At 46.6% G+C, this 69,839-nt stretch overlaps 4 protein-coding genes across 5 annotated transcripts in view; 1 reads left to right on the top strand and 3 right to left on the bottom strand.

The window, feature by feature from the left end:
- Window positions 1–13,030: 13,030 nt before the first annotated feature.
- On the top strand, window positions 13,031–18,800 carry Il17b (interleukin 17B). The gene is made up of 3 exons (XM_008837902.2): window positions 13,031–13,354; window positions 15,962–16,251; window positions 18,477–18,800. The coding sequence occupies exons 1-3, from the start codon at window positions 13,334–13,336 to the stop codon at window positions 18,706–18,708; spliced, it is 543 nt and encodes a 180-aa protein (XP_008836124.1). The 5' UTR covers window positions 13,031–13,333; the 3' UTR covers window positions 18,709–18,800.
- A 6,218-nt stretch (window positions 18,801–25,018) lies between these two features.
- On the bottom strand, window positions 25,019–36,697 carry Pcyox1l (prenylcysteine oxidase 1 like). The gene is made up of 6 exons (XM_008837901.3): window positions 36,551–36,697; window positions 32,508–32,714; window positions 31,220–31,394; window positions 27,835–28,046; window positions 26,330–26,470; window positions 25,019–25,922 (listed from the first exon to the last, which is right to left on the bottom strand). The coding sequence occupies exons 1-6, from the start codon at window positions 36,636–36,638 to the stop codon at window positions 25,261–25,263; spliced, it is 1,485 nt and encodes a 494-aa protein (XP_008836123.1). The 5' UTR covers window positions 36,639–36,697; the 3' UTR covers window positions 25,019–25,260.
- Window positions 36,698–42,734: 6,037 nt separating this feature from the next.
- Window positions 42,735–54,930, bottom strand: Grpel2 (GrpE like 2, mitochondrial). Of its 2 annotated transcripts, XM_017799323.2 has the most exons (5): window positions 53,284–54,930; window positions 49,663–49,816; window positions 48,164–48,245; window positions 44,484–44,789; window positions 42,735–42,875 (listed from the first exon to the last, which is right to left on the bottom strand). In XM_017799323.2, exons 1-5 carry the CDS (start codon window positions 53,355–53,357, stop codon window positions 42,817–42,819), a joined length of 675 nt encoding a protein of 224 aa, XP_017654812.1. In that variant the 5' UTR covers window positions 53,358–54,930; the 3' UTR covers window positions 42,735–42,816. The 2 variants fall into 2 exon arrangements, with proteins under 2 accessions (XP_017654812.1, XP_008836122.1); XM_008837900.3 differs by lacking the exon at window positions 42,735–42,875 and having other exon boundaries at window positions 44,343–44,789; window positions 53,284–54,926.
- Window positions 54,931–57,438: 2,508 nt separating this feature from the next.
- Afap1l1 (actin filament associated protein 1 like 1) overlaps window positions 57,439–69,839 on the bottom strand; it is a 45,921-nt gene continuing 33,520 nt past the window's right edge. Inside the window, exons 16-19 of the mRNA XM_029565829.1 lie at window positions 68,343–68,507; window positions 62,311–62,489; window positions 60,896–61,024; window positions 57,439–58,532 (exon numbers count right to left, since the gene is read on the bottom strand). Of these exons, the coding sequence (XP_029421689.1) occupies window positions 58,509–58,532; window positions 60,896–61,024; window positions 62,311–62,489; window positions 68,343–68,507 (497 nt within the window). The 3' untranslated portion in view covers window positions 57,439–58,508. The remainder of the gene's footprint in view (window positions 58,533–60,895; window positions 61,025–62,310; window positions 62,490–68,342; window positions 68,508–69,839) is intronic.

The raw sequence follows: 69,839 nt of genomic DNA, 5'->3' as shown, positions 1-69,839 counted from the left end.
ATGGAAAGAAGACAAGGTGAGTCTCCCTCTCTTCTTCAGCTGGTACATCCGTCTCCTTCCCTCAGGTCTCAGAGCTCCCAGGTCCTGTGACCGCCAAGAATGATCTCAGCAGCTCTGAGTTCTCCAGCCTTTGAATGTTGGTTCTTTTACCTTTTCAGGTGGGCTTTGGGGATTGAACTCAGGTCACCAGGATTGGCCAGCAAATGCCTTTACCCACTGAACCATCTTGCCAGTTAAGGGAAAGGCTTTTGAAACAAAGGAAACAACTTGAGCAAAAAGTTCAGAGATGGTTCTAATTCACTGGGTGTTGGATTTTCCTGAGCTGGAAAATCCAGTTTTTCCTCAGTTTTTCCATTTGCATAATAAAAGGGTTGGCGGGTCTCTCTTACATGTACACCACACACACACACACACACACACACACACACACACACACACATGCTCAGTTTCAGGCTCCAGCCACCTCAGCCTTGTAGGGATGAGATGTCATCTTCTGAGTGGCCCATTGACTCTGAAGGTGAGGGCTTCTGGGGGGGGGGAGAGAGGGAGAGAGAGAGAGAAGCTGTCCTGCTTCCTAATAGGTATTATGCTGTCATTTTAAGACAACATTTAAGAGGTTGGAGAGATGGCTCAGCAGTTAAGATCACTGGCTACTCTTACAGAGGACCTGAGTTCAACTCCCAGAATCCACATAACAGCTTACAACCATCCATAACTCCAATTCCAGGGGATCCGACACCTTCTTCTGACCTTCAGGGGCATTGCACGACATGGGTGCAATACATGCAGGAAGTAAACTCATACACTTAAAATAAAAATAATAAAATATTAAAATTAAAACAGCATTTAATTCAGGTGTGATGGTGCATGCCTGCAATCCCTGTATTAGAGAGGCCAAGGTGGAAGGATCATGAGTGCTTGGTCAGTCAGGAGACATTGTAAATACATACATACATAAATAAGTAAATAAAATAGGGACTCGGGGTGTAGTTCAGTGGCAGAGTGCTTGCCTCGTGTGTTCAAAGTCCTGGGTTTGATCCCTAGCACCCTCCAAAATGAAAATAGTACTTACTGTTTCAATAGATAATATCTGTTCATCGTCACCATAAAAAGGTACAAACGTTCTGTGACTAGCTCCCTCCCACACTGACCCCCTTCCGCACCTGAGGGTTTGCATTTAAAACCCAGAGCCCAAAACTTTCTTATCACCAACCACTATCTGAATTATTATTTGAATAAACTTTTATCTTATTTAGTTAAAAATATACCAGTAAAAATGAAAAATTGGGCTGGTGAGATGGCTTTTAGAGGGTAAAGGTGTTTGCCACTCAAGCTGGAAATAAGTTCAATCTCTGGAACCCACAAAAGATAGAAAGAAAGAACTGACTCCACAAAGTTGTCCTCAGACCTCCACATGCACGATCTGGCACACAGGGCCCCCTTCATCATGTACACATGCAATAATAATAAAATTAAAAAATAAGGGGCTGGAAAGATGATTCAGTGGTTAAGAGGACTGGCTGCTCCTGTAGAGGACCCAGGTTCAATTCCCAGCACCCACATGACGGCTAACAACCATCCATAACTTCAATTCCTGGGGATTTGGAACCCTCTTCTGACCTCCGCAGGCATTGCACAACATGAATGCACTTACATACATGCAAGCAATATACTCATACACACAAAATAAAAATAAATAAAATTTTTAAAAAATAAAAATATTTTTCCACCAACCAAAAGACAAGTATCATCAGATAGCATCTGAGGCCTGTAGCTGAGCCTTCCCCACTTTGCTGAAACCTACTTAGTGTTTCCACCAACGCATTTTGAAAAGTGCCTTGAGTTTCAACTTTCTTTGTTCTGTTACTATAAAAACTTCATCAAACCATCATCACAGTGGAGCGTGGAATTTTGAATAACTTAAATGTATGTTTCCAAGTCATGGTCACTCATATTTGGCTTTAGAATAATCTATCTCTTATCCTCTCAAAATATTTATACATCTTATTTTTAATTTATTTATTTGTGTGCGTGCATGTGTGTATTTGTGTGTGAGTTAACATGTGCCACAATGCTCATGCAGAGGTCATAGAAGAACTTGCAGGTGAGATTTGGGGGGATTTGTGGGTTCTCTGAGTGGTGAGGCCGAGACAAAAAAATGGGTGAATGAGAGGGGCCATGATAATAAGGCAGGTGAGCTGGGCCTTCAGCATCTTGGCATGGGGGAGATCTAGCAAGTTCTCTGTACCTAAACTTGTCTGCAGGGGAGCAGAGTTATTACTTTATAACAACCCCACTGTCTCCGCTCCCTGCCTCCATGGGTACTGATGGATAGAGATGTAGCCTAGCTTGCTTGCTGTAGAACAGAGCCACATTTCCTCCCCATGTACCAGAGGTTATGCTAACAGAGGGGAGTTGGTAGAAAGAATTTCACACTGAGAGCTGCCTGCTAGTGAGATTAAAGAAAGTTGATGTCCCCTCCAGCCTGGCTGGCATGTAGGCTCCCCCTTCCCCTCCTCCTGTGGAGGCTCACCCAGTCTCTGTCAGACACTCCTCAGCCTGCCTTCAGGACTGCAGCTGACTCCAACCACCCAGGACTGTTAAACAAATCCTATAATTAGAAGCCAGGTTTTCTAAACGAAGTGAAAAATGTAACATTACCCTCTGTTTGTTCACCAGATGCTCAGCTCATGTCCCATGACCCAGAGGAGCTGTGACTTTGGATTTCTATGAAGCCTTAATAAGGTAATGTTTATAAGGCTCTTAACTTTATAACTCTGCTGAAGTACAACTCTCTGAACAGAGGGTACCCATAATTCCAATGCAGTCCCCTCCTCCTCCATCCTGATGGTAAAAAATGTCCCCTTAGGTGGTACATGGAAAACCCCAAGCTTTGCACTGAATTCTCTGTAACATTGTATCTATCTCCTTCCCTGTCTGGTCTTTTTCTTGTCCATCCATTAAAAAAAGAGGGAGATGGGCTGGAATAGTGGCTCAGGGTTTAAGGACACTGACTGCTCTTGCAGAGGACCCAGGTTCGATTCCCAGCACCCACATGGCGGCTAACAACCATTTGTAACTCCAATTCCGGGGGTGCCTTCTTCTGACCTCCAAGGGCATTGCATGACATGGGTACACTTACATGCATACAGGCAATACACTCTTGCACATAAAATAAAATAATTATTATTTTTTTTTAAAAGGAGATGATGGATATTGCTCTAAAAGCATCTTCCAGGGCTGGAGAGATGGCTCAGTGGTTAAGAGCACTGACTGCTCTTGCAGAGGACCCAGATTTGGTTCCCAGTACCCACGTGGTGGCTCACAACCACCTATAACTCCAGTTCCAGGGGATCTGATGCCCTCTTCTGATCTCCATGAGCTCTTGCATGCATGTGGTGCATATATATATATATACACTCAGGTACACATACACATTAAATTAATATATATATTTTTTAAAAAAAAGATATGACCTGGGTGTGGTGGTGTGTGCCTTTAATCCCAGCACTAGGGAGACAGAGGCAAGTGGATCTTTGTGAGTTCAAGGCCAGCCCAGTCTACATAGTGAATTCCAGGTCAGCTGGAGCTACAGGGAGACGCTGTCTCAAAAATACCAAAAAAAAAAAAAGAATTTGTGTCAAAGAAGCATGTATTTGAAACAGGGATTCTGAGACCCACCCTTTGCCTCTGTAGATCAGCTGTTCACATACCTCTGGCCCTCTGTGGTGTTTGTAGATGTAGATGTGACTCTGATGGGGAAGTTCTCATCTCCACATCTCTGTTTCTGATTAACAGGGCTCTCAGGCTTGCAGAGCACATATGGCACAGGTGACGAGGGCACCTTGGCTGGGCTAACCCTCCTTGATTTGGGGCTGCTTGTTGCTGCAGCACAACTTGGCTTATCCTGACTGACATTGCTTGACGTGGACAGAAGCAGTAGCTTTCCTCTGCATGTTTTCAGATGGACAGTCAGTGTGCAGGTAGCAGAAAGAAGGGGCAGACATGAAAGACTAAAGGGTGTTGATAGGAGTGTCAGAAAACCACCCTGATGGTCCTGTAGAACTTGAATGCTGAGGAGCTGCTCTGCAAGGTAAGAAGACTGTGATTCTAGAATGCTAGAGTCAGAGATTACTTGGGAGCTGAGATAATGGGGTGAAATCAAGGGAATCCCAGTATGGAAGAGAAGGGATTTTGAACATAGCTATGTGCTACAGACAGACTGAGCAGTCTCCAGGAGCGCAGGCTGTGGAGCGAGTGCTCGGTCAGCCTGACCCTAGCATGTCTGCAGAGCTGACTCAGCAGTGTGTCCTGGCCCTCTGGCACAATGCCCTCTTACAGACATATTCTCTCCTGTGTAGATGTGTGCAGAGAGCACAGGCGGTGGGAACATAGTTTGAAACCATTTGGTTGGCTTTTGGCCTTCAGTGGAAACTATCTGATGATGGGTTATCCACCTCTAACCTCTGCCAGCTCTGATGTTCTTTAACTTTCCCTAAACTGGGGTAAAGGTTAGGGGTGTTCTGGGCCCAGCCTTGCATCCCAAGCTCTGTCCCTCTTTCACTGTGTGTTCACAGGCAGGTTATTTTCCTTCCCTGGAACTCCTCTGTGAAATGTTTATAGTCACATTACCTCCATGAGGAGGAAATAAAGTCATGGATATAACAACACTTTTTATTTTTATTTTTAAATATATTTTATTTATTATTTTTATTTTATATGTATGTGTGTATTGCCTGCATGTAAGTGAGTGCACTGTGTCATGCAATGCCTGTGGAAGATGGAAGAGGCTCTTGGATCCCCTGGAACTGGAGTTACAGACAGTTGTTAGCTGCCGTGTAGGTGCTGGGATTCGAACCTAGGTCTTCTGCAAGAACAGTGAGTGGTTTTTTTTTTTTTTGTTTTTTTTTTTTGTCTTTTTGAGACAGGGTCTCCCTGCAGCCCCAGCTGGCCTGGAACTCACTATGGAGACCAGGCTGGCCTCAAACTCACAGAGATCAGCCTGCCTCTGTCTCCCGAGTGCTGGGACTAAAGGCGGGTGCCACCATGCCCGGCCAATAGTCAGTGTTCTTTACCGCTGCGCTATCTCTCCAGCCCCCATAACAGCACTTTTTAAAATACTGAGTGCTGTGAAGAGCACCACTCTTATCCCTTAACAGTGGTCACCAACCCTGGGTGGGATATCTGGTGTCTCCCAGAGCCAGGAACCTTGAAGCTCTTTCTAAATGTCAGAGCCTAACTACAGAGCCACGGCAGGGCTTCTTTTCTGGGGGTGAGACTCTGGAAATGGTTGGATTCCATACAGGCTAGCTCTTCTTTTCTCCTGATATCTCTGAGAACTGGGAATTTGGCAAGGTCTCACATTCTGGGGACAGTACCTTCCTCATATGCTCCAAGGCCAGCCAGGGTCACAGGCTTCCTAGAAGACGCAGCATTTCCCATGGATGCAGGAGGTGCAGAAGGCCTAGGAGAGGGGTCTAGCAAGACCCCACCCAGCTGTATGCTGCTGCTGAAGCGCCATTGTCAGGTCCGCCACCTTCCCTTGGAGCACAAGTTCAGTAACTGGTATAGGTGTCCCCTACAGTCTCCTCAGTGCCTAGAACAGTGTCAGGCACACAGTAGTTGCTTACTATGTATTTAAGTGCAGTGAGTAGACACCCCCTCCCAAGAACTCTCCAAAGCTCATCGTTGGCCCCAAGCTGAGACATTGAATGACTTTGTTCATTGACTAGGAATAATACTTAAGCCGTAACTGTTTCCTCGGGCTATACAAGCTCCACAAAGGTTTTGAGTCACTGTGGCCCTAAGTACCTATAAATTTTTTAGGGGTCAGCAGGGTAAGGACAGAGTCCTTGGTATAACCATCAAAGCCCCTTGCACAAGGGTAAGTTACCATGCTTCAGACTGTCTGTGTCTCGAGTGGTAGACTGTGAGTGGCCCTTGGGATGATGTCAGGAAGTCCTTCCATGGTTGTGCTGGCCCTGGTTGTGTTCCCCAGGGAAGGTGCCAAGAGGCACATCTGTGAATAAGATACACTCACTGCTTGTAAGCCATGCTCACCAGTGGTGTTCCAGAGCCACGACAAGGCAGACACCACAAGTCCACACTACCCAGCTCCATAGCAGAGAGCCCCAAGAAAATAGCTCGTCCGTGCCAATAATGGGCAGACGCACAAAGCAGTCTTTGGCTAGTCCCCTCCAGCCGACGCCTAGTGTTTAGGGAGCAGCAGGCTTTGAACTTGAGTTGTCTAAAATGCTAGTCTCTGCCCTAATCCACTTTGTTTCTAGGCTCCCTCCCTGTAAGCCAGCAGGATACACTGGCCCTCCTCCTCCTGCCCACACACAGTTCCTTCACAGGGCCTGGGTTCTGGGACTGAAGTCCTCTTGCTGTCTGTTCCCTTTTCCTTCTTCTGCTGGGTGGTGGGACCTTCTACCCGGAATAGACACAGACCTACACAGCAAGAGGAGAGGCTGGCTGACAGCTTTGGAGATGGGTGTCAGAATTCTGGATCTTGTAAATGTAGACTTTGCGCAGATTATAAACATCCCCTGGGTCTGATGGGAGGATGTGCTGGTGGGCAGGGGGCCTAGCGCCTGAGCTGTACTGGGGACAGGCTGTTTATTCTACATCCTGTACTAGGGCTCCTTCCTGCTCCAGGCTTGAGTAGTGCAGGCAAGAGACCGTGCACATGGGGTCCTGAGTCCTAGAGAAAGACCAGTCCCTCTCAATGCTGGGAGCTTTTAAAGTTGGGAAGCCTGACCCCTTGCCCATCTTGCAGACCCCTTTACAATGTCCCTAGCCAAGCTTCTGCCTCTGCTGAAACATGTGGGTTGATAGGGTACTCACTCTCTCCTTAGGGCTGTTCATTCTATTCCTGGGTCTGACAATTAGAAGGTTTTCAAACTGAACTGATTAGAATTATATCATGCTAACTGACTGGACAGAGCTAAGGACAATGTGTGTTATAAGTACTAGCAAGGCCATTCGTGGCTCTCCTCCAGGCACTCCGTTTGCAGAACCAAACTCCCATTACCCCTCCCCTTGATGCCAGCCATAGGGAGATCTGGCTGCTGTGTGCCCTGACTGGGGTTCAAGTCACCTTGGTTCAAAGCCTGTGCTTTAAACACTAGGTTTTACAAATATCAATATCCACAAAAACAGCACACAGCAAACCAGTTTACAACAAAGCAGCCCAAATGGGCCAAATATGAAGTGCTACTATGTCAACGGTAGAATGTGTATCTTGAGAGAATGTCCCTGGGGGCTGAAGAGATGGCTCAGTGGTTAAGACTAGTGACTGCTCTTGCAGAGGACCTGGGTTCGATTCAAAGTACCCACAGGGTGGCTAACTCCATAACTCCGAAACTCCAGTTCCAGGGGATCCAACGGCCTCTTCTGACTGCCTTGGGCATTGAACAACATGGGTGCACTTACAAAACATACACAAGCAATACACTCACACACATAAAGAAATAAATAGTTTTTTAAATATTTTATTTTTATTGTATGTGTATGAGTGTATTGCCTGCGTGTAGGTAAGTGCACCCGTGTCGTGCAATGCCCATGGAGGACAGAAGAGGCTGTCGGATCCCCTGGAACTGGAGTTATGGACAGTTGTTAGCTGCCATGTGGGTGCTGGGATTTGAACCTGGGTCTTCTGCAAGAATAGCCAGGATTCTTAACTGCTGAGCCATCTCTCCATCCCATAAATAAATAATTAAAAAAAAATAAGTTGAGAGAATGTCCCTGGACTGCGGCAAGGTCACTAGCAAAGACCCTTCTTTAGCCACAGTGTCCCCTGCCTATGAGAATCTTTGAGTGGTGAGTGCCAATAAGACAAAGTAGAGCACATAGTCTGTCTACAACCTCAGTATCTTCAGGGCTGGACACTGGCTGAAGGGCATCTCAAAGCTGGTCACTAGAGACCGCCCCAGGTCACAGCTGCTTGACATCCACCCTTTGGGGCTAATGTCTGGCTTGGGTCCAGGGTCCTGCTGACGTGGCAGCCCCTCTGCATGTCTCAGGGGTCACTCATTCACCCAGTCTTTCCCTTTTTTGAGAACTGGGAGCTTGCTGGCTGGGTCTATTCCCACCAACAATGTTCCCGTCTTGGGAGCTTAAAATAGCCCCTCTTGGCTGGGGCTCTGGAGTGAGCAGCGAGGCAGGCATTTGTGCAAATATGGGCCTGGGAGAAGGACTCTTACCCGGGAAGGAGGGGAAGGAGGCATGCAGAGGAGACAGGACCTCCTGGAGGGATGTTACCTTGGGGGATCTCTTTAGCCCCCTAGCCCCTTCCTGCCTCTCTGACCTAACTGGGTCCATTGATCACAGTTTAAAACCATATCCCTTAAGGCCTCCTGGCTTGGCTGAGGTTCCAGGGTAGGCCCATTGAATAGAGGCTTCTGCATTCCTGCAGCAATTCTAGTCACCCACACCTGATAATGCCCAATTCCTACCTAAGAATACTCCAGAAGCATCCCTGAAGGCCCAATCAAGACCCAGTCTAATAATAGCAGTTCCAATTTCAGCTCTCATTAACTGGGCACTCACCTTGCCAGGCACTGATGAGGCACTTTAACAGGCATTCTCTCTCTTTTTAAAAAAATTTATTTATTATTTTTATTTTATGTGTATTCGTGTATTGCCTGCATGTAGGTAAGTGCACCAGTATTGTGCAATACCTGTGGAGGACAGAAGAGGCTGCCAGATCCCCTGAGACTGGAGTTACGGACAGTTGTTAGCTGCCATGTGGGTGCTGGGATTCGAACCTGGGTCTTCTGCAAGAACAACCAGTGTTCTTAACTGCTGAGCCATCTCTCCAGCCCCCAGGCATTCTCTTTTGATCCTCATAGCAATCCACCGAAAACCAAGTTGTTATTTTTCAACAGGGTCTCCTGTGGCTGACATCAAACTTATCATGACCTTAAATTGCTGATTCTTCAGCCTCCACCTCCTGAGTGCTGTGTGGGAGCCACCACACCCAATTTTATACCAGGGATCAAACCTAGGACTTTGTGCATGCTAAGCAAGCACTCTACCAACTGAGCTACATGCCCAGTCTCAAGTTGTTATATCCATTGTGCAGAAGAAACAACAGCTCAGAGAAATCACATTACTTTCCCAAGGACACATGTCTGTGGAAGGGAAGGTTGGACTGCAATCTGCCAACCTGTGGAGTCTTAACTCATCCTGGGTCCTCTGGGTTCACATTGTTCTGATTTCCCTCCCTCCACTCCAGCACTGCCATCCTTTTTAACAGCTGGTTTGATGAACTGTATCACAGTTTTAGTGAGTGCTTTCCATGTGCTAGAAATGCTGTAGTTACATTGTCCACAGCCTTGGAGCTCTCAGATCTCCCAAAGCCTGGAGGAGTTGAACCCTGGATGCCATGAGATCCTAACCTTGCAGCATCTAGGTTGTTGGAGAAAGCTGAGTGAGGCTAAGTCCTCTTCGATGAGCAGCAGGAGACAGCATGCATAGGGAGTCAAACAAAATTGTTTTGAATCCTCTGCATTTCGGAGGAAATAGTCAAACAAATGCTTTGAGCCTCAGTTTCCCTAGTCATTAATAGAAGGTAAAATAGGACGAAGGTGTGCTGGGAGTGTTTCATGAAACAATAAACATGTCAGTCAGAAGGTGGGTGTCAAGCAGTAGTTCTTATTTCTAGATGCATTTTCCTTTATATTTCTCCTCCTCCTATCCCTTCTTATCTTCATGTGTGCACGTGTTGGTGCATGTGTGTGCAGGTGCGTGCGTGTGTGTGTGTGAAGGCATGTGTGGAGGAGGCCCAAGGACAACCTCAGTTATCATCCCTCAGGAGCCTTCCACCTTGTGTCTTTGAGACAGGGTCTCTCATTCATGAAGGTTGCCAGGTAGACTAGGTGGGCTGGCCAGCAGACTCTAGGGAGGGATCTGCTAGTCTCTGTCTCCCTAAAACTGGGATTACAGCGTATACCACCACGCCTGACTTTTTACCTGGGTTCTGGGAATTGAACTCAAGCCTTCATGTTTGCACAGCAAGCACTTTATCAATAATGTTAGTGCCTATTTTCTGCACATTATGGGACCAGCTTCCACACACTGAAGGCTTAGTACATAGAAAGTGTTCACAGCGAAGGGGATCCTCAGGCTCAGCAGGCAGAAACTCTCAGTCCTGCTCTCCCCAGGCTGGTTGGGCCATCCCTACCCTGGTGTGGAAGGTGTCCTCAGTGCTGGTCCTCAACAGCAGAGCCACTGAGAATCAGCCAGGGCCAGACACAGGCCCTGCCCACTCACCCTAGTTGCTTAGCCCCAGGCCTACTCCAGAAGAGGCGGCAGAGGCGCTCTTCTGGGCTGTCTGCTTTCTCGTGGCGCCACCTGGTGGTGATGTGGGGCTGCTTTAAGCGGTCTGCCGTGGAGGCTCCAGGGACTCCCACACCACTGCCCCTGCTCCCTGTCCATCCATCTGCTGTGCCTTTTCGAACGTACAACCACTCGTTAAGGGTAAAGAATGGAAGGACCCCAGGCTCATTCATGGGCCAAAGGGAGCCTCCGAAACCTTGGTTTCTTCACCTCTTGTTCAGGCCTGGCACCGACCTCTGGGTTCTCTAGGCTCACACGTTCTGACACAGCCCAGGAATAGGAAATCTATGATAGGCACTGTACTGTCCCTGGGAACCATGGTGAGGGGTTTGAGGTCCCCAGAAAGACTGGATTAGCTCTTTGGCTCCCTCCAGATCAGTAAGGAGGCTCAGCCTGGCCCAGGCCTGTTGGTGAAAGCTTTGAGAGAGGATTGGTGAGTAGAACCAGAGGCTGGCTCTGCTTCCAGCTCCTGCACAGGTGCCATGTAAGCCTGGGAAGGCCCTCCCTTCCTGGGCTCTAGCACTGGACAGGGAGTGGGCTAGATTAGAGGTCAGGACCCCTGTTGCTTCCAGAATGGGGTCATGCTAAAACAAAGATTCTTGAATCTCTAATGTCAAGATCTCTGGGCTGGAATACTGGAAATCTCTAATTTTTTTTCTGTTGTGTTTTGTTTTGAGACAGGTGCTCATGTCTTCCAGGCTGGCCTTAAATTTATTTTAAAACTTATTTTTATTTTATGTGTGTGAATGTTTTACCTGCATGTATGTAGTGTGCCACATGGGTGCAATGCTTGTGGAGGCCAGAAGAGGGCGTTGGATTCCCCCAAAACTGGAGTTACAGATGGGTGTTAGCTTCCATGTGGGTGCTGGGAACTGAACCCGGGTCCTCTGCAAAAGCAGCCAGTGCTCTTAATCACTGAGCCATCTTTCCTCAAATTTGATATGTGGCTGAAGATGACCTTGAACTCCTGACCCTTCTCTACTTCCTAAGTGCTAGGGTTATAAGCCTGCACTACCACACTTTGTTTTTTTTGTTTTGAATCTCTATTTACAGACCTTGTAACCGAATGCTGGGAGGCCACTCTGTCCCCTTTGGGAGCAGAAGGACGGGTATGTGCTAGCAAGCAGGGGGACTGGCATTTCTGGGGTTTTGAGAAGCAGGGGGTCCTCTGTATTCCAGTATATAGCTCTCAATTTCCTCATCTTTCTGTAGATATGGATGGGGTTCCCCAGCATGACTGTGGACCAGGAGGAAGCAAAAACCAGCACAAGAACCCAGCCAAGATGCCCCCATTCACCCCTCTGCCTGGCCTTTCATTTGTTCAAAGAACAGTGGTGGAGGGGCTGGGACAGCCAGGACCTGGGGGGGGGCTTGTTGCCCAAGGAGGTATTTTCAGAGTCCCCCGCCCTCTGGAGTTTCCAAGGCCAGAACAGAGCCATGTCTAGTATTTGACCAAATATGGTGGTATCTCTCAAGGAGCTCAAGCCCCAGCCAGCTCCTCAGTTCTGCTGTGGAAACCTGCCCCACACAGATTAATCTTGTGACATTCAGAAGCACCTCTTTCCCTGCCTTCCTCCTCTCACCAGTTCCTGTAAATGGCCAAGACTGGCCATCAGCAAGACAGGGAAGAGAAGGTTGTCTACTCACAGCAGCCCTCCCTCCCCTCCTCTCCTCCCGTCTTCCAGACAGTGTTTGCTCGGCTAGCTCACACTCAGTTGGCTGTTCACTCAAGGTGAGAAGCCTTGGTCACAGAGGCTGGTCAGTTTATCTTTTGAGGCCCTGTGGACCCTAGGGGTCAGCTGAGCTCATGAAGCTGTGGCCTGCTTCAGGAAGGCTGTAGCTCTCTCAATCAGAAAGGTGGATCAGAGGGGTACACAGAAGAGGTGCTAAATCACATGAGCTAGAATCATCAGGACAACTGATTTTATAATCATAAGCATTAAAATAATTGCAATTATTATAACTATTTTATAATCATAATTCTTATGACAAATAGCAGTGTTTATTGAGTGCTTACTATGTGCCAAGCATTCTGTCAGGTTTTTGTCATGGCTTATTCCTTTATTCTTTGTAGCAGCCTCAAGAGATGTGGAACTGAGACTCAGAAAGACTCAGGTAGGAGTGGGCCAGGCCACTATTCCTAGGCACTACTTGGGTTATACAAAGAGGAGGCTGAGAGAAGGAAGGCCATACATAGTCAAAAATGGGGAGTGGAGGTCTCGCATGGTAGGCAGCAAATGCTGCTCCAGGAAGCCCAGAAATATTGGTATGAAATCTTCAACATCTGCTCCTTGGCCTGATGAAGCGTGCAGGCTCAGGAACATGTTCACAGGGCTGGAACTGTGCAGAAAATATCCCAAGACAAACAGCGTGGGGTGGCGCATAGAGTTCTGGATGGGAACCAGGCCTAAATCCCAGCTCTGTCATTGCTAACTCGCTGTGAAATACTGGGCAGATCCCTTCCTGCTTAAGCCTCAGTTTCCCTTCCTGTGAACTAGAGGGGTGGACCACTGAGCTCACCTGATATTGGCTGTTTTCCTGGGAGATAGTGCTGTTCAGCTCTCAGGCAGCATGGTCCCAGTACATTTGCTCTCCTGACCAACTGGCAGCCCATCCCTCCTCCACCCTTGCCATCCCCAAAGCAAACGAAGCTGATTGTCTTAGCTGGCGCTGCGGGTGCTGGCTAGGTGACCGGCCGCAGGCCACAGGCGGAGGTGCCATCAGCCAGGGCCCCGCCAGACACACAGGGCATTGTCCCTTGGTCAACAACCCTTGGGCACCTCAGTCTGGCTCCTGGCCTGCCCCCACACCCCTCACCGCCTGCCACTGTGTTAGGCCCAGCCAGCTGGGGGCCCAAGGCTCCCAGCTGACAGTGAGCCCACCCACCCACGCCCCCAGCAGCCCCCTGTCGAGCTATAATTGCTGCGGCCCCATCCTGTTGCTGCCATTCTCCCTAGCGGCAGCTGCAGGCCTGCCCGCCTGGCTTGGTGGGATGGACTGGCCGCACAGCCTGGTAAGTGGTGCTCCCCCACTCCATCTTTCCCTTTGCTGTTCTTTCTCATTGATTAATGGCTGCTTGTGTTTGGATTGGAATCTGCAGAAGTCAGCTCTTGCTCTGTCCTTTCTTCCAGGCCTAGAGAGAAACAGCCTGGTCTCCGCCTGCAGCCATGGCCTGCAGCTTGGGCTCTAGCTCCCAGCTCAGCCTGGCTACACTGAAGGTCTTTCAGGCAGCACTACCAGAAGAGACCCTGACAGACTCAGGCACTGGGGTTTTTCCAGGCTTTGCTCCTGGGATCTGGGCAGGATGAGTGACCTTGGGCAAGTCCTATCTTTGACTCCCATCTGGGAGGAGGGGATGTTGGGTCTCCTGTTTCCCCTGTATGGTGAGCTGGTGAGCTTGGAGTTGAGGAATGTGTGGGAGGCTCAGCCAAGGAAGCCCATTGTTAGGGAGATATTTCTGCAGCAGAATGTAGGACCCAAAGGAGGAATGTAGCAACTTGATTCACCACTGCAAACTTTGTGCCAGCAAGTGGCTCTGCCAAGAGGGGCTGTGCTGGAACTTGTTTCCAAGGGTCAGGCCTTGCTGTGTAACCTGGATAATCCAGGTCAGGATGCAGCAGGGGTCTGGAGCCTGGCAAGACCCAGCAAGGAGGGGAGACTCACACTGATACATTAGTCTAGTCTGGCAAGCTTAGCCCCACCTAGGGACCGGTGACCATTCTCTCCTGGGCTTCCAAGGGAGTCTGGTTCTGTGGGGGAAGCCAGAAGCTTGCTTGATACTATGGGCCTGGGTAGGTAGAAAGTGAACACGAGTAGGGGTAAGGCAGGCAGTGTGCTGCCGAGGAGGAAGGTGGTGTGTATGTGTGGTCTAAAAATGCAGTCTTATAGGAGCCATGCCTCATGCTCATGCCATGCCCCCCTCCCCCCAGTCTCAGCCTCATGGTTTTCTTTTAGAAAAAAAAAAAGGCCCATAGCTTAGAAGGCCAATTTCCCACTGTCCAGGCGCTGTTGTAGTCAAGAGTTTGGATTCTGAGTGCCTGTGTTTATAATTTTATGCATGTGTATTGCTAGCACATTTATAAAGGCAACATGTGCATGCAGTACCCACCAAGGCCAGAAGAGGGCATGAGATCCCCTGGAACTGGATGGTTGTTGGCTACCTTGTGGGTGCTGGGAACCAAACCCTGGTCCTCTGCACAAGCAGACAGTGCTCTTCACTTCTGAGCCATCTCTCCAGCCCTATAGTGCCTATGTTTTAACCCCACTTTGGCTTCTTACTACCTGTGAGGCTTTGGGTAAGTTCATTTGCTTTGCTGAGCCTCAGTTTCCCCAACTGTCAATGGAGGTGATAGTGGTATGTATGCCATACATTTCTTATAAGCAGGTGGCCATGCATAGCATCTCCTCTCAAACCTCCTCTCATTCTTCTGTGTCCTGGTAAGACTCTTGATCACTCTGCCCTTGATTCCGCCCTCTTATTCTACCAACTCCACCAGATGGGGCCCTAGAAAAGCTTGGCCAAGCCACTATGCTAGCCCAAGCTCAGTGGGAGGTCTAGCTTTCAGCCACCCCTGCTAGTGCTGCCCTTCTGTCCCACCCCCAGACAGCAGGACTAAGGTTCAGGGCATGCCTGGCAGCAGTTATCCATGCACTCAGCACCTGCTCCCTGAAGTCTGATATCATGCAGACACAGAGGGGAAGTATAAGATGTGTGGAGTGTGGAAAGGAGTTGGTGTGGACAAATAAAAGAATCACATATGCAAGTAAGATTGTAGGCAGGCCAGGTGTAATGACACATTGCTTTTAATTTCAGCTTTTGGGAGGTAGAGGCAGGCATATCTCTGTGAGGACGAGGTCAGCCTGGTCTACATAGTGAATTCCAGGCCAGCTAAGGCTACAGGGAGACCCTCTTTAAAAAAAAAAAAAAAAAAAAAAAAAAAAAAAAAAAACTGCAGGCATGCAAGGGAACTTGTGGGTTATAAGAACCCCAGAAGGTCCAGAGGCATCACTGAGACAGTAACACTTGAGCCCAAAGGTGGGTGGGAAGGTGTTCAGAGGGTGAGAGGAGGAGGCAGAGTGCTGTAGGCAGAGGCTTATGCAAAGTCCCTATGGCAGGAAGGAAAATGGTGAGAGCAAGAGACTAGAGCTCCAGTACAGAGGAGGGCCTGGGAGACCTCTGCAAGTGCATAGGAGGGCCTGGGAGACCTCCGAGGGCCCTGGAAAGGGCATTAAGGCAGAAGGTGGTATTATCAGCTATGCTTTTCAAACAGCTGCCCTAAGCCTTGATGTGCTGAATTGACTAGAGGGGCTTGGGAAAGCCCGCTGGGAGGCGGTGCAGCTGTCGGAGGAAACAAGAGAGGTGTTGCAGATGGAGCATGGGGTGGTGGCTGGGGTGGAGGAAATTTTAGGAGATACCCTCTTTTCACGGATTTCAAGGTGAGAGGAAGGAAAAGTGTCAGTGGTGTCCAACACAGAGCAAGTGTCTACACACATGGGCCCGTGGCAGTGGCAGTTGAGGTGACCCATACAGAGCCCCCTCTCCCCTGTCTGCCCTGACTCCCAAGCCTCAGTCCAGGGAGACTTGGTTCTCTCACCATTAACCAGTGGCTTTCCTCCTCAGTTGTTCCTTCTTGCAATCTCCATCTTCCTGGAGCTGAGCCAGCCCCGGAACCCCAAAGGCAAGAGGAAGGGACAAGGGAAGTCTGGCCCTGTGGCTCCTGGACCTCACCAGGTGCCACTGGACCTGGTATCTCGAGTGAAGCCCTACGCTCGCATGGAGGAGTATGAGAGGAACCTTGGAGAGATGGTAGCCCAGCTGAGAAACAGCTCTGAGCCAGCCAAGAGGAAGTGTGAAGTCAACCTGCAGCTGTGGTTGTCCAACAAGAGGAGCCTGTCTCCCTGGGGCTACAGGTAGGTAGACTGGGCCCAGCAAGTCAGCTTTCCCACTGTCCCAGGCACTGTTATGGTCAAAACCCCTTGCATTCAGATGTCTGAATGCTTGTGTATGTTTTTTAAATTTTTTTGATTTATTTATTTTTGTTTTATCATATGTATGAGGGTTTTGCTGCATGGACATGTGAGTACCACATGTGTGCAATGGCCATGGAGGCCAGAAGAGGGCATTGGATCCCGGGAACTGGAGTTACTGATGGTTGTTAGCCACTATATAGGTAGTGGGAACCAAACCTGGGTCCTCTGGAAGAGCAGTCAATGCTCTTAACCGCTTAGCTATATGCCAGCCCCATGAGCGACTGTTTTATCCTCATCTTTGTCTCTTACTAGCTGTGAGTCTTTAGGTCAGTTGATTAGCTTTGCTGAGCCTCAGTTTCCCCAACTTTCAACGTTTGGAGGTGATACTGGTATGTACGTCATAGGCTAGTTGTAAATAGATAGCCACACATAGCACTTTCCTTGTAGCCCCTAAATCCAAGCTGGAGTGCTTCAGAGTCTCCTCCTTGAAGCACTTTGTGTGTGTGGACAAATAAAAGAATCATATATGCAAGTAAGATTGTAGACAGGCCGGGTGTAGTGACACATACCCAGTAAGGCTCACACTTACTGGGTATGCTCATGCCTATCTCTCATGGCAGATAGTTCCTCCTTTAGGGTTCCTATGCTCACTCAGGCAAACTTTCTAGGACGATGCCCAGAACACAGTGTTGCGCCTGTCTTCCTATGCTTAGTGTGTACGGCCAGCCTGTGACTTGGAAATCCCCCTGCTTCACTGGGTGACAGAAGCAGTATCTGTGTTAGGTTCCAGCTCTACCTCTTAGCTCAGAGTCCAGAAGGGGCCAGAGCTACATGTATTAGATGGAATAGAGAAATGGCTGACCCTGAATGCTCCTTACTCACCAACCCAGTCCAAAGATTTTTCCAGCCATGCAACTTATTCCCCAAGACTCAAACCACACCATTGCCTAGAACTTTGTGTGATAAAGTCCGTTGTGGTAGCCAGGTGACTACTGAACCACTGGGCTGTGGCTACTGAGACAGAAGGACTAGTTCTGGTTGATTTCATTTTAAGTTGGCACATGTGGCTAGTGGCTACTATGTTGGGTAGTATAGCTCTGGCTGTGACAATAGGGTTTGTAAGGATCCTCCAGACCCCAGCTTCCCCTAGGATTATAAAAATGCAGGCTCACTTAGGAGCTCTATTTTTTTTTTTTCATTCATTTCTAACAAGCTCCTAAGCACAGTGAAATGGTTCATTCTGTATGTTCATAGATCTAGTTCTCTTACCCCAATCCCTGTTTAGCCAAGGAAACTGAGGCACAGAGAAGAGACCATCCAGAGCATATCCCTTGTACGCTAGCCCATGACAACCCCACGAAGGAACTGTCCCTTTTGCTCATCACTGAGTGCCTAAAGTCTAGGACAGAACAACCTTCAGGGTGCATGTGTTGATGGCAGGTGAGAAGACTCACCAGGTAAAGGTGCTTGCTGCCAAGACTGATGACCTAAGTCTGTCTTCAGAATTCACACAGTGGAAGGAGAGAACTGACTTCCTCGAGTTGTCCTCCAACTCTTTGTATGGGGTCCTCTGGACTCCACAAATGTGCACATTCATAAATAAATAAACAAATAGAACAATACTTGTTGAGGCAGGCATTGTGGTGCACTCTGGTAATTCCAGCACCGGAGAGGCTGAGGCAGGAGGATTGCAGCTTGGAGGTCAACTTGCGCATTATACAGCAAGGCCCTGTCTCAAAACAAACAAACAAACAAACAAACAAACAAAAACAAACAAAACAATCTAAACCAAACCACAACATCCCAAAGCCGGTTGAGTCTCTGAAGCAAAGTAAAACGAGAGAACATAGGACTGAATCCTCTCAATTGGGGACCCTACATCATGCGTGCACATTTTATCTCTGTAATTAATTTCCCCAAATATAAAAAGTAGGGTAGGGAAGGCAGAACTGGGTTTTTCAGTGGTCTCGGTGGCAGCTTGCTGGTGACACAGTGGTGACCTTGAACTTGAATAACTTTGAGGCAGTGACTAGCTTCCTCTTCCGGGAAGGTGGAGTTCGCTGCTACCCTCGTCCTCGCGCTGAAGTCCCCCTGGGGGTCGCCTGGAGTCCCTTTGCTGTTTGCAGACTGCGCTCACCCTACTGTCTTCTGCTCGCTCCCCGCAGCATCAATCACGACCCCAGCCGCATCCCTGAGGACTTGCCCGAGGCACGGTGCCTGTGTCTGGGCTGCGTGAACCCCTTCACCATGCAGGAGGACCGCAGCATGGTGAGCGTGCCGGTGTTCAGCCAGGTGCCCGTGCGCCGCCGCCTCTGTCCGCCGCCGCCGCGCCCGGGGCCCTGCCGCCAGCGCGCCGTCATGGAGACCATCGCGGTAGGCTGCACCTGCATCTTCTGAGCCACCCTGCCCAGCAGCCGCGCAAGCCCGCCTTCCCAGCACTTACTGTATCCCTCAAGGCTGATGAAAAGTAAACGCTGTTCTTTGTAAAGCAAGGCTTGGGACTTGCTCCTTGTGGTTAGGAAGCCAAAATCGGGATTGGGGTTAGGAGACGGATTCCAGATCAGCGTAAAGGATTCCCTGGACTCTTTTGAGTTTGGGCTGGGGATGTTGCTCGGTTGCGGAAGTGCCTGCCTAGCATAAAGGAAGCCCTAGGTTCTGTCTCCAACAGAGTAAACCTGGGGGGTGGGGTGGGGGGTGGGAAGGGGGGTGCACACCCATAATCCGAGCACTTGGGAGGTGGAGGTCAGAAATTCAAGGCCATCCTCAGCCACACAGTGAGTCCCAGGCAACCCTGTCTCAAAAAGAGCTTTTTTCATTACTACCAGTTAGAACAGTGTCAAGCTTCCTTTAATTTGAGGTAGTAAGTCGATGTTGAAGCATGGTTGCCATAAAGGGCTCAGTCTCTCCTGGTTGCTGTCTCTCTTGGTTGTTCTCTCTTGAGCTGCTAATCACAGATGACTGGAAAGGTTGCCCTCAGTGCCAGGATTCTTTTTTATTTAAATAAAAAAATTAATTTTAAAAAAGAATCATCTAAGTCTCTGATATCTGAAACATTTGTATTTGTATTATCAGTGAGTTCATTCTCTAATTTTTTTAAATTTTTACAAAAACTTTATTGAGAATTTCATACACACCTATAAGGTGTTTTGATCAAAACCATGCCCACTTCCTCCCCTCCAACATTCTCCCCTCTGAAGAGGTAACCCTAAAATCTTTTAAGGATTAGATACAAGCTCCCAAATACTTTAGACATTTTTTTTGGCCTTTGGAACAGAGTGTGTTGCTAACAGGCCCAAGGACATTTTGACTTTTAGCTCAGAAACTGGCTACATTTCTTTGTGGTCTTTTTACCCTAACTGCCTAGCCAGTTCCTACCTCCTATTCTTACTCGTCATCCTCTGAAGGGGTTACCCAAATAGTGCCAGGATTCTTTATAGAACAACCCTAGGCCTCCCTGCCTCCCAGCAAAAGGTCCTTCAGTTGCCAAAGAACCCCCAAAATCTTCATTTTTTTTTTTCCTGAAGGTGCGAACCTGGCTTTAAACAATCAAGAGACTAGGTGTGATTATCGCATGCCTGAAATCCCAGCAACTGGGAGGAAGAGGGCGGTCAGGAGTTCAAGGTTATTCTTAGCTACTATCGAGTTTGAGGCCAACCTCAGTCATCCCCAAGCTTGTTAAATAGAGGGCTGGTCTCACACCCAGTGGTACTGATTTAAATGGGGCTGATACTCTCCACTTCTGTGCAGCCAATAGCTTTTTTTTGCATTTCTACCATAGTGGTTCCTGGAGTGCTGATGCTGCCGCTGGGTCCATACTCTGAGAACCATCGACTTATGTCAACACACTCTGCTGATCAACACAGGCAGTACGGAGTTGTCCTAGATCCTATGCTGGCTCTTGCTCCCTGCCTCCCCACTTAGTCCTTTGCAATTTAGTATTCCTGCTTTGGGTCTTCTAACCTCACAGTGAATCCCTAGTCAGCTGTCCTGGGGTCTAAAAATACCCTTCCCACCCCCAAGGACAGCTGAGGGGCTTGGGCTATTTTCTGCTGGTGAGAACAGCTAGCGCTTTGGAGTTGACCTCCTGGAAGGGGCCCACAGCCTGCTGCAGGAACACTTCACTCGTTAAGCTTCTGTGCTTACAGCAGCTTCAGTGTGGAATGTTTTAAGAGTCTAATTCACGAAGCCACTGGTTAGGTATGTGCCTGTTTGGGCTGGAAAGTAACTTACCTTTTTTGGTATTGTTCTAGAGTGGATAGTGGTGAAAATTACCCTGGGAAGCTTCAGCCTGGTTCCAGACACATGGAAAACAGATTTCATGTGCCAGCCCATGCCCATCCTTTCAGCAGGCACTCCTCCTGCAGGGGTTGCTAGTCTCTAAGACCCCACAGATGCTCTCTGGGTTTCTCTCTCTCTCTATTTGCATCTCTGTCTCTGTCTCTCTGTCTCTGTCTCTGTCTCTGTCTCTCTCTCTCTCTCTCTCTCTCTCTCTCTCTCTCTCTCTCTGTGTCTGTCTGTCTCTATCTCTCTCTAAGGGATCAAACCCCAGGACCTTGTTAAGTGTGTGTTTTACCATTGAGCTAGCCCCTGAGCCCTATGCTTTCTGGGTCCCAGGCCCATATGTTAGGTACAAGCTTTCAAGGCCTCATTGGAAGTCAGTGTGGAAGGAGCTGAGCTGCAGGAGGATGACTCTGAGTCCTGGGAGAGTGCAGGTGCCCTGGGTGATGCAGGGAGAGGGGGTCTCAAAGAGCCATCTTTTGATAGAGAGCATCAGAACCCCAGAGATGCTCAGAAAACACTGGCTATACATGGAGGTGCCATTCCTTCCTGCTGGCTGTGAAATGAACAGAGGTTTCAGGATCTCCAGGGTCTTCAGTTTTACCATCCTGTGACTTAAAATCTAGCCTCTTTAAAAATTTATTATTGCAGAGCGTGGTGGCACACACCTTTAATCCCAGCACTTGGGAGGCAGAGGCAGGCGGATCTTTGTGAGTTCAAGGCCAGCCTGGTCTACATAGTGAGTTCCAGGACAGCTGGGGCTACAGGGAGACCCTGTCTCAAAAAGACCAAAAAATTTTTATTATTAATTTTTTGTATTTACTTATGGTATTTCTTTATTTATTATGTGTACATGTATGTACATGCATGCCACATGTGTTTGTGGAGATCAGAGGACAACTCTTGGGAGCCGGTTCTCTCCTTCCACTTGAGGGTCCCAGGGATCCACCTCAGGTCCTCAGGCTTGGCAGCAAGCTCTTTAACCCACCTGGCATGAAGCTTCTTGAGCCTGAGTTAATGGCAGTAGCAGTGAGTTCAGCTTTGGAGAACTGAGTCTGTATTGGATCCTGGAACATTTTTTGGTGTGAAGCTAAAGCATTTCCTGTTTTCCTTTGCCAGTGAGAAACTCCCTCTCTGGGGCAGGTATCTCACCTGCCTTGGTGGGCACTGTACTTCCAGTACGCAGCACAGTTCCTAGAGCAGAATAGAGACACAGCACATGTGAATGAAAGTACTGAGGCCTCTGGGGGTGTCCACCATCTGTCCCTAGCTTCCTCTAGTGCCAATTCAGGTGGGTGGGAGCGAGGCATTCATTCATAATTAAATGTTTGGCTTGGGTTACCTGCTCTTGGAGGTGGAATTCCTGTGCAGGTTTTTTTCTTTTCTTTTTTTCTTTTTTTTCTGAGACAGGGTCTCATGTAACCCAGATTGGTCTTAAACTTACCATGTAGGCAAGGATGGCCTTGAACTTCTCTGATCCTCTTGCCCCACCTCCCGAGGACTGGGATTCTAGGCAGGTGCCGCCATGACCCAGGGCTTTGTGCAAGCAGCATTCTACTGATTAAGCTACATCCTCAGCCCATGTGCAGGGTTTTAAGTGCTCACTGCACTGCACTGAGGACTGTGAGTGAGAAGGATGCCCCCCGCCCCCTTTCTGTTTTGTTGGCCAGATTCATAGGGCTGTCTGGGCATGGGGAGGGAATGTCTGTTCTGGTCTGAGAAGGCTAAGATGGGTCCTGGGACAAAGGCTGGTGCTTCCTTTCTGGAATCCCTCCTGCAAGGAGTAAAACCATGTGATAAACTCTTAGGCTCTGGAAAGCAGGGCTCAAGGCATTTTGAGTGGCTTTGGCTTGGAGCTGTTCGGGCCTGCTCACTCAAAGAAAGGTGGGCCCGAAAAGATGCAGCCAGTGCAGCTGTGTGCCTTGACACGCAGCCCTGCTGAGGACATGCCCTGGGTGTAAGCCATGCCTTCCTTAGGGATGCAAGGCAGGGGTGTTTAGCAGGGTATGTTTTGCATTGTCTTTGGTCCTCTGGTCCAGTACAAGTCATACAATGACATCCCATAACATCTTCAGCCAAAGAAAGAGGCCATCACACATTTTGACTTCAAATTGTAGCACAGTGGCTCCCTCTGCATGTAGCTGGCATCCGGGCTCTCCCCACACACCTTTCCACTGTAACCTGGGCACTTGGTTAAGATCTCTGCTTCAGGGATGGAACCTGATTGCTCTAAGCCAGTCAGTCAGCTTACTCTGTGTCCCTGTGACTGGTCCAACCAATCAGTACTTGGTCCTTCCCTGGCCACAGGAATAACTGCAGGGCTGGGCCAACTCGCCTAGGCTGGGAATCTGGCTTAGTGCTTGTGGGAGAACCTCTCACCTGGGAGCTGTCCCAGCAGTTTAGGCTGTGAGGGAAGTAAGGACCTAGAGAACCCCCAGGTTCTGTGCATGGGCTCAAGTTCTGCTAAGCAGTGACATCTTTAAGTGAGTTTTAGTTTATTTTTTTCTACTTCAATTTTTTTTTTTTTTTAACTGATGTGCCAGTCTTGTGGCTTCTGTAATTCCCAACAGGCACAGGCTACTTGTGGTCTTCATTGCCATTGCCATCATCTGGCACAGCAAAGGGCTCCATGCCAACGTGGAACCCTACTGTCAGGAGGGGCCTTTGCTCCATGCTGATCTCAGTTAAGGAGAAGTTCCAGGTTTGGGTTGTTCTATAAACTTATCAGATCTCAAACAAGCTATGTTCTCACTGTCAGCAGAGGGAAGCAGCCAGGTGACTTTTGGGATTGTCTACTGGGAAAACTTTGGTGCTAACTAGCATCAAGGGTGGTGGTATTTCCTGTGGCACCCAGGCCCTTCTCCTAAAGCCCAGTTTAACAAGTCTGGGTGGGACCTGTTCTTCTGTAACTTAGCAAGCCCCTCCTTTTCCCCCAGGAGACTAGGTGGGATGGGGCCACATGGATTAGGTACCTCCTGCTTCCTTCCTCTGGGCTTTGCAGAAAGGCACAGTTCAAAAGGAATGAAGACACATTTCACTCTCTTCTTTTTTTTTTTTTGGTCTTTTTGAGACAGGGTCTCCCTGTAGCCCCAGCTGGCCTGGAACTCGCTTTGTAGACCATGCTGGCCTTGAACTCACAGAGATCTGCTTGCCTCTGCCTCCCGAGTACTGGGATTAAAGGTGTGCTCCACAACGCCAGGCTTTATTTTTTTTAATATTTTATTATTTTTATTTTATGTGTATGAGTGTATTGCCTGCATGTATGTGAGTGCACCCGTGTCGTGCAATGCCGCAGAGGTCATAAGAGGGCTTCGGATTTCCCTGGAACTGGAGTTAAGGATGGTTCGTGGCCACCATGTGGGTGCTGGGAACTCGAACCCGGGTCCTTTGCAAGAGCAGTTAGTGCTCTTAACTGCTGAGCCATCTCTACAGTCCCTCTTCTTTCTTTTTTTAAAAAAATGATTTAAGCCAGGTGTGGTGGTGCATGCCTTTAATCCCAGCATTTGGGAGGCAAAGGCAGGTGGATCTCCTCTCTGAGATGAGACAGGTCTGGTCTACATTTCAGGCCAGCTGGGGCTACAGAGAGATTAAAAACAACAAAAAAACTAGAAAACCAAACCCACAAAAAAAAATGATTTAAAAGACTTTATGTGCGTGTATGCCTGTCTCTGTGTGTATGTGTACTACATGAGTGAGAGCAGATCCCCAAGGAGGCCAGGGGCATTGGATCCCGGGAGCTGGAGTTCCAGGCAGTGGTGAGCAGCCTGACCACTGAACTCAGATCCTCTGGAACAGCAGTATGTAGTCTTAGTGCCACAGGAGAAGTTAGATTAACCTCCAAAAAGCTCCATCCCAGCATGTTCCTTTCCTCTTCTGGGATGAAGTTCTGGGAGTGAGGTAGGACGGCTCTCTGCCATCTGCGGACTTGCCTTCTTTGCAAGGCAGATCAATGAACAATGAAGTGAATGGTCAGTTTTCCCAGGTGCTGTTGAAAAGCTTCCTTCTTCCTATAACCTAGTCTGTTTCCCTTTTCCCACTGGTTGCCAGGCAGCACAGAGCTCTACTGATAGCAGTGTTGGGGTAAATGTCTCCCGCTGAAGTCTTATCAGTCTTATGCAGTGTTGTTTGGAGATAGTGTTTAAGGTCTGAACTAGAACCCAAACGAAATAGGGCCTACTCCAATTTGGGGTTTTCTGATCTTCCCTTCCACTTAAGTATCTGGTACAAATGTTTGACTGCATTTTGGAAGTTGGTAATGGAAGACAGTAATGAAAGACAACTTGGAGTTCTCTGCCTTCCATTCCCTTCCATGGCCATCTTGGCTCCTATCTAGAAAACCCAAATTAGAAGTGACTTCAGTCAGAGATGCGCTTTTATTTCTTCCTGAACACACACACACACGCACACACACACAAAACGAAGCAGTGGCTTGAATTTCCTTTCTATTTTGTAATCCCTCCCTTAAAAGACAAACAAAAGAAACAACCTCTAAGAGGACCCTTCAACAGGCAGGTAGATGATGGTCACCTGGACCCAAGCTGGGGGAAATCTGTTCATACAGGCGGTTCAGAGGGCGGCTTGGCCAGTGATTGCCGCCTAGTCAACCCTGTGCTGCTGTGGTCTGAGCTCCATCTTCAGTGTGGGACAGTTTCTGGGCTTTCCTTGGAGGCCTCACAGTTCAGTCTTGACTTTATGCATTAAGTCCTTTTGGTCAATCTTATCCAGGTCCTGGTACCAGCGGTTATAAGCCAACAAGGCCACATTCTTGGCAGCTACAGCCATTACCTCCACGGAGCTGGCGGCCCACTCCAGGGCATTGAGGTAGAAGAGCTGGTTATGGAGGGCAAACCTCGGGAGGCCGGGGCGGGAGCCGTAGAGGGGGTGAGCCTGCCACTCGGCTGTCTGGACTGAGTAATAGGAACGGAAGAGGGTCTTTAGCTCTGTCCGGAAGAGAGGCTTGGGAGACTGTACTCGCCACACGGCTGCCTCCTGGGGCTGCTTCCGCCGGAAGCTGGCTGAGATGTTGACAGGACAGATACTGTCCAGAGTGCAGAAGAAGCTGGGGAAATCTGTGGTGAGGATGTTGGTGAAGGGGAAAAGCTTAGGGTCGGGGAAACCAAAGTAGGAAGAATTGAGGTAGCCATGGACCAGGGAGACCACAGTGGGCTGGAAAGAGCCCTGGACATCATCAATGGGTGGGGTGAAGCCCTGGAAGGTAAGGTTACTGCTGCTGTCGTCTAGGTGCAGGGGCGTCGCGATGACCACAATGTCATAGAAGTCGGAGCCGTTGCCCTTCTCACTCTCATACCCCACCTGGTACAGGGCTTTCCCTTCTGGGAGAGAAGAGAGTACAGAAGTCAACTTGTTCCTTGGTTTCTGCCGACTCACCTATTTGGGGCCCAGCATTGGGGGAAGCTGGGCTGATCCTGTCTCTCCTGGGTGAGCCCTGGTCTTGGAGTAAGGAGGCTCAAGTCCTTCCTCTGGGTCTGCTGCTGACTGACTGGGGTGAGGCTGTCACTCAAATCCTCAGTGGTCAAAGGAACAAGGCTGGATTCATGGAAGACAGCGACTTAGCTATGACAGTTAAATTGCAGCAACAGTGCCCTCTAGTGTTAGTGGATCATCCCACTGCTTTTCTGAAAATAATTCTGCAGGGCAGTTTAGGCCTGGGGCAGAGAAGAGGCAGAAGGGTTGGCTAGGAACAGTGTGCCCATCCATACCTCCTGCTCTGTTCACTCACCTGTATTGTGCAGGGTCACAGAGGTCACCGTGGCATGGATCACATTGGCCTTGGTGAGCTTCAGCAAACCAGAACACACCAGCTTGTTGCCCCCTTCCACAGACCACAGGTTGCCCTGGGCTCCAGCTAGTGACATGGCTCCTGGGCAAGGCAGGAAAGGAAGCTGGACCACAAGGCAGTGGGCCTAGAGAGTCCAACATGATCCTCCTTGGGCCTTCCTGCCAGTAATACGCCTTCTAACCACAAGCACAGGGAGACAACAAACATCTAAATATGATTAAGTCCCCAGTGCTCTGAGGGCCAGCCCCAAAGGACTATACAGCAGGCAGTTCTGTTTTTTGGAATATATTGATGGGGAAATCCACAAAAATGGTGAGACATGTGGCTGGAAGGCTAGGGGTATGTGGCAGCTACGTAAAAGGCGTAGCGTTTTAGCCAGGTGTAATGGTGCATGCCTTTGACCCCAGCACTCAGTAAGAAGCAGAGATATACCAATCTCTCTCTGTGAGTTCAAAGCCAGCCTGGCCTACATAGCGAGTTTCAGGCTAGCCAGGGTTACAAAGTGAGACTTTGTCTCAACAACAAACAAAACAAAAAAGGCATGGGGTTTCTTTTAGGGTGTTGGAAATGTCCTCAAACTGTGATGGTTGCACAACTCTGTGGACATACTGAAAACCACGGGAGAATGGGCCTGGTGCCTGTAGCTCCTAGGGGACATGGGCGTCAAATCTTAATACAAACAGGCTATACTGGGTACACACAGGATTCTAGAAGAGTGAGCAGAGACACTGCAGAGGGATGCTGGGGAAGGAACCAGAGGAACAGCATCCTGCACACATGAGAGCTGCCTGTTCATGCCAACTCTTTTACCTTTTTACCCAGAACATGCAAGTGCCTGGCATTGTACCGGTACTGTCTTCAGTGTCTGGGACTTCTCGGTAGACACAAAGGGGCAGGTGTCCTGCCCTTGTGAATCCCACATTCTCTGCTCTTAGGGCCAACCTACCCAATCTTGTAATGAGCTGGGAAGACTGGGTGACTAGCCAATGAACACCTAAGGGTGGGACAGTTCCTGAAACCAAACCATGGATAGCAAAGTGCCACTTCAGCTCTGACACTGATGCATGGTTAGAGATCATAGTTAGAGAGTGGAGGACACATTGGATATGCCACCAGAGCATTGCTTCTGCCATCAATGAAGTGGGGTAAATACCGTGTGCCAACTTGGAGGACTGGCATAAAGGGCAATAGGGGTTGGTGACTGTCACCAAGCCTGACAACCTGAGTTCAATCTTTAGGACCTTCATGGTAGGAGAGAACAGACTCCTGCCAAGTTGTTCTCTGACCTCCACTCACACACCCACACACATATCACAAAGTAAATAAAAAGAATGTGGTAAAAGTACCAAGGCAATAGTATGATGGAAGGGTATCACGAGACTCAGCTCATTCTAAGTATGGTGGGCAGGGAGAACAGGCAGGCAGGTTGAGGGCTGTACACTCACCAGCAAAGGCAGGCATTGCTGCTGACTGGCCATAGCTAGACCGAAGGACAGCAGAGACGACATCATCAATAAAGCGCTGTGTGACGCCCACCTGGAGCAGGGACTCAGCCACTGAGCGCTGGGTCATGTTGACAAAGGCGACCTCCCCCAGCGAGTAGAGCAGTTCTTCCACGCCTGAGAAGGCATAGCCATGGGCCTGATACTTGTAGATCCTAGGAGACGCACGGGACTGTGGTACTGTGCAGAAAGGCGGGTCACCCATCATGAGTTCCCTGTGGGCCTCCCACTTCATCTACATTGTCATGGGAGAGATGTTATGTACCCTTTGTCCTGTTCCATGGCTGTGGTGGACTTGTACCCTCTCCCCCAGGGACGGTACAGAGATAAAGGCAAATACCTCAGGATCCCACTGGACCTGGTTTCTTATTGTGGATGCTGGATGCCAGTTATGCTACCTTCCAGATCTCTTCCTGCCCCAGGTCATAGTTCACATCTTTGGACACAGGGGGCTTCTTCACTAGCTTCTCTGTCCTGGCCTCAAGGACCACGCTGAGCCTGACAGCTTTGTGCTGCCACTGTCCTCTCTACCACCTGATCTGACAGGGCTCTCATTGTGCTGAGCATCTGTCTGGGCCCTCTACTCCTCATCCAAGGTCCAGGACATGCACGGATGGGAATCTCCTCCTGATGCATACTGGACTAGCTGGCCTTTGAACTGCTGCCTTTCTGGACTTGGTAAACATGGAAGCATGCAGAGTTTGGTTTTCGATGGTGCCGCTAGATAGTGGTGTCATGCAGGTTTTCGATGGGGCCACTAGATAGTGGTGTCAGAGGGCAGATAGAAATGTGGGTCTGAGCCAGGCGTGGTGGTACATCTCTGTGAGTTCAAGGCCAGCCTGGTCTACATAGTGAGTTCCAGGCCAGCTGGGGCTACAGGGAGACCCTGTCTCAAAAAGACCAAAAAAGTTTAAAAATAAAATAAAAAAGAAAGAAATGTGGGTCTGTGGGGGCTGGAGAGATGGCTCAGCGGTTAGGAGCACTGGTTGCTCTTGGAGCCCGGGTTCAATTCCCAGCACCCACACGGCAGCTAAGAATTGTCCTTAACTCTAGTTCCAGGGGCTCTGATGCCTTCTTCTGATCTCCACAGGCATTACATGACATGGGTGTACTTACATACATGCAGGCAATACACTCATTATACGTGAAATTTAAAAAAAAAAAAAGAAATGTGGGTCTGGGAGTGGAAGTGGAACTTATCTTCCAACAGTCAGCATGGCAGGTTTGCAGAAAATTGACAAGGGAGAAAAGTATATGAAAGAAAAGACAGGGCAGGTGTGACAGTGGAAGTACTTTTAGGACTTCAGAGGCTGGTGAGTTTGAGGCCAGCCTGGACTACATAGTAAGACTCTGTCTAAAATAAAGTAAAATAAAACCTTTTAAAAGGCAGGAAGCTTGTAAGCATTGAGCATTGGGGAGGAGGGTTGCGAAACACCATGCATGGGCATGATGTGGCTGCGGCACTCATGAATGCACAGCAGCTGCAGTTGTACGCATAGGAATTGTACAAGTCCAGCCCTAAAAGCATTCAGTCATAGACAGGGAGGTGCTCAAAGGGCCCTGCCCAGGGGCTCTAATGACAGACAAGGGTGGCTGGGGGAGTGGAGGATGTCTTCAGTGATGCAGCCACTGGTGAGTTACCAGTGCTCCAGTGGACTGCTGCACACCTATACCCACATGAGTGGCCCTGGGTAAACCCAGTGGATCACAAAGCACGAACACAAACAAAACAAAAAGATATGAAAGTGGGATGAGGACTTGGTGGGAGGAGGGGGACGAGTGCTTGGGAGTGGAAGAAGAAGAAGAGGATGGGAGGATGAATGTGACTAGAGAGTAGTGTATGTGTGTGTGTGTGGTGTGTATGTGTGTGGTGTGTGTGTGATGTATGTATGTGTGGTGTGTATGTGTGTGATGTGTGTATGTGTGGTGTGTGTGATGTGCATGTGGTGTGTATGTGTGTGGTGTGTGTGTGATGTGTATGTGTTGTGTGTGATGTGTGTGTGTGGTGTGTGTGTGTGTATGTGGTGTATGTGTGTGGTGTGTGTGATGTGATGTGTGTGTGGTGTGTATGTGTGGCGTGTGTGTGGTGTGTGTATGTGTGTGATGTGTGTATGTGTGTGTGTGGTATGTGTGGTGTGTGTGTGATATGTGTGGTGTGTGTGCATGTGTGTGATGTGTGTATGTGTGTGGTATGTGTGATGTGTGTGTGCGTGGTGTGTGTGTGTGATGTGTGTGGTGTGTGTGTGTAGGAAACTGTTAAAGAACACATTAATTTTTTTAAAAAATTTATTTTTTTATGTGTATGTGTGTATTGCCTGCATGTAGGTAAGTGCACCTGTGTCATGCAATGCCCATGGAGGTCAGAAGAGGCTGTCAGATCCTCTGGAACTGGAGTTACAGACATTTGTTAGCTGCCATGTGGGTGCTGGAATTCGAACCTGGATCTTCTGCAAGAACAACCAGTGTTCTTAACTGCTGAGCCATCTCTCCAGCCCCAGAATACATTACTTTTTTAAGATTGAAGAAAAAAGAAGAGGTGCAAGGACTGAGCTTTGAGGACATGTGGGGCACAAGGAAGATGCATGTGCTAGTATGGCATAGTGAGGAGGAAGTGAAGTGGCAGGAAGCAGGGAGGGGGCCCTGGGGCCACATCAGGGTACCTGACACTGAGGAGTCAGTGATGGGGCTAGAGGAGCAGCCTCTGCTCAGGGAGCTGGAAGGCAGGAGGTAGAACGGGGAGGGGCTGCTTGGCATGTGAGTGCAGAATGGACATAGACCATGTGTCCTCTCTACCTGAGGCGGGAGGGAGGGGTTGGCACCCAAGAGGAAAGCAGTAGTCAAAAGAGGTATTTGTTCTAGATGGACAAAGTAGGGGCAGCAGAGCTTGCAATGGGTGACCCTAGGCTGCATATGGCCTCCACAAGTGTTTCATTTGGCTCAGAAAGTAAAGTGGTAAACACTGAAAAAATTGGGAGATTTCATGAGTCCTCATGGCTGGCCACAGTGGGCTGCAGCTGGCTGCCTCACAGGTAGCCTTTCTCTTCACGCTGCCCCACCTCCCGTGGCTCCCTTTTCTCTACCACCCAGGTGCCTCGCTTACATACACCCCATTGTAGCCCTTGCAAGTGACTGAATTTGCAATCCAGGCTTCAGAAGGAAGGAGAGAATGAAGGTTAGTGTGGCGAGGCCAGGGGCACCAACCCTGCCCTACCTGGTCCCCAGGCCTGGGCTGAAATGTGCATGGTCCTTGTCCCCACATTCTATACTCTTTCGCAATTTCCAATCAACCAAGTCTTCAGCAAGCCCTTCCCTGGCAGCCCAGCCCTACCTCATGAACTTCTCCATGACCTCCTCCACCCACATCTGCAGCCTCAGGAAGCTGATGCCGTAGTGCCACCAGAGGCGGAAGAGGTTCAGCAGGTACCAGTCGGTTTCCTCCAGCATGAAATGCTCCCCGCCGAAGATGGCACTCCTGCCCACCACCTCACGCCGCTGTCTCAGCCCTGCAGAGATCAGCAGCCTCTCAGCTCCTCGTAACCCCCCCCCCCCCGAAACCTGGCAGAACCTTCAACTTTTGTATTGGGGCTTTCCTGATGCAACAGCTGCAACTGTCTGGTCTGTTCTTTGTTCTGTCCGTCTGACTAAGTGACTAAGAAAATGAAAATACACCATTTTATACTTCTTTCAACAGGGATCTGCTCAGCCAAGCAAGAGGGAAATTGTGCCACCCCAGAATGTCTACAAGCTGATGTGGGCAGGGCTGGCTTGAGATGTGGATTTGGGCTCCAAGGTCACATGCTGTGATAACCACAATTCCTTCTAGCTGCTCAGCACGCCACAACTCAGAGAATGTGTCTATGGCTATGACTACCCTCCACTCCACACACCATACACACTGCCCTGCTCCACAGCAACAATCCTGGTGTTCTAAGTTTGACTATAAAGGATTTTTCCATTCTGGGGGCTGGCCAGTCTTCTACATACTTACACAGCATTGTATCTCACCCAGGTACAGAGGGTGGGCCAAGAGGACATTTCCAACCTGCTATTCCAAACCTTGCTACAGTGAACAAGCTTGCATGTACTTTGTACTTCAGCAAGATGTGCTCCTGCAGGACCACTTCTGAGAAGTGCAGCTTTTCTGCACCAAACAGCCTGTGTATTGTAGTTTTGATAAGATGATGCTGGCTTTGAATCCCAGCTTTCTCACTTATTAGCTGTGTGGTTTCAACTGAAGTATGTCAGTTTTCTGAGCCTCAGTTTCCTTAGGGGGAGATCTGTCTCCCATCCTGCAGGCTGATAGGATTTGAGGCAATGTCCACACATCACCTAGTAGAGTACCAGTTACCTGGTAGGCACCAGGATGCGGACACTGATATGATCACAATAATTCAGAGGCAGCAAACTGAAAGGGAAAGAAACTGGCCTGGGAGTCAAACCTGAGTTCTAATCCCGGCTCTGCAACTAACTCACTGTGTAACCTCAGGCAAGTTCTTTCCCCTCTCTGGTCTCAGCTGCTCCATCTGTAAAATGAGGAGATCGGGCTAAATGACCATCCAACCATAAGGATTTGGCTTGGGGCGCTGGGCGCCAGAACCCTGGGACTGGACACTCACCCAGGAGCTTGACGAAGTCCTGCATGTGGAGGCTCAGAGAGTGGAAGGAGGCTGCTCCACTCTCGTAGTGCTGCTTGTTGACGGAGATGGTGGCCAGGCGGCCACCCACAGTTCCCTTCTCATATACGACAATCTGCACTCGGGGTCCAAAGTGCTGCTGGAGGAAATGGGCCACAGCAGAGCCCCCGATTCCGGCCCCAATAACGGCTATCAGCAGGTCCGGAAAGAAGCAGAAGAGATGGCACAGCATGAGAGAGACAAGTTACTTTTGCATCTTCCTGTGGAGAGCAGAGGCTCCTGGTCCCTGCACTTCATAGGCTTAAGGCATTTCAAAGGGGAAAATCCATAATCTGAATTATCAGCACCACCAAGTCAAACAAGCAAAGGTTGGCCCCCAAGCTGCACCTGCTACCGCCTTCACTGGGACAAAGGAAGACTCCAGCAGCAAAAGAGCAGGAAAGAAACCCCAAATTCAGAATGCTTGGTTACAGAAAATAAATTGGCTTGTGAGATGGCTTAGTGTATACAAGCGCCTGCTGCCAAGCCTGATGATCTGACTTTGACTCCTGGAACCTTTGTGGGGTAGGGAGAGAACTGACTTTGCAAGTTGTTCTCTGACCTCCACATGAGCACCATAGTGTACATGCGCCACCTCTCCCACAGTCAGTCAGTCAGTCATCAATCAATGCATGTTTAAAAAAGAATAAGTTTAGCTTTTTACAAAATTCCCTATCTTCCCTGTTTTACTTAATATTTCATTATTAATTGGTGAATACTATTACTGACCAATCACTGTTGTTGGTGGACTGGAGACCATTTCTTGATTTGGGGGTCAGCAAACCACAGCTTGTAGGCCACAATCCAAGTAAGGCTGGTTTCTGCCATTTTATTGGCAGAGGTTTTTCTTTTTTGAGATGAGGGTCTGATGCTGGGGTTCTGAGATGCTGCTCAGGCTGGCATTGAACCCCTGGGCAAGTGATGCTCCCTTTCAGCCTCCTAATACTGGAGAGTGCATCCGTCAGCAAAGCTTAACTGGAGCACAGCTTTGCTTTTACTTATTGTCTGTTCCTTTCATACAAGGTAGACAGAATGAGAGTGTGCAGTGGCCCACAAAGACAGACTAACGTATTTATTCTCCAGCCCTTTGCAAGCAAAGTTTGCCAACCCCTGGTCAAAGTCCAACCTACCACTGGATGCTTAAATCATTTCTGTGTTTGCCAAGACTGGAACACCCCCTCCCCTGTGATGGGCTACTCTCACTGCCTTATAGGGCCCTCGGTTCCAGTTTGGGCTCTTGCTACAGTTTCTGCTTTGGATCCTAGCATCCACTGTCTCTATCACCTGCCTTCCTGTTATTTGCAAGCTTAGCTTATATACCAGTTCATGTGTCGGTCTCATCCAAATCACAGATAAAACAGTTTACTGGACAGAGCTCCTGGGTGCTACTGGGAACATTGTCTAGATAGATAATGGTCAATAGTCCTGAGAGAGGAGTAAGTCAGTTATTCAAACCCTGGGCTGGGCTATCGCCTTACCTGCAAATCTGTCTACTGTGTATCTGAAACACTGCTTTCTTCTCATTGATAGCTCAGCATTCCCATCCACACAGGCAGCAAGATAAATTGCCTATCATTTGTCTTTACTGGACCCATGTTGGTGATCACCAGCTCCTGCCAAGAAGGGACAGGCAACCCCAGAACACAAGGCTCTTCTCAACTGACCTCCTCTCCCAACACTCTGCCTTCTTGTCCGGCTAGCACAGCACATGCCTTTACCTGACTGACCTGGTTCTCTTGTCAACTCTGTGACCAAGTCACTGACTTCTACAGTCCTCAGTGGTTAACTTCAGCTCTGCTTGCCTGAGCCACCTAAGATGAGGGAAGTATCTCATGCATATTTGAGCAGCACACTGCCCTTGCCATACCATATTCAAATGGTCCATTTAAGAATGGAGAGAACTCACCTTACCTCTAGACCCTGGGAGGCAGAATCCATCAAGAATCTGTTTGCATTTTGAAAGAGCACTCTTTCTCAGTACTTGCAAAGCCACTTCCAGAAATGTCCTTAACCTCTTCTTAGCCACTCTGTGCTCTTCTACTTTTCCTTTGTAAACAGCTTCCTAAATCACCCATTTTCTCCAAAGAAACATATTTTGAGCCTGGAGGCACTCCCCAAACCCTAAACCAGGCCATAGGTAAGATGCTATGTCACTGAGAACAGGCTCACAGAACACACATAATGGACACTGCCCTGTTCTATAAGATGTGCCAAAGCTCAAAGATGAACCACATAGGGTTTTGGTTCCCCAAGAACTCAGCAACCAGTGGGCACAGACTCATGCACAATCGGCTAGAACATCCATGACAAAGTAGGACAACAGGCTTTTGGGGAGTCCTGAGGAGGAAGAGATAGATACTGCCGGAGGGGATGTGGGGATACAGGCTGCACAAGGAGAAAGTACCTGATCCTGACCCTAGAGGACATTGTGAGTGACCACAGGAGCAGCTTGAACAGAATGTTGAGGGGGACTTTATGGGGTCTTTGGGGACACTCCAAGGCAATCGGATGGGATCCTGTTGGATGGAGTCCAAAGATTATGCCACTTAACAGGAAGATTTTTATCTTCCTTCTGGGTCTAGTTCATGTCACCAAGAGAAGACAGCAACCAGGAAAGTTAAAGGGCAGCTTGGCATTGATCTGGGGGGTCTTGGGTGAGGTGGGGGAGAAGCAGCTGGAAGGGGGTAGGTTGCAAGCACTGCACTGCCATCCCAGGAAAGAGCACTCTATCCCAGGTCCCTCCACACCCACCTTCTCTACAAGGCCATCTCTGAATATCCTCTCTCTCAGCATTCTCTTGCTCATGAACTCAGCCCCAAATAAAATTCTGGCTTTAGTCACCTTTAACATTTTGCGTCCTGGTTGTAGTTTTCTCACACAAGCTCTGGGATTGCACTGGTTCCAGCAAGTCTACGGTGCTCCAAGGCACCCACTAGTAACACTAGAATTGGCACTATGTCCTCCCACACCAGGAGCCCAGCATCTTTGGTGGGAATTTTATGTGGAAGGTGATTTGAAAATCTTTGAGTCATGGGGAAAAAAGCAAACATGGAACTAACAACGACGGCAGACATGAAGTATTTAGCGATGCATCTTTGTGTCTGCAATTTATTTTGAAATGCATCAAAATATAGGATGAGTTCTAACTAAAAGGATGCATGATGGTGACAAGGTGAGTGGAGTCAGTGGCAAACAGCACAGTCTGGGTGTTGGGCATGCAGACGATCATTGTAAAATTCTTTCAACTTTACTGTATGTCTGAAGAATTTCACAACGATATGCTGCGGAAAACCACACCAAAAATAAAGACTGCCATTAAGGGCTCTCCACGCTGGAGCTTTGAAGCTCTGTGGTAGGTTTGTCTAACATGCTTGAAGGGGAAGAAGCTCCCTATTCTGTCATCCAGCACATCTATCCCCTGCAGACCTATTGTTCTGTCTTCTGGAACTGCCTTCTACAGACCGGAAGTTCTGGCTTTGATTTCTAGGAAGCCTTTTCAAAGCTAGCAAAACCCGCTGGTGAAGCACGAAGCACTCTGCAGGCGCAGAACTTTCTCAGACTAAGGACCTAGTGTCCTGTGTCCTCCAGCAGAACCACAGCGTAGCCTGTCACACACAGGGCCCTCTGCAGACCACCGCGAACATCACCACCCAGCTCCTGGCCTCCGTCAGCTGTGATCCAAGCCAGGAGCTACATTCCCGGAGGATGCTAGGATCCTGCACCTTTCAAAGCGCTGGCTGTCAGCGGGCCATACCTGTCCAGGCCTCTTCTGTCCCAGGTGGCCCTCTTCACGCGCCCGCGCCACCCTCCTCACCAGCACGCCCTTCCCAGTCCCAGGTCTTCGCCTGTCCTGCACCCAGTTCCTCTCCGGAGGAGCCCTTCCACATCCAGCTGCTCTTCCCTGCCCCCAGCCAGCTGCAGCCAGCTGCGAACCCTTTTCCCGCCCATCCACCTGAGGTAAGCCCCCCTCCCTATCCTTCCCGCACCGATTTTGCTGGGCGGGGCATCTCCCCCTGCAGCTGCAGCGGCGAGAAGCGTGGCCAGCACGACGAAGAGCCAGGCAGCGCGGGCCATGACGGGCGGCAGCCAGGCAGCACGCGGCGGCTCAGAAGCTAGCCGGTTGGCGCTCGGTTCCCCGCCCCGCCCCGCCGCCTCACTGGCCGGTCCGCCTTCAGCTTGGTTGGTCCTTAACTCTCATTGGCCGAGAAACCGTCTCTCTGCAGTACGAGGTCCCCATTAGCTACATCTGTCTCCCGGAGGGCTCAGTCATTGGTAGTGTCCCCGTCCCTCCTCCCGGATGCGGCATCTTCATTGGCTGGCTCATTCGGCTCTGGCGCAGATGTGTGCCTTAGTAGACTCTCAGCACCAGGACCAGAGATTAGCTGCTCAGAAACATACTTAAGTCGCAACCTCGGAGAGTTATACAAAACCTTCTGTGTCTCTGTCTCCCTTTTCATTAGACGGGGTGGAGCATAATCCCAGAGCTACCTTTGTAAATTAATGTGATGTTGCCTAAGGGACGTGAGTCTCCAAGTGCTGGAAGCTGCTGACGGTCACTAGACGCTGCCTAATACACATGCTGCAAACAAGCGCATACGCACCTGATAGTGTAGTTTTCAACTTTTACAGTTTACCTCTGCTTTCTACCTTCTCTCCTTTATTCTTATTTAGATACAGGGTCTCGTGTAGCTTAGGCTGGTCTGGGGCTCACTATGTGTGGAAAGATGACCTTGAATTGTCATGGCAATTCTGCTCAGCCTCTCAGTTGCTGGGATTACAGGCTTGAGCCGCCATTCCCGCTCTTCCTTAATTAAAAAAAAAAAAAATCCCTCTTAAATTTTATGTGTATGAAATGTTTTGCCTACGTGTACATTAGGTTTGTCCATGTCATGTAATGCCCGTGGAGGCCAGAACTCTCTGGAACTGGAGTTACTGATGATTGTTTACCCCATCATGTGGGTACTGGGAACTGAACCCAGGTCCTCCACAAGAGCAGCCAGTGCTCTTAATGGCTGAGCCATCTCTGTAGCCCCTCTTCTTTTTAAAAAATATTTTGTTATTTTTATCTCATGAGTGTATTGTCTGCATAAGCGCACACAAGATGTGTGATGCCCGAGGAGACCAGAAGAGGGTGTCAGATGCCCTGGAACTGGAGTTAGAGACAGTTAGCCACCATGTGGGTGCTGGGATTCAAACCCAGGTCCTCTGTAAGAGCTGTCAAGTACTCTTAACTGCTGCCATCTCAGTGGTCCTGTCCACTCATTCAGTGGCAGGTTTTTAAAACAATCCCAGTATTTTACGTCTGAATTGAGTCAGTTCCTGTGTCCAACCTTGAATCTCACTGGCGCTTTGTGATTGCTTGACCAGTATGATACAATGAACATGCTTGAACTTCCTGTCATCCAGCAAATCTACCTCCTGCAGACATACTGTTGTCTTCCTTATTTTAAAAACAAGCATTTGCTGATCATTTTGTCAGTCTCTTATATGCTGAGGTGACTCTTTTTTTTGGTAGGGGAAGTCATATTGACTTTAAAGTTCATCATCTTGGCTCTCCACCTTGCAACACTGGGGTCCTTTGAAATAATCACTTAATTTGCCCAAAAAATATACACTTTGGGCAGGGTTCTGTGAGATCAGCTCATCTAATCACTTGGGTGGTCCCACTTGTATGATGGTTCACTAGTGGACAAGATGGTATTGGCTTGGTCGGAGCTCTTAGCTCCTCTCCACCCAGTTGGCAGGTTCTTAGAAGTTAGATTCCAAAGGTAAGCACCTCAAGACAGGGGATGGGCTACCAGTTTTTAAGGTTTGGGTCCAGAGACCGACAGTGTCACTTCATTGTATCATACTGGTCAAGCAATCACAAAGCTCCAGTGAGATTCAAGGACAGAACAGGAACAGACCTCAATTCAGATATAAAATACTGAGGTTACTTTAAAAGCCTGGCACTGAACTTGAGAGCATGAGCCAAGCCTGAGTGGACATGAATAAAATGCATTTACTGACTAGCTGGGACCAGAGGAAGCAATGGATTAGGGGCCAATGGAGTCACGGTATATAGACAGGACTGGAGGAATGATGAAGTTGGAACGCCAAATCCCAGGACTGTTAGCTCCAGGAAGCTAGTACATGGGAGCCAACTGAAGCAGAGGCCAGCAGACACTTAGAAGTTGGAAGCTGAAGGTCAGACCCAGGACAGATGCTAGTTTGTGTGTGTGAAATGCAGTTGTGTGCACTTATAAGCCAGAAGACAGTCAGTGTACTCTACTGCACATCCCTTGAGACAGGGTCTCTCACTGAACCTGAAATTCACTGTCTGGGCTAGGCTGGCTGGACAGAAAGCTTCCAGATCTGCATGTCCCTGCCCCCAAGGCTGGGGTTACATGAGTGCTGGGAACTTGAACTCAAGTTGCCATGTCATCTTCCCAGTCTGAAGGATGTTAGTAATCACTAGGATTGTCAGAAGTCAAACAGAACAGCTGTTAATAGTCAATGCAGATCAAGAAGCAAACATAAGAAATAAGGCACCACCACATAGGAAGGCAGGAATAGAATCTAAGAAAAACAGGAAAATCAAGGAAAGGAAAAATATCCAAGCCTCATCAGGCAGGGTGTGGGAAAACCATTTCTGATGTTTATTGAAGCGATGGAACATACCAGGATACAGTATGAATCAGGCTTAAACCTGAACACACTGGGCATACTGCTGAGTGATACAGCACTTGCTTATCCTGGGGGAGGCCTTCTAATCTTTCCCCAGAACTGCAAAAACAAAACCAATGAAACCTGAATTTTAGTTGCTGATTTTATTTAATTCAGATTTTATTAAAGTTGTTTCTTAATATTACACTTCATCCTTAATTTTCCCTATTTGATTCTGCTTTAACATTTTAAGAGCCTTTTCGTTTATCAAACTTTTTGTCATGAATGAGAGCACAAAACAACTTGTATCAGCGCCAAATTGACTGGCTCCTGCATGGCAATAAGGAAAGTCAGTAAAAGATTTGTGGAATCCAAGTACTACAACACTAAACCCACCATTTTCTTACAGCCATGGTCTTTTCACTTTACCACCAAGATGAAAATAATTAAAGGCACAGACACAATTTTCTTTTTCTCTCAGTCTAAATGTGTAGATTTCCTGTGACAAGGTCAATAAGACAGAAACAAAGAACAAAACAGGAAGGAAAAGAATTATGAATGATTAGCTTACAAGTCTTTTTTAAATTTCTTTTTTATTTTTGTCGTTTTGAGACAGGGTCCCCCTGTAGTCCCAGCTGTCCTGGAACTCACTATGTAGACCAGGCTGGCCTTGAACTCACAGAGATCCGCCTGCCTCTGCCTCCGGAGTGCTGGGATTAAAGGCGTGCGTCAACATGCTGGGCTACAAGTCTTTTTTTTTTTTTTTAAAAAAAAAACAACAATCACTTAACCACGCTCACCTCTTCCCTAGACTTTAGGCAACTATAAAAAGGAAAAACAATGTGATAATTTAAGCAATACAAATAAATACGGAGGGCCTACTGTAGTAGGCAATTTTCACGTTTCGTGTAATCCTCACAGTATCGTAAGAGAATTATAACCATTTATAGACAAACTCAGCAGAGTGGCGCCCAAAGTCACACAGGTCAGAGCCGGACTGCGGTCCATGCCTATCAAGTTTTGCTTGGCTACACTGCTCTGCCTCCCCTCGCCCTCGGCTTTTTGCTACCATAGCTTCAGCTTCTAATTCTAAACTTACAGCCTAAGTCTGCAAAACTACTGAATAATAAATGAACCTAAAATTATTCTCAATCTATCTGCAAAACCAGGTAGAAAGAATACTAGAAAACTCTTCAGACAACAGAACAATCCATACCTAATTCCATTCCAGTTCACTGGCAGTAACCCCCAAATACACAGTTCATGTTATTGTTTCTGTCAACTCAGAAGTGAAGGCAAAAAGAAGCAAACTCCAATTTACAATATGCATTTTGCAGACTGCCAAAATAATATTTTGAGACAAGGTCTAATTACACAATAGAGCACGGCTGCCCCAGCGCTGGGATCATAGGTGTGTGCCAACATGCCTGGTCAGGAGAATCTTCTGATTGCATTTAAAAAATGTTGTTTACTTGTCAGACCTTCTCCCTCCAAAGCACTTTATATTACCTCCAACTCCTGTTTTTTAATTTTTAGATTTTACTTGTATGAGTTTTGTCTGTAGGTATGTAGGTGCATGTGTGCAATGCCCATGGAGGCCAGAAGAGGACGTTGGATCACTTGGAACTGTAGTTACAGATGGTTGTTAGGCACCATGTGGGTGCTGGGAACTGAATTCAGGTCCTCTTCAAGAACAGCTGGTGCTCTTAACCACTGAGCCATCTCTCCAGCCTCTATTTGTTCTTTTAGGTATTTAAAATCCAATGGAGACAGAAGAATGGTTTTATTGATACATGTCAGTGTTTTACTTCTAAGGGCAACTTACCACTCCAAATATTACTGGAGGTCTGAGACTACCATCTGACACCTCAAAGCACCCTCTTTGGTATAATATTGAGCTGGCTATTTTGAGAAACTGCAACACAGGCATTCTGAGAGGCTGTCTTCAAAAAAAAAAACCCAAAAAACAAAAAACCACACACAAGCAGAAAGGAAATCTACATTAGCAAAGGTGTATGTGGTAGAAAAAGGACTGCAACTTCTATTTCCTGACTTTTTATCTGCATAAGAAGACCATCTTTATTCACCACTTCTCTCCACCTTTCCAACTTCTGGAAGCTGGAAGTTCTTGTTCTATAGCTCAGGATGTGGTGTAAGTATCAATTAACTGACACCTCGAGGCTCACATTTGGCAGGACTCTCATATTTATGTATACAACGAAATAAGGTTTTTCTGTTAATCCAGTTTGTCAGTTTAATTTGTAGTCCAGTCAAAGACTTTAAAAGGATTGAGTCTAGTCCTTTAAAAAAGACTAATTTTTAACCTTCAGAAGCAGCAGAAAGGGTGAGGTTAAAGACTTCTTCAAACACTAAAATAGCTCTGACCTCTTTTATAAAGTTTACCTCATGTATTATTCACTCATTAAGCTATTTATTGGACACATCTTTTATACAACATCAGCTATTAAGTCTGAAAAAAATTATAGAGGCTCATAAAGTTTACAAAAAGGAGCTAGATGCTCATATAAATACGGTTTAAGATGAACAAAACAACTAGAAAATAAAGCTTGTCAGGGTTGAGGGTATAGCTCAGTGGGAGGTAGCGTGCTTGCCTAGCATGCATGAAACCCCGTGTTCAGTACCCAGCACTGCAAAAATGATACTTAAGTTTGCTGATGTGAGAGGTAGTAATTTGTCAGTACCAAATCATTACCATTCGGGAAATACTGTCTATGGCTGTATCCCCTGAATACACCCCATGTCTTAAGTGACAAGTGATCTAGCATTTTCATCCTGTCACCGCTCCCCATAATCTAATGTAGGACCCCACAGCAAATATGACAAAGGGCAGAGGCATCAGGGCTGGTGGAACGAGTAGTTGTAGATAATTACCCACACAGACTTGTTTAGACCATTTGCTGTTGGTGCTGCCTCAGTTTACCTGAAGTTACTACATACCTAACAGGCTACAAATAACTTGCTTGAAAAGGAAGACTCTGCCTTCCAAGTCTTGCCTGAACCTTTAGTCCTTCCAAATGGGACTGGAAAGGGGCAAATAGAGAACAATGTGAGCGTGGCCCTAGCAGGGACTGCAAGCACAAAAGGCGGCTACATGGGAGCATTTCATGAAGAGGCCATGAAAATCTATCCATATAAATCAACCCAAATGATCTAAATTTACACAAGGGTAAAGCTTTCCACCTAAGTACCCAAATGTCAAACCAATTCCTACTGTCTCCTTGGTCTCATAAAATTCAAGACACTACTATACAAGAACCTGTATTCATTCCAGTAATTCGCTGAAAACAGTTTAAGAGGATTTTGGATTCAAAGCCATCAGAGTACCAATCTAAAAATGATTTTTGTAAACATGTTTTGATAAAGGCCATAGAAACTCTTGCCACATTGTCCAAATGCCTAATGGAAAGACTTCTGATGAGGCCAAACAGGTCACATAAACCAAAAGAATATCTTAGAAATAAAGCCAATATGACTAAATCCAAAACAGACCACATGAAGTACCTCATGTACAATACAAACCTAGTTTAATAAATAAAGGAAACAGGTGCCCGTACTCTGGGAGAATATTTAGTTCCTGATGCCTTGTTCATAGCCTTCTCTGAGACTCCACTGCCACTTCCACCCGGGCAAGTCTAATGGTGCGACCATGGAGTTTGTAGCCGTCTTGTCGTACTAATGCCACTGGACCATCTTTATTCACCACTTCTCTCCACCTTTCCAACTTCTGGAAGCTGGAAGCTCTTGTTCTATAGCTCAGGATGTGGTGTAAGTATCAATTAACTGACACCTCGAGGCTCACATTTGGCAGGACTCTCATATTTATGTATACAACGAAATAAGGTTTTTCTGTTAATCCAGTTTGTCAGTTTAATTTGTAGTCCAGTCAAAGACTTTAAAAGGATTGAGTCTAGTCCTTTAAAAAAGACTAATTTTTAACCTTCAGAAGCAGCAGAAAGGGTGAGGTTAAAGACTTCTTCAAACACTAAAATAGCTCTGACCTCTTTTATAAAGTTTACCTCATGTATTATTCACTCATTAAGCTATTTATTGGACACATCTTTTATACAACATCAGCTATTAAGTCTGAAAAAAATTATAGAGGCTCATAAAGTTTACAAAAAGGAGCTAGATGCTCATATAAATACGGTTTAAGATGAACAAAACAACTAGAAAATAAAGCTTGTCAGGGTTGAGGGTATAGCTCAGTGGGAGGTAGCGTGCTTGCCTAGCATGCATGAAACCCCGTGTTCAGTACCCAGCACTGCAAAAATGATACTTAAGTTTGCTGATGTGAGAGGTAGTAATTTGTCAGTACCAAATCATTACCATTCGGGAAATACTGTCTATGGCTGTATCCCCTGAATACACCCCATGTCTTAAGTGACAAGTGATCTAGCATTTTCATCCTGTCACCGCTCCCCATAATCTAATGTAGGACCCCACAGCAAATATGACAAAGGGCAGAGGCATCAGGGCTGGTGGAACGAGTAGTTGTAGATAATTACCCACACAGACTTGTTTAGACCATTTGCTGTTGGTGCTGCCTCAGTTTACCTGAAGTTACTACATACCTAACAGGCTACAAATAACTTGCTTGAAAAGGAAGACTCTGCCTTCCAAGTCTTGCCTGAACCTTTAGTCCTTCCAAATGGGACTGGAAAGGGGCAAATAGAGAACAATGTGAGCGTGGCCCTAGCAGGGACTGCAAGCACATGAAGAGGCCATGAAAATCTATCCATATAAATCAACCCAAATGATCTAAATTTACACAAGGGTAAAGCTTTCCACCTAAGTACCCAAATGTCAAACCAATTCCTACTGTCTCCTTGGTCCCATAAAATTCAAGACACTACTATACAAGAACCTGTATTCATTCCAGTAATTAGCTGAAAACAGTTTAAGAGGATTTTGGATTCAAAGCCATCAGAGTACCAATCTAAAAATGATTTTTGTAAACATGTTTTGATAAAGGCCATAGAAACTCTTGCCACATTGTCCAAATGCCTAATGGAAAGACTTCTGATGAGGCCAAACAGGTCACATAAACCAAAAGAATATCTTAGAAATAAAGCCAATATGACTAAATCCAAAACAGACCACATGAAGTACCTCATGTACAATACAAACCTAGTTTAATAAATAAAGGAAACAGGTGCCCGTACTCTGGGAGAATATTTAGTTCCTGATGCCTTGTTCATAGCCTTCTCTGAGACTCCACTGCCACTTCCACCCGGGCAAGTCTAATGGTGCGACCATGGAGTTTGTAGCCGTCTTGTCGTACTAATGCCACTGTGCCCGGCTGTACCCCAACACCAACTGGCACATGACAGATGAGTTCATGCTCATGAGGGTCGTATTTGTCACCGATGGGTGTCATCTTTTCTAGGCCATGCTTGGAAAACACGCTTTTCAGCTTTGCCTCTAAAAGAGACAGCCCACGGAAGACTTTCTCTAGAGTGAGCTTGTGGTCTTCAGCTTCTGCTCCTTCTGAAAAGCACTCAGTGGTCTTCTCCAAAACGTCGGCCACCTCCACCAAGTCCTTACAGAAGCTCTGGATTCCTAGAGAGACCAGCCACATATGTCTGAGAACAATATCTACTGCCTTGAGGACTGGGATTTGGAGTAGGCCCAGACAGGTGGTCATATACTGTATAATGAACACTTCTAAAATGCCACACAGGACGGGATCATCTTAACCATCCAGTTCAACCAACAAGAAAATCACTTTTTTGGAAAGTGTTTATGTGTATGACCAGGAAAGTTACTGGAGAACATAGAGGAGGGCTAGAACCAGGGATCAGTAAGTCTACACATAGCTGCTATTCACCTTTGGTATTAAGTACATTTTGAAAATTCTGGTTTATCTTAGTTGTACAAAGGCCATTCTCAAAAGAGATAATAGGTGTTCCAGCTCTGGACATCTTGTAGGAAGTGTGATTCTGTGTGCTGTGTGAAGTGTTATTTTCATTTCAATAATCCTTGGCTGTGTTGTGACTGAAAAAAAAAATAGGGGAAGGTAACATTTTACTGGCTGTGTGTGTGCACACGCGCGCACATGTGTGTAGCACATAAGAGAATCCAGCTAAGGATGTCAAGGGGGATTGATTCTTGAGGACTAGCTAAATGGGAATGCAAAGGAAAGGCACACCTACAGAGAAATGAGTCTCCTAACTGCCTGTTAGGGAGTTCCTGGAAAAGGTCACAAAATCATTTGAGCAATATGAACTGTTACAAGATAAACAGGAACTCAGTTGTTGGGAAGTCCCACTGCTCCCACTCTGACGAGGACAAGGAATGTCATCATTTATGTCATAATGCCAAGAAGGGGCTGGTGAGGGGCAAGAACTTTGGTAATCTGTGGACAGGTTTAAATAGGCAGCAGCCTTAAGGGTATTCAGAAGTAAAAAGGAAGACCAGCCACAGGCAGCAAAAAAAGACCTGCTGAGAAGGAGACAGAAAAACTAAAGGAGAAGAAACTTCCCAGTGGTAGAGACCAGTGGAGCTTCTTGAGGAAAAAAGTGGAAACTTGATTCAAATTAGTTGACTAGCAACATGCATAATAAATTAGGGGCATGGTCAATGGAGCTGGAAGGGAGGAAGAAATAGAAACAGGTGAAGTAACGTGGTATGATCTAGTTTAGGAGAGGAGGCAACCAAGAGGGAAGGGTGAAAGCAGAAGGTGTTTCCAGGGAACAAGACCTGGTTGACAGCAGAACTCAGGTTGCCCCCCGCCCCAGTGTTGGGGATTAAGGCAGCTTTCATACACTATGTCAGTGCTGCTACTGAGCTACATCTCTAGCCGTCTAGTAGAATTTTGAAAGCAGCAAGTTTCAGTGCTGATCTGTGTACTGCCAGGAGAGACCTTGCACCTACGTCAGTGAAGCTTTAGGAATTTGGGTAAACAGAAGCTTAAGTTCTTAGGTGTGATATGTGTGTATGGCTGCATGTGTGTCAAATATGTTTGCCTGTGTGCACACAATGTGTGGAGGCCACAGGCAAACACTGGGCATTCTGCTCTATTGCTTGCCATTATTTTATGGAGACACGTCGCTCAGTGAACCTGGACCTCCCCATTTTAGACAGACTGAATGGCCAGTGAGGTACCAGGATCCACCTGTCTCTTCCTTCCCAGTGCTGGGGTTGCAGCCACAAATTGCCAAGGCTATCTTTATTTTTTAAATGTAAGTTCTGCAGACCCGATCTCAGGTTTTCATGCTTACAGACCAAGTCCTTTACCCACTGAGCCATCTCCCCAGCCCCAATTTACTGCATTATTTTAATAGAAGCAACTACACAATCTCTTAGAAAATGGGGTCTTTGTGACCAAAAAGGTACACTAGTTAGAAGTACCGTTGAAGGCCACAGCTGTGCATATCCCTTCCACACATTGGCTTCCCTCCTCCTTCCATGCTAACCCAACAGGCCTTCAGTTTCTAGGTATCTCTGCCCACCATGAAGAAATTCTGGAGGCAAAAGACTTCTGTGGTACCTCTGGCCACAAACATTTTGTCCTAGTAAAACTGGTTAACTATCAAATTCTTTTGAAGTTGGTTAACATGGGTTTGTTCCCAGATGCCTTGCCATTTTTTGAGTAAGGTGATTAGTACGCTAGTTATAATTCAAAGTTTGACTTCTGGTGGTCCACCCATCTTGCTTATCAAGGAGCTGCAAGGACAGAAGTTTCCACTACCATAACTGTTCCATTTGCTAGAGATTTCCATAGCTCAGAGACCAGTAACTTTCTTCCATAAAAGGCCACACAGTTAGTATTTTAGGCTTTCTGAAGAGGCAAAAATAAGGATTTTTATGCTATGCAAGTGATATATAGCCAAGAGAAAACAAGTTTCTATGGATATTTTATTTTTGTTTTCTTTCCCAACCCCCAGGGACTTTTTCTGAAATCACGAACTTCAATACTGTATGGACTAACTGGTAGCCAGCTATGGTTTGCTAAGCCCGGCTATAAACTTGGATTTAAGAAGTTATAACTCGGGTGAAATATCTGGATTGTAAACTGGGGATTAGTGTTTCACTGACCCGGAGCTGTAAGGCAGGAAGTACAGAGCACTGAATAAAGCGCAGTCTGTGTCATAGCACTGGAATTGGCACAGGACAGGAGTGAACTCTGTACATAAAAGGTAGGTGACACCCACACAAAAGGAAGGTGATCTAGTGGGCTGAACTAGACAGCACAAACAGGTCCTGTAGCACTGTCATTCTGTGTGCAGTGATACAAAGTATAATGTTCCACATTAAACTATAAGCATAACAAGTAACCAGAGTCTGGACCTTTACCCCCAAATCCTGGTTATTCAGCTAACACTTTTCCCAAACACCCTTGGAATCAGATTTGGCACAAGGAGGGAAAAATATCTGAAACATCATTCAATATCATCCATAAAAAACCACATGGGCTATGGCTAGCCGTCTAAGGTTGTGGTTCTGTGATTTAAGCTTTGGTCTTCAAGCTATCTTGTAAATCACCAACTTGCCGAATACAGATAGCAACGCAGGACTTTCTGAGGGAGATATAGTTGATTACTGCCCTATGGATATAGACCAATTTTGCTTCCATTAAGCAAATTTCAGCATCCTGGCTGCCTACGAGTCTGCTCGTTGGATTCTCCTCTCAATGTCTTAATTCATTTGTTCATTAATGAGTGACAGAATTGTTTGTATGAGCACTACAATGTTGGAATTCTATTTAGAACATAAAATAAACAAAGGTGTGGTTAAAATAAAGGCCAGCATTATTTCAGCAAATGGTTAACCTGGCACCACTCCCATGTGTACACAAGCCTACAGGGGTAGTGGAAGAAGGCAGGGGAGGCAACAGTTAAGGGACCCGGATGTATTCTACTAAGCTCAGTTTGCAGATCTGCTATATAGGTGCCCTTCAGTTAAATATATTTTACCGTGAATAAACCTCTTACCAAATATTTTGGCGTCCTCCACACATCTCTGGGTTCGTCTCCTTATGTTTTCACAATCAGCTACAGCTCTCTGGTATCTCAGCTGAACACCAAAAGCAAAATTAAAAAGATAAGAAAGCAGATGCTTAACACCAGGGAAGAATGTCTTTCTTTTTTCTTAATTCTCACCCTTGTGACAGGACTGAGGATACAGCTCAGTGGTAGGGCATTTGCCCAGCATACATGGGACCCTGGGTTCAATCTCTAGTACTGCTAAAACAAACTAGGAGTTACAAAAAAAAGATTAAAAAAAAAAAACCCAAAATGTTGGGCGTGGTGGCATGTGCCTTTAATCCCAGCACTCTGGAGGCAGATGCCAGCAGATCTCTGTGAGTTCAAGGCCAGCCTGGTTTATGAGGCAGCTGGGGCTACAGGGAGACCCTGTCTCAAAAAGACCACCACCATCAACAAACAAACAAACACACACCAAAATACCAAAATAACTTAGACTGGCCGCTCCAGATCTCCAAAGCAGTAATCTACTTCCTTTTCAGTAGCTTAGATAAGTAGTCATTTAGTCTGCTAGTTTGAATACAATAGTTTTCAAATTCATTATTTGGAGGAAAAGCTTTCTGTTTCACATTCAGCCAACACTGTCAACCTTTAACTTTCTTTCACTGGCTTGAACTCTAGTTTTAAAAGTATACCATCTATTTGAAGGCAGCTATTTCAACTTGTTTCTCTTCTCTTTCATTCCTGTAGTTCTTGATTTCTTTAACTGCTCTCACAAGACATGCTTTTCAGCACCTAGGTTTTGCTTTGCTTTGTAATTAATCCTGGCTTATTTCTCCCTCTCTCTTCACAAAAGTGTCTGTCAATCAGGACTGCGTCTAGTAGGGCAGATGTTGTCTGAGAGCAGAATACAAAGATCTTACACATTCTCTATCCTCCAGGCACTTGATCACCTTTAAATTACCAAAATATCAGATATCTAAATGCTGTGCTGCGAGAGGAAACTGTAAAGAAGTATCCTTAGTGAATGGCATTAAAAAAAAAAAAGAAACCCTGCAGATTTTGGGGGAATGGGCAGATAGCTGGCTGCTTTTACAGAGGACCTGGGTTCAATTCCTAGCATGGTGGGTAACACTTCATAACTCCAGTTCCAAGGGATCTGACATGCTCTTCTGGCCTCTGTAGGCACTGCACTTACATACACGCAGGCAAAACACTGGCACACATAAAATAAAGAAATGCTCGCTATTGTGGTGCACACCTTTAACCCCAGCACTGGGGTGGCAGAAGTAGGTAGATCTGTGAGACTGAGGAGACTCTGTTTCAAAAGAACCAAAACAACTCCCTCCCACCATGCCAAAAACCCAAACCTATTTTTTCCCCTAATAAGCACTAGCAAGAGCAGTGGAGGAGAAAGGTATAAACAACCAAGTAGAGGCAAGTTCATTTAAAAAAAAAAAAAGATGACACAAAGTATATAAAGAACAAATAATATAAAATCTACTCACTGTTAAATCCTGGACCTCCTTTTCCAGTTTAACAGCTTTTAGCCTTAATGCTCGTTCAGCAAGAGAGGGCCCCAGGTCATCGGGAGGGTCCTCAGAGCTGCAGTCTTCACCAGCAGTTCTCTGGGTGGCAGTGCTGAATGGGTATGGCCAGCCCCTAAGAGGGTGGGTGTAGCACATAATGAAAAAATGCCATCATAAAGATAAAAATCGCAACATTTAGAACCCACAAAGCTCCCTATTACTCTTAGTAACAAAGGAACACTACAAAATTCTTACTAAGCACTAAATGTTGCTTATTTGCCTCATCTTCTCATCTTCCAACATGTGAGATACTATCTTGTTTGTGTTTTTGGTCTTTTTGAGACAGGGTCTCCCTATAGCCCCAGCTGGCCTGGAACTCACTATATAGACCAGGCTGGCCTTGAACTCACAGAGATTCACCTGCCTCTGCCTCCCAAGTGCTGGGATTAAAGGTGCGCACACACTATCTTGTTTTTTAAATCATTAAAAAAGTTTTGTGGATATATAGTTGCTATGCCATACAACTTACCATTTAAAGTGTACAATTTAAACATTTTTACTATGTCCAGAATCAGACAACCATCACAATTTCAGAACACCTTTATCACCAAAAAGAAGGGTTGTATGCACTGTTACTTAAACTCTCTGCCCCGGGCAAGCCTGACATATTTTGTCTTCTACAGATTAACCTTTTATAGATGCTTAATATAAACCATAAGAGATGGTCATTTACTAGTTTTTCACTTAGTATGTGCTAGTTACTTATTGCTAAGTAATGTCTCCTGTAGATAATCCCATATTGTTTATCCATGATGACATTTGGGTTGTTTCTGCTATTCTGCTGCAATCAATAACGCTGTAGTTAATATGAAATAAGTACTAGTATAACCTGGCTTAAGGTTTAATGACTTGCTCAAGACCACAAACTTAAGCTGGTCAAGGTGATATGTGCCTGTAGTCTGAGACAGTTGGGAGGCTGAGATGGGAGGATCTTTCTTGGATGTTCTTGTAACATAGTGAAAGGCCACATCAAACAAGCAAACATTCCCACCCCTTCAAACCACAGGGCTAGTATTTTGTTGAGTCAGGATGTTTCGTACCAGAAGCGTAGTACCAAGTCATATTCTGGTTTAATTCTTCATCTTACAGAAGGGAAAAATTAGTAAAAGGAACAGAATAAGGCTTAGAATTCAAAGATTTTTTTGACCACAAGTTGTAAGGGAAGAGAATCCAGGCTGTGAAAGAGAAATTCTGAGTTGAAAGTTCAAGCACATATAAAACCAAGTCAATGAAACACTCTTTCAGCCTCCAGACTAAACAGGTCACCATAACAGACCTTTGTTTTGGTCAATTAGTTTTTGCTCAACTAGTTACATAATCTAGAATTCTGTACAGCTACACCAACAGGATATGAATCCCTTAACTAACAAAGTGCTTGAAGTTGTCTTTCCAGAAGTGCTTCAGAATCCATTCAATAGTCTAAAACTGGCTTTTCAAGAATGGACATTCCCAACCTGCCTGCCTACTCAATGACATTTCAACATCACAAGCTCAAAATCCTAAGCACAAAACCTAACTGCTCCCTGAAAAGAAACATGTAACCTGTGAAAAGGCAGGTGACATCTGGCACCACAAAAGAGCCCTAGACCTTCTTCATTATCACTATCTAATTGATAAGCTGCTTCTTTCCCTCCCTATAAATTCTCCTATCAACTGACTGGGGAGAGAGAGTTGAACTTTCTGCTCCTGACCCCCTACCAGTTGACCTGGCAACAACCAGCCCCTCATGGTACTGGCTTCTAGGGGCACAGGGAAGCGAATGCTTGCTTGGTATCACTAAAATACTTGACATTTAGTTCAGTTTACATAGAAAGAAATTTAGACTCGGGTTTAGTTTATAGCAGATCTTGGACTAGAGCTGTTCTGACCTCTAGTTTTAATGGAAGTTCCCAGTACCCCTCCAAGATCCTGATAATTTGATTTCAACTGAAATTACGGGGTAAATCAATCTGTGGGTACAGGAACTCTTTAAAAAATTATTTATAGCCGGGTGTGGTAGCGCATGTCATTTAATCCCAGCACTTAGCAGGCAGATCTCTGAGTTGGAGGTCAACCTGATCTACATAGTAAGTTCCAAGCCAGCTGGGGCAACAGGGAGATCCTGTCTCAAAAAAGGCCGGCTTGGTGGTGCATGCCTTTAATCCCAGCACTTGGGAGGCAGTGGCAGGCAGATCTCTGTGAGTTCGAAGCCAGCCTGGTCTACATAGCCAGTTCCAGGCCAGCTGGGGCTACAGGTAGACCCTGTCTCAAAAAACCGAAAGCAAACAAACACCCCCCACCCCAAATATTTATATACAAACAGCATATATTTGGACAAAGGTTGCTAGGTGACAGACATCTAAATCAAGGCTTAAGGGAGGGGGTTAGGAAAGATAAGGGAAGAGCATAATAGACTTAGACAACAGAACTTTTATCTTCTAGACTTTCAGGCAGGTCCTGAATTTTATTATGATCTGATATTCAATAATACAAAGTTCCAAATATTTGGCTGAGAAAATAATGGCTATCAAAGACAGATTTCGGGCAAATTACACACGGTGAAATACCTTCTTTTTCCTAGAAAACCACAGTGATCCAACTGAAAGCTGGTCAAAATATTCTCAGGGCCAGTCTGAAGAGAAATGATCAGGGCTCAGATTATGGGAAAAAAAAATGTGGCTGATTCTAATTCTTACTTCTTTATGATAAACTGCCAAAGTTTCAAAACAAAACCACTCATGCCTCAAGCATTAAATTCAACTCCTCAGTTCCACGATAGGGCAGGGTGTTAGGTCAGGTGCATTAAGACAAAAAAAAAGGTGACAAATAGTTATGCAAATGTCCTGGATTTCCCCGTAGCTAATTTACAATTCAGAGTTCTCTTACCTCATAGACGGCCTTTTTATTCTTTCCCAAGAATATGCCCTGAGAATAATTAAGTGTTCTCTAATAAGAACACCTGTTCTAGAACCCCGACTAGTTTCTATACAAGGTAATTTCCGGAATATTTACGTTTGGAAGTTAGCACACTTTTCTAAACTCCAGTTTCCTCAAGTATTAAACATATAGTAAAAAACAAACAAAAAAATACCCCGTAGTTGTGCAGTCTGCTGAAAGCTATAGAGGGGCAACTGGAATTCACAAAATTCCTTAGACTGACGGATGCAAGGGCCATTTGGAGAAAGCAGGTCCATTGCCTTCCTTTTACAGACAGGTAAACAGATGTCCTGGAAAAGGGGGCGAGACTGACCTACGCCCACATGCAATCTGTTAAGAACCCAACATATCCTGGGCCGCCACAAGCGAACAGGGGCGGGGAGAGCGCTCCATCTTCCAATTCCATCTGCTCGTCCCAGCTCCCAGGACGGACGTCGGAACTACTCACCTTCCCTGACTTGGAGAAGTGAGCCCATGGGCCTGTTTCTCCCTCCATAACGACCGGGCCGTGCACGCCGGGTCCTCGCGCCTGCGCAGAGCTGGTCCTCGCCCTCCCGCCCTACCACCCTCAAGCTGTCCCCGCGCTCCTCTGCCGTAGCCTGCCGGCCTCGCCGCCCTCCTTACCTGCTCTCTGACGCGGCCCGTGAGGTCAGGAGGCGCTGCAGCCGCCGGGCCGCCACCAGCGACCGCGCGGCCATGTTCCTAAGCCGAGACCGACACAGCGCACGCGCATTTGGGCCAAGTGGAGCGCAGCGCGCTCTGAAACACCACGCCTCTCAGCTTGCCTCGGAGGTTGCCTCACGGGACTTCCGGGCAGCAGCGTTGCACTTCCGGTGTCCTGTGCGCCAGCGCTGCTTTTCCAGACCGAAGAGCACTTTTCCGGCTCCCGGTGGGTTTCAGTAGTACGGTGGATACTTGGTCCCCGTGAATCCAGAGGTAGGCGGTTCGGGGTGAGCACAGCGTGTCCTCGTGCCGATCACGTGAAGTTATAGGCGATGAACAAGCAAATGAAAATATCACCAGTGCTTACACGAGAGTAATGCACTGTGAAAGACTGGTATCCTGGGCCTGAGAGGCGGCTCAGCGGGTGAAAGCGCTTGCCAAGCCTCACAACGCTAGTGGAAGGCGAAGACTGACTCCTTCGAGTTGTCCTCTGATCGCGCGCAGGCGCACACACGTAATAAATGGAAAAAGAAAGACTAGGGTACAAATGTGGCCGAGTGAGACGCCTTCCCAACGCAAGTGAAAATTGATCTGAGAACCAAAGAACTGGTAGATGAGAAGTGATTTGGCCAGGGACAAAAAGCCTCTGCTAAGAGCTAGTGAGGAGGGGAGCCCTGGAAGCAAAGGCGTGAACTATGGGTAAGGAGGGTAGTAGTTAGACTAGCTGGAGGGGCAAGAAAAGATCACGTGAACGATTAAAAACTATTGAAGCCTGAAGGCCCCTTTCCGCATCACGCCATGATTTTTCCTTCAACACCTTTCTTTTCCGACTTTTTATTATTGAAGTGTCTTGTTTCCACTAAAATATAAACTTCAGTGTAGAGCTATTTTTTTTGTTCATTCCCAATGAACATTTCTTTAAAGTTAGGGATCAGTAACCCCCTTCCGTACACCCCCTACGAATCTGCCATCAGAATCACTGCCTGATGGGAGTGACCATTGAGACACAGGTCTTGTGACTTAGGCCTGTAATCTCATCTACTCAGAAGGCAAAGGCAGGAGGGTCACAGTTATGGGGTACACAGGCAGATTAAGTCCAGCTTGAGTAATTTAGTGAGATGTTAGCTCAAAATAAAAAAGACAGCAGGAATATAGATCAGTGGTACAGTGCTTGCCTAGCATATGAGAGGCCTTTGGTTCTAATCCTCAGAACTGAAAAAAACGTCACTGCTGTATGGAGGAAATGCAACACAAGCTGTTGGAACAGCTCAGGCAAGAGAGGAAGGAATGCTTTTCTTCTGGTTCTTGAGACAGGATCTCACTATGTAGCCCAGGCTGACCAGAAACTCTAACCTCCTGCTTCACTCTCTCCAGTGCTGTGGTTCCAGGCATGGGCAGCCTCACCTGTCTCTTAGGGTGGTTGTAGAGAAGCCTTTTGTACCTACCCTATAGCCTTGCCCAGCATCATTTGTCTTAATATTTTGTTTTGCAACTAGAGTTTGAGCTTCATGTGGTTTTGTTCACAGCTGATGTAAAAAATTAAAAAAAAATTTTTCTTGCTCATTAATGGAATGAAGTAATGAAGTTGGATGTGGACACTGTAGTTTTTTTGGTTGTTTTTTTTTTTGAGATAAGGTGTTGCCCCAGCTGGATCTAGCCCAGGCTAGCCTCAGTCTTGGAGCTGCCTCTGCCTCCCAAGTGCTGGGATTAAAAGTGTGAGCCACCATGACCCATGACTGGCTAATAATTACTTTTAATTACGTTTATGTGTGTATATGTGTGCCACAGCCCATGTGTGGAGGTCAGAGGACAAGTTGTAGGAGTCACTTCTCTCCTTCCACCATTGGGTCCTAGGGCTTGAGCCATTTCACCAGTTTAAGATGTAGATAAATGTTAGAGCTTTTGGACAGAAAGGATGTCTGGGTGTGAAGAAGATAATTAGTATTTGGTCTGGTGCACTTGAAGTTGCCAGCTTTGTTACTGAATTGACCCTGCCATAAAAATAAAAAAAAATTAAAAAAAAAAAAGTGGAATGGGGCATGCTTGTTCAACGCTCTGGATCTTTACCAAAATATGGCTTCTACCGTAGCAACTTGGGTCAGATAATTCCATTTCACTTGTTCATGAGTTCCATGAGGACAGAGCTGGTCTTTTCATCTTTCATCTTATCCAGGTCAAATGTATGAGCCAACTCCTCCTCAATATCTTATGAGAAGAACACTGCTTAGGGAAGGATCATGAACCCTGTTTATAGAGAAACTTTTGGCTCTGAGCAGTTGGTGAACCTGTGCAAAGTCCCCTAGTAAGGATGCAGTGACACAAGGATTCTAACACTCAGCAGTGTGAAGGATGGAACTTCAAGTTCCTCTCAGACCCATGGCCTCTCATTTGAGAAAACACAACCAAACAAGCTTTTTAGCAAGCAAGAACAGGAACTGGTGTCTGTTTTAGGAGATCTGCCTGCCTCTGCCTCCCAAGTGCTGGAATTAAAGGCATGCACCACGGTGTGAGGTTTGCTTTTTTTTTTATCTTTTTGAAGCAGGGTCTCCCTGTAGCCCCAGGTGTCCTGGAACACACTATGTAGACCAGGCTGGCCTTGAACTCAGAGCTCTGCCTGCCTCTGCCTCCCAAGTGCTGGGACTACAGGCATGCGCCACCACGCCCGGCTTGCTTACATTTCTTTTAGTTGGTCAACTTAGACTGAGTGTGCCTATATACATTCAATCATACATATACACACGCACACATTTTCTGAGACAGGGTCTCACTATATAGCCCTGCTGGCCTGAAACTTGCTATATAGATCACCAGGCTGACCCGTCTCTCCAGCATTGGAATTACAGGTGTGTACAATTATTCCTAGATTTCATTCATATATTAAGCGCAAGTGTACTTTGAATGGAGATACATGGATGAAACAAAGATTTGGAATTAAGAACAAATGCTCTAGGATCACACTGAACTGTAAAAAATGGGTTGTTATAGTTAGTCTCACGGAATTTCAGTGAAGAGTATAGATGTAATGCTTGGTTAGGCAGTAAGCACCAAGACTAGCTACACTTAAAATTTTGTGTGTTTGTGTGAGGGGACGTGTGTGTGTGAATGCCACAGTGTGTGTGTAGGTCAGAGGACAACTTTTAGGAGTTGGTTCTTTGCTTCCATCCTTCTGAGGACCAGGCTCGGGTTGTCAGGCTTGGCAGCAAGTGCCTTTACTTCTTGGCTCATCTCACTGCCCCGGGTTACACTACTTAAAAGACAAAAGGAAACTGCAGAACATCTTGTTCAAAAATTACAAAGGAGAAATTGATGAGAAGGCAGTAGTTTCAAAATGAGGAGTGTTGTATGGGGCCCACGTGACTCAGGCTATCAGTACCTGACATGGGGCGAGTGGTCATGTTTGTTAATGATTAATGATGAAGGGCCTTTCTTTGAGCCCACGATCTGCTGGTGGAAAAAGGCATTTAACCCTAAAATAACTGCATAAGAAAGTGACAGATACTGAAAACACAGTGGTGAATGTCACTGTATAACATACAACAGAGCAAGGCAATCCGAAGATGTGAGGTCTTTTGTCACTGAAGATGTGTAGGTGGACTTGGATGAAAATCATCCCTTTGGATTGGATGTCTTTTACTACCAAGTCATTTTGTTGTTGTTTAGTAGGAAGAACAACAGCTTTTGAGTGACAGATGTCTTACCTAGCTAATGAGATCCACTACTGACTTGAGCATTTCCTACTTGTGACAGTGCAGAAGATGCTCCCTGTGTATTATCTCACTTAACTCCCACCAGAAGTCTTTGGATGAGTACAGTTAGCTGTTTTCACAGAACTGGGGTGGGGGGCAAGTGATATTCCTGAGACTGCCCTTTGCTTAGCAGCAGAGGCAGGGATTAAACCTAGCTCTGCCTAGACCCAGGATCATAACCCTGAAGGTGCACATTCTGCCAGTGACCAGACTATTTCTCTTGCTCTGGTCTTTAGCTACTTCAGAGGATGATAAAGTTTTGGCAAGGCTGAAGTACATTAAGTGTTTGGTGGGTAGACTCTAGTATAAACTATCTACTGGGGATTCTAAAACACCCCCTCCCCTCACACCATCTACCCTCTGAGCTCTCAGAGTTGAACAGTTTGATTTTTATTGGAGAGAAATATGTTAGGGACAGACCTATAAAGTGTCTACAGTTCTGAAAAAGTAGTAATTGGCATAGAAAGGGGGTTGCCCGAGACACGAGGTCCTTGCTTTGCTCCTAAAAATATCAAGTGTTTGGAAAAGGCTTAGCACCACTGTGGCGGAAATGAGCTGGCATCCTGTTGGGTTTTCCTTAAGTCTTACTTTATAGCAGATACAGAGGCACAGGCTTGTGGGCTTCCTAGTGCAAAATGGAGACATCATCAGGCTAAAAATGTAGTTTTCCAACCATAGTCCCGGGAGCCTCAGTGTCACATAAAGTAGGTAAGGACTTGATAGACAGCAAATGACTCCACCCTCCAATGCATGCAGCATTGCGTGGACACTAGGACTCCATGCTTCTATCACTGTGAGTTTAAAATGTGCCAGCTGATCCAACTGTCTTTACCCAGTAAGTACTCAGATAATCTGATTTTAAAATGCCCAAACCTTGAAGAATCCAGCTGTACTCTGCCTAGCTCTCGAACAGATGAAGACTGCCTAAAGAATTTGCATGTTCTCAGTAGCTTTCATTCATTTTTGTGTAGGCAGGAATAGACTGACTTTTTAGTCCTGCCCAGAGGTTGTTTGTAGTGCCCAACAGGAATGCAGCTTGCATTTGTGTGATCAGGTGATTGAGTCTCTCCTTCATCATGGCACCACCAATGCTGCAACACTGCCTTCCTTGCTTTAGGGACTGGGAGTGGGATGCTGAGAAGGGATGGGATGGCTTTTTCACATGGGTCTTCATTACCTTGGGAGGGCAAGGATATGTAATAAAACCTTTACAACTGTGCACGCTTCTGTTTCCCTCCACCCCCACTTCCATTCTTTGTGACATCAGAAGGATGCCTTCCACTTCTCCCTTCTCTTCAATTCCTTCCCAGAACCCTTAAAATCACAGACAATAAAAGCTGGTCATTTGGGTGTCCCAGAGAGTGGGGGCTACTTCTGGTCTTCTTGTGTCCGTGAAAAAAGCATTTCCTCCCTAGATGGGATGGAATTCTCATCTTCTTTCTAGGTCTTCTTCATTTCCCATTCCTGAAGTACACAAAGATGAGAAAAATCAGTTGAGAGTTCTCGTGAGACTGATGGATAAAAACATTTCACTGCACTTTACATGAACATCTCTACCAGCTAGGTCAGAGCCCATGGGGTTCTGGTCTGACTTAGTCTCCCCGTGGCCCTAAGTCCCTCTCTCATCCATTCTCAATTCAGTAGTCAGGGTAGCTCTGTGTTGTGGTGATGACAGGGTCTCATTATGTAGACCAGGCTGGCCTCTGACTCATGGTGATCCTCCTGCTTCAGCTTCCCAGAAAAACCAGAACCTGCTCAAATCTGCTCAATGACTTTCCAGTATGTCAAAATTCATGGTTCTGAGCTAGGTGTGGTGGTGGTGCATGCCTTTAATCCCAGAATTTGGGAGGCAGAGGCAGGTGGATTTCTGTCTGTTGGTCTGTAGCCACTGGAGGCTCTTGCAGAGGACCCAGGTTTGACTCCCAGCACCCACATGGCAGCTAACAGCCATCCATAACTCCCGTTCCAGAGGCTCTAATGCCCTCTTCTGACTTCTGCAGGCACTGCATGATACAGTGCACCTACCTACATGCAGGCCTGTAGACTCAATCTGGCCTATGTGCTTTCATACCATTCATCAGTTAAGAATGATTTATCATATTTGTAAGAATTTGGAGCCAGGCATGGTGGCGTAAAGCCTTTAACCCCAGAACTCGGGAGGCAGAGGCAGGCAGATCTCTGTGGTATGAATTCAAGACCAGCCTGGTCTACATAGTGAGTTCCAGGCCAGATGGGCTACACAGAGGCCCTGTCTTAAAAAGAAGCCCCCCCCCCCCAAAAAAAAAGAATTTGGAACAAAACACCAGAAGAATAAAAGTATTTTATGACAAGCAAAAGTGATACAGAATTGAAGATTTCAGTATCTGTAAATACAATTACACAGCCATACTCTTTTGTGCTCACCACTGTCTATGGCGGCTTTCGGGTCACAGTGGCAGAGATAAATGGTATGAAACAGACTGTGTAGCCTGCGAAGTCTAAAATGGTCACTGCTTTGCTCACACAGGAAGTTTGCTGGCTCTGGCCTAGCTGGTTCCTTCTCAGCTCTCATCTCTTAGTGCTCACCCTCCCCTGGGCTCGCCAGGCTCTCCCTGATTTTCCAACATGCTGAGCTTCTCACTTGTCCAGGTCTTAGCACTTGTTCTTCCTGGATCTTACTTCCCACTGATAGCACATGCCTCACTCCCTCACATCCCACTCAGGTCTCTGCTCGTATGCCACCCACTGCAAGGGAATTTGCTGTCAATGGTTAAAATAATCACTCCAGTCACTTGTCACCTGTCCTCCCATAACCTTGGGAAGGTTTGTATCCCCTGCAGCTGGAGTTACAGGCAGTTGTGAACCACCTAATGCTAGGAATCAAACTCAGGTCCTCCACCTGAGTAGTAGGAGCTCTTAACCACTGATCCTCAGCATTTTTTTTTGAGGTAGGGTCTCACTATGTAGTCCAGGCTGGTCTCAAAGTCATGATCCTCCTGCCTCAGCTTCCAGGATTACAGGCCAGGGCCACCATGTCCAGTGTTGGGCATTTGTTTTTCAGTTCCATACTGTCTTATCTGTGATTCTGAAATCTAGAAATCCCTGAAACCAGAATATTTCCCAGGTGTTTTGGCACAAAGTTATTTGGTGGCAAACTTGATATGGCCTGATGTGAGGCTGTTGATGGTCTTCCCTCCATTGCATGAATATTCTTAAAACCAACCACGGAGTTTTTCTCTTTTCTGGGACTCTCTATGTAGACCAGGCTGGCTTTGAACTCAGAGATCCACCTATCTCTGTCTCCAGAGTTCTGGAATTAAAGGTGTGTGCCACTATGCCTGGCAGCCATGGAGTTTTTCAAGTTTACCTACAGTATACCAGCTGAAACTTGGAGTACTTCATAATACACAGTATATGCCTTTCTAAAGTTCAGAAAATTCTGAAACACAGCTGTCCCCAAGAACTGCATAGAAGGGATTGTAGACTAGCTTCATAGAATGAGCCCTGGGCCTAGTGTTGGAGGTTCTGGGTCTATATCTCTGCTCTGGTAACTGTACCTTGCCTAACCTTCGGCCAGTTCCATCACCCCCTGCTCTTGTCTCCTCGCCTATGAAATGGAAACTCTGCTATCATAAAACACCTCTAGGCTCAGAAACCAGGTGACTGAATTTGTTAGAACTATGTTAACAGAGTGTAAACAGGTTCCGAGTGAGCTTGGGGAGTCTGGCTTTACTGTACAGCTGCACTGGCAATTTCCTGCCTTTCGCTCTAGGTGGTTTTCTGGGTTTTAGTAAGGATTCTTATAATGGGATCCAGATCTGTGACTTGCCAGCTGGCTCCTGGTGTACCTTGGCTTTCTGTAGCACCCTTCCTTGGTTGGAGGTTACAATGGATGGGCTCCTCTTCCTCATCTCAGAAACACAGTTGACAGGGAGAGATTGCTCTGGGGCACTGTTTTGGTGTTTATTTGCAGTTTCCTGTTAATGGTCAAAAAGAAAAGTTAGATAAGTGAGGTACTGCTCTGGCTACTTGCATCCAACCTGTGATCTTTAAACTAGAAAGCACTAGGCAGATATACCAGCATTGAACAGGCTGTGCAGAAGACGCTGAGGGCATTGGGATAAAGAAAGCAACAGTTGACATTACAGAGCCCTCTCTGTGCACCAGGCAGGCATTGCATGGATTCACTTATACAGCCTCCGAGGTAGGTACTATGATTAGCCATCCCATTTTATAGATGAGAAAATGGGGAGGTCAAGTTGCTGTGTAAGGTCACATGACTAGTAAGTATGAGAGAGAGGACTGAAATCTCACAGCTCCGCTTTTTTGTAGGCAGTACTAGGGGTTGAATATAGGGTTTCGAACATGCTAGGAACACGACTTAACCTCTTAAGTACTGCACCTTATTTTCCACACTATCTTCTCTTGTTACATCTTTCAGATAATTGCTTAGTACTTTACTCAGCCCCCCTAAGTGTGACAGCTTAACAGCCAAGCCTTCAAGGCATTTAGAAGACTTCTTTTTTCTATCTCTAAGGGATCAAAGTGGAGGAAAAGCACCCTGGATCAGGAACTTGAGAGCTGCTTGAGAGGGAGTGGCTGTGATGAAGGAACCAGTTCTAGCTCCTTCCCCAGCCCTCTGGGAATCAGGCCCTTCATCTGTAAAATGAGGTTAGACATGCTCCACAGAGAGGAAGTGCTAGGTATAAGAAAGACAGCTCTGACTTTAGTCACTGGGTGTGGTCTGCCCATGTGGAGTGACCCTGAACAACAGGGATGATAACACAGGACACAGCTCATACCCATCAGACAAGTCAGCTTTGTTGTCAGAAAACAGGAAACACTTAGTACATTCCTGTTATTTCTAAGAGGCTAAACATAGTCTAACTCTTGTTTTATTTTTCTCCTGTGGGTGCTCCAACTTAAGGCCTTACATATGCCAAGCAAGTCCTTTACTACTGAGCTACACTCCTAGTCTTCAGTTCTTAATTAAAAAAAATACAAAGCACTTGGGAAGGAGGCAGACATACAGGTAAAGACACAAATGCACAGTGTGGTTCAGTCCATGATGAAGAACAGATCAGACTGTTGGTAATTTAGGGCAGTGGTTCCCGATACGGGGTGATTCTGCCCTCCCACAGATGCCTGGCAATTTCTGGAGATATTTGGTTGTCATAACTGAGAACGATTGTGGTGGGGAGGGAGTGCTGCCGCATGTGAGGGGCTTGGGAGCAGCTGCCCTGGGAGAAGGCCATGGACCTACCCTGCTCTTGTTCTTGTCACTCACAGACAGGCCCAGCGCCGGGCCACCTGCCAAGGACTGCTGCAAGCGCTCTTTCACGGCCACCAGCCTCAGCTCTAGGTCGATCCTCCGCTCCTCCTTGGCCCGGCACTGTGCTTCCAGGGCAACCACGGCTTCCTCCAGAGCCTTCAGCTTTGTGCCTGAGTCCAGAGACACTGATAAGAAAGTCTGTTGGGGCTTCAGGGCCTGTCTGTCTCTCCTGCAGCCCTGCAGTCCTGGTTAAGAGATGGACTCTGGGCTTGGCTTGGCTTCCAGCTACACTGAGAGGTGTGGTCTTTATCTGCCTAAGCCTCTTCTTGGGAACAGGACCCTGATATCCCACTGCAAAACCACTGTTCCCCTTTCATTCCCTGTAGGGGTTGGCTGATCCTATGTCTAGTTCAAGGACCTGACATATAATTTAGGCCTGGTCCACAATCACCTCTCATCTTCTGGTCACTGTGATTGGTTTAGAGTTGAGACTTGGTTCAAATGGATTGAGTACTGATGTTTTAGTGGTGGTCACTGGGAGAAGCTCTCTTTACTGGGGCAGCTAAGAGGACTGAGTGAGGGCTTGTACCTTGCAGCCACTGTATCACCACATATACCTGGTCTCTCAGTTTTCTTGTTTCATTTTCCTTCATTTCCATGCCAATGTGACTTTAGTTTTTGTTACTTATGAACTGGAGTCATAATACAGAGCTTTATAGCCTAGGGTTTCAGTCCAGGGAGGATTTTGCTGCTCATTTAGTTTAATCCAACAACTCTTCATTGGTACCTTCTTCATGCTAAGTACTGTGTTGGGTCTTAGCAGGTTTAAAAATTAGCTCCATTAAAAAAAATATTTTATTATTTTTATTTTATGTGTATGAGTGTGTTGCCTGCATGTAAGTGAGTGCGCCCGTGTTATGCAATGCCGTGGAGGTCAGAAGAGGGCGTCGGTTCCCCTGGAACTGGAGTTAAAGACGGTTAGTAGCCACCATGTGGGTGCTGGGAATTGAACCCGGGTCCTCTGCAAGAGCAGTCAGTGCTCTTAACCGCTGAGCCATCTCTCCAGCCTCCTCCATTCTTTTTTTATATGGGGGGCATTGACTGACCTACAGACTTACATATGCTAGGCAGTTGCTCTATCACAAAGCTACCCACAGTCCTGTATTTCTTTTCCTTTTCTTTTTTTTTGAGATAGGGTCTCATGTAGCTCAGGCTATCTTCAGATTTACTATGCAGCTTAGGATGACCACAGTCCTGGGATTACAGGTGTACATTGCCTCCTTGCCTCTGCCTCCTGGGATTACTGGTGTACACTGCCACATCTGGTTTATGCAATTCTGGGGTATCAAATTCAGGGCTTCGTGCATGCTAGGCAAGTACTCTACCAACTGAGCCATACCCCAGTTCAAAATGAGCTCTACTGTTTATCTTGCATTAGAAGGCTTTCTAGGAATGTTAAATTCATTCATTCATTTCTTTAGTAGTTGTTTATTGAATTCTTACTATGTACCAGGCTCTGGGATAGAGCAGTGAAGGAAGCAGGCAAATGTCCTTGCTTTTATGGAACTTATATTTGTGTGTCGCAAATATAAATAAAAATAAGTATAATAAGCAATCTACCATGTTACAAAATGATACAGAAAAAAATTGAGTATGATAGTTTCCAAATCATGATTCTGACTCTTAGAAAATTCTTATTTATTTATTGTATGGGGATCTTTCTTTCATATTTATTTATTTAATTTATTTATTTATTGTATGGGGATTAAGTCCAAGGACTTGCTCATACTAGACAAGTGCTCTACCACTGAACCATATTGCCAGTTTCACAAATTCTTTTTTTTTGTTGCTGTTTGCTTTTTGAGACAGGATTTCCCTGTAGCCATAACTGGGCTATAATTCACTATATAGAGCAGGCTGGCCTTGATCTTACAGAAATCTGCTTGCCTCTGCCTCCTGAGTGCTGGGATTAAAGGTGTGTACCAACATGTCTAGTACAACATTTTTATTTTTTAATATTTTATTTTATTATTTCTATGTTATGTGTGTATGCGTGTATTACCTGCATGTAGGTAAGTGTACCCATGTTGTGCAATGCCTGTGGAGGACAGAAGAGGCTGTTGGAGCCCCTGGAACTGGAGTTACGGATAGTTGCTAGCTACATATAGGCGCTGGGATTTGAACCTGGGCCTTCTGCAAGAACAACCAGTGTTCTTAACCGCTGAGCCATCTCTTCAGCCCCAAATTCTGTTTTTGGTCTTTTTGAGACAAGATCTTCCTGTAGCCCCAGCTGGCCTGGAACTCACTATGTAGACCAGGCTGGCCTCGAACTCACAGAGATTCGCCTGGCTCTGCCTCCCAAGTGCTGGGATTAAAGGCATGTGCCACCACGCCTGGCAAATTTTTTTTTGTCTTTTTTGAGACAAGGTCTCCCTGTAGCAGCAGCAGGCCTGGATTCAGTAATGGAGAACTCACAAGAGCTCCACCTGCGTCTGCCTCCCCAGTGATGGGATTAAAGGTGTGCGCCACCACGCTCAGCTAAAATTCTTATTTTTTAAGAAAAGGTTCTTGGGCCCAGGCAATCTCTGGATGGGCCACTAGGCTCTTGAATTTGTCTGTGCCATTTTAAGCTTAGGGAACAGTCCATAGGTTCTATGTTTCATAGGGCCATGTGCCTCGGATATATTCTATAAGGACAGGACTCTGTTCCCCAAAGTATGTGGAGAAATCCAGGCTGAAGTGTGGTGAACTCCATCTAGAGACAGAGAGAATTCAAGGAAACTCATTTGAAAACTGGGTGTGGGAGTCCAGAGCAGGCAGGGCCCACTGCGGTCTCTGGATTTCAGAAGAGGACTGTGCTGGTTAGTTTTTGTCAACTTGACACAAACTAGAGTTACCTGGGACAGAAAACCTTAGATGAAGAACTGCCTCCATCAGGCTGGCCTATGGCCATGTTCTTGAGGCATTTTCTTTTTCTTTCTTTCTTTGGTCTTTTTGAGACATGATCTTCCTGTAGCTCCAGCTGGCCTGGAACTCACTATGTAGACTAGGTTGGCCTTGAACTCACAGCGTTTAATCTTGAGTGCTGGGATTAAAGGCATGCACCAATACTCCCAGCTTGAGGCACTGATAATTGATGCAGGAAGGCCCAGGTGATGCCATCCCTGGACAGGTAGGCCTGGGCTGTACAAAGAGGTTAACTGAGCAAGCAAGAGGAAGCACATAAGTAAGCAGCATTCCTCTGTGGTCTCTGCTTCAGTTCCTGCCTCCAGGTTCCTGTCTTGGCTTCCCTCCATGATGGACTATGATGTGGAAGGTTAAGTCAAATATATCCTTTCTTCCTTAAGCTGATTTTGGTCAGCGTTTTCTCACAGCAACAGAAAGCAAACTAGAACAGAAACTGGTAACAAAAGCGGGGTATTGCTGTAATAGATGTGACCATGTTGTTCTGGGGAAGACTGTGGAAACATTTAGAACTTTGGGCTGGAGAAATCACTGAGTATTCAGAACTTAATGGGCTGTTCTGAAGGAGCTAGAAAGAAAAGAATACTGAGAGAAATTCAGATGATGGAGTCCTGGCTTGTGAAGTTTCAGAGGGAAGCAAAGACTACTGGAGTGGTTTGCATGCTATTTTGAATTTAAAAATATGTGGTTTCTGGTCAGCTGGGCTGAAGAATAAGCTGTGATTAACAAGAGATCAGCACCACTAAAGTGAAAACTTTATTTTCTTGGGACATTGATCTGGATAGTCAGGGCTGAAAAATCAGTTGTGACCAGCACTGCTGATATCTTCTAGGAAGTATTTCCTTAGCACACAGAAGCTATGGTCCAGAGGGGGCCAAGGCTGCATCTCAAGCTGGAAGCCAAACTTAGCAATTTGTAAGTCTCCCATGTGGTACTGGGTTTTGAAGGCATGAAAGGGTCATGGAGAACAGCTGAAGCTTGGCACTGGGAGAGGCCAGGAGAGGCCATTTGTGAAGGTGTAGCCTCAGTTGTAGTGGAGACCTCAGCATATTGGAGATGCTAGAACCATGGAATGATCACCAAGGTCAGGGGCAGGTATAAAGTGGAACTGGAGAAGCTGTGTGAGATGCAGATGGTAGAGCCAGAGAGGTAGAGCTGCCCAAGTCTTTTGAGCCCAGAAGATTATGAGCGTGCCCCAGATGTTAGACACTGAGTTACACTGTTCGACTCTGGTTTTGCTTAAATGTGTGTGGTTCTTCCCTGTTGAAAGAAGAAAGTATTTAACCTGTTCTCTTTTTTTTTGTTCTTTTCAAGACAGGGTCTCCTTGCAGCCCCAGCTGACCTGGAACACCAGGCTGATCTTGATCTCAGAGATCTGCCTGCCTCTGCCTCCCAAGTGCTGGGATTAAAGGCACACTACGCCTGGCTTTTAACCAGGTTTTTAAAATTTTTTATTTATTTTTTATTTTATGTGTATTGCCTACATGTGTGTTAAAAGCACCTGTGCTGTGCAGTGCCCACGGAGGTCAGAAGAGGGTGTTGGATTCCCCTGGAACTGGAATTACAGATGGTTGTTAGCCACTATGTAGGTGATAGGAATCAAACCTGCTTTGCAAGAGCAGCCAGTGCTCTTAACCACTGAGCCATCTCTCAATCCTACACCTGTTTTTTGATTTTATAGAAGCCCACAGTTAAGAGACTGGATTTTTAGGCTGAGCCTGGTGGTTCACACCTTTAATGCCAGTACCTGGGAGGCAGAAGCAGGCATATCTCTGTGAGATTGAGGCCAGCCTGGTCTACACAGCAAGTTCCAGGCCAGATGGTGCTACAGGAAGACTCTGTCTCAAAAATAAAAAAACATAGCAGGACAACACTCCCCCCTGCAAAAAAAAAAAAAAAAAAAAAAAAAAGAGACAGACTTTGGACTTTTAAAGAGAGCTTAGTTTTTTAAATTTTATTATTTTTATTTTATGTGTATGCACGTATTGCCTGCATGTAGGTTAAGTGCACCCATGTCGTGCGGTGCCTGCAGAGGACAGAAGAGGCTGTAGGATCCCCTGGAACTGGAGTTATGGACAGTTGTTAGCTGCCATGTGGGTGCTGGGATTTGAACCCGGGTCTTCTGCAAGAACACTCAGTGTTCTTATCTGCTGAGCCATCTTTCCAGCCCAGAGAGCTTGGATTTTTAAATTGGTGGAATTTTTAAAGACTGGAACTGTCAAGGCTGTACTATATTTTATATTATGATATTAACATAAGATTTGGGATAAACAAGAAAGGAAAGGTTATAGTTTAATAGTGATATATTTGTCAAGTTGGCAAGGGGTCAGTTGTGCTGGTTAGTTTTTTATCAGCTTGACACAAACTAGACACCTGGGAAGAGGGAACCTCAGTTAAGGAATTACCTCCATCGAACTGGACTATGGACATGTCTATGTCTATGTCATTTTCTTAACTGATAATTGACGTAGGAGGGCCCAGCCCACTGTGGGTGGTTCCATCCCTGCACAAGTGGGCCTGAGTTGTATAAGAGGGGTAACAGTAAGTCAGGAGGAGCAAGCAAATAAGCAGCATTGCTCCATGGCCTATGATCCAGTTCCTGCCTTGGCTTCCCTCCATGATGGACTGTGATGTGGAAGTATAAGCCAAAGAAACCCTTTCCTCCCTAAGTTGATTTGGTCAGTGTTTTATCACAGCAACAGAAAGCAAACTAGAACAAGGATCCTGGGAAATATCACTGCCTCGCATACACATACACATATACATCTTTGAATAAATGAACTCAAGCCCCAAAACAGTCTCTTACTTCCTTGATGGGAAGGCACACTTCTATTTTCTACGCTTCCAAAATCAGGTTGTCTTACTACCTCAAGTGCACACAGTATTAGTTTTCTTTTTCATCCTCTATCTGAAAGCAGTTATTAAACTGATGGCACTTTAAGTGGGATGAATGATGATAATGAGGAGAGGGGAAGGGGCCTGTGTAAGAGACCTTCCCTATTGTGCGAGGGGAGGTGCGGGCCAAGCTGCCGTTCTTAGGGCCACTGATATGAAGGTACCTGGGCTGTTCCGAATGGCTTCCTTTAGCTCCCTCTTCTCCTGTCGCAAAGCCATCAGTTCTGTCCGAATTGTTTCCTTCTCTTTCTCCAGCTTCTCTTTTTCTACCAAGTACCTCCGGGCATCCTCCTCAGCTCGGTTCTTGCCGTACTTGTATTGATTGGCACCTGTAGAGATGCAGGAAGACAGGCCTCAGTTCTGACCTCCGGTGAGGTGTTAACTTGTCTCATTTCAACTTCTCTATAAAACAGAAATACTCATATCTATTCCTTTAAGCATACTTGGTATGAATCCCCTAAGGAAATAGGGAACAACAGGGAGACACAGGAGAGCACAGGGACCAGGAGCCAGGCAGATCTGGGGTTTACATTCTTTCCCGCCTTTACTTGGCATGTGACATTGGGCAAAAGTGAATGGTGTGCTTTTTTGCTTTTCTCTTCAGCCTCAGTTTCTCTGTGTAAGTAGAGGTACTGATAACATTTACCTCGCCGGATGCAGTGAGGTTTAAATGAGATAATTAAGGAAGTCTTGATATAGTACCTGGCAAATGGTGAGTGCTTAGTAAATGTTACAAAATGACAGTAATAAGATAAAAGAAAACAAATTTTATGATGTATAACCTATTTTGCTTTTAAAAAGGTGTGCTTTGGCCAGGCATGGTGGTGCACACCTTTAATCCCAGCCCTCGGGAGGCAGAGGCAGGCGGATTTCTGTGAGTTCAAGGCCAGCCTGGTCTACATAGCAAGTTCCAGGACAGCTGGGGCTACAGGGAGACACTGTCTCAAAAAAACCAAAAAAAAAAAGTGTGCTTTGAGTCAAGACTTGGGTATCTATGAGATAAGGAGATACCTACTTACAACACAGATCCAAGATCTAGGCCCATTGTATTCCTGGGGAAGGGGCAGAAGAGAGGAAGACTCAACAGTCTACTCTAGGTCCAACATGACGGTTGACAGTAACAGGTGATTACAACAAATGTGTTGCTCATTCACTGTATGCAAGATACTACACACTAAGCCACTTCTTGGAATTCCCATTCAGTCCTTACTGTATTTTATTATTCATTGTTTTATTTTTAGCTCTATTTATTATTAGCTGTGTTTACATATTACACTATTTATTAGTTCTAAGGTTGAGGAAGCTGGGACACAGAGAGGTTAGGTCCCACCGCTAATGGCATTGGAGGCAAGGTTGAATGCATGTCTGTCTGAGTCCAGGTGATGAGGTCATGAGTACAGAACCTTCACAAGTGAGATTACTGGCCCCAGAAGAGGGCTAGAAGATGGCCACCTGTGAAGCAGACCATAGCTCCAGAGTGGAGGAACGAGGTTCTGTTCTTAAGCCATTTCGTTGATGACACTTTGTCATAGCAGACTAAGAAGACTCAGGCAGCTTTCTTTCTGTGTTCTTTATAATGTCACTGAACTATGCCATGTAGCTCTCGACTGCCCCTCCAGGAACCCTGTTACTTCAGTTCTTTACTCATGTTTATTTCAGCG

This window comes from Nannospalax galili, unplaced genomic scaffold, assembly GCF_000622305.1.
Source record: "Nannospalax galili isolate Female #2095 unplaced genomic scaffold, S.galili_v1.0 scaffold19, whole genome shotgun sequence".
Taxonomy (NCBI): Eukaryota; Metazoa; Chordata; class Mammalia; order Rodentia; family Spalacidae; genus Nannospalax; species Nannospalax galili.
Note: the sequence above shows the minus strand (reverse complement) of the source record. Positions and strands in the feature narration are given on the sequence as shown.

Bases quoted from the DNA above. Each gene is read 5' to 3' on its own strand.
- Il17b (XM_008837902.2), top strand. From the start codon at position 13,334: ATGGACTGGCCGCACAGCCTG. The intron at 13,355-15,961 runs GTAAGTGGTGCT...TTTCCTCCTCAG, and splicing joins TGGACTGGCCGCACAGCCTG to TTGTTCCTTCTTGCAATCTC. The intron at 16,252-18,476 runs GTAGGTAGACTG...CGCTCCCCGCAG, and splicing joins CTGTCTCCCTGGGGCTACAG to CATCAATCACGACCCCAGCC.
- Pcyox1l (XM_008837901.3), bottom strand. From the start codon at position 36,638: ATGGCCCGCGCTGCCTGGCTCTTCGTCGTGCTGGCCACGCTTCTCGCC. The intron at 31,395-32,507 runs GTGAGTGTCCAG...TGATCTCTGCAG, and splicing joins GGACTTCGTCAAGCTCCTGG to GGCTGAGACAGCGGCGTGAG. The intron at 26,471-27,834 runs GTGAGTGTACAG...TGCCTTGCCCAG, and splicing joins AGCAATGCCTGCCTTTGCTG to GAGCCATGTCACTAGCTGGA.
- Grpel2 (XM_017799323.2), bottom strand. From the start codon at position 53,357: ATGGCCGCGCGGTCGCTGGTGGCGGCCCGGCGGCTGCAGCGCCTCCTG. The intron at 49,817-53,283 runs GTAAGGAGGGCG...CCACCCTCTTAG, and splicing joins CGGGCCGCGTCAGAGAGCAG to GGGCTGGCCATACCCATTCA. The intron at 44,790-48,163 runs GTAAGAGGTTTA...TGGTCTCTCTAG, and splicing joins GGAGGACGCCAAAATATTTG to GAATCCAGAGCTTCTGTAAG.